This window comes from Eptesicus fuscus, chromosome 5 (genome assembly GCF_027574615.1).
Source record: "Eptesicus fuscus isolate TK198812 chromosome 5, DD_ASM_mEF_20220401, whole genome shotgun sequence".
Lineage (NCBI taxonomy): Eukaryota > Metazoa > Chordata > Mammalia > Chiroptera > Vespertilionidae > Eptesicus > Eptesicus fuscus.
In genome coordinates this window covers 33,447,261-33,505,818 of record NC_072477.1, presented here as the reverse complement: position 1 = coordinate 33,505,818, position 58,558 = coordinate 33,447,261, and the positions used below count along the sequence as shown (strand labels likewise).

Here is a 58,558-nt window from a genome sequence, read left to right as displayed (position 1 = left end):
TAAACTAAGAGCCTATGAAGTGTCTACAGTAAAAGAGAAATTTTTAATTACTTGCATAAATTTTATTAAAATTTGTTTACTTTAAACTTACGTTGCTAAAGATAAGACACATATGAAGATTTCTTCTATTAATATTTAGTCATTGCTGATTCAATAAAATAAGCCTGCTATGTATTTTATTTTGCATATGATTTATAATATACTTTCTAAAAATACAATTATTTTACATGTATATATATCTGTAGAAATACATTAATACATGTATATTTTACATATACTATACTAAAAATTAGGATTTTATATGCAACATTTGAAATCTTGAGAATACATAAATTCAGTAAATGCTCTCATTTAATATAAAATAAACTAACTAAGAATTCCTATTGATATACTGAAGTGGTCCAGATTCTAAGCAGTCTCTGAGTATCAAAGCTCAAAATTTACTGGTATAGCAAATAGTTATTATTATAATTTTCAATTCTAATATAACACTAAATATACCACTTTCCTATTAAGGCATCAACAGTATAACCATTAATTCACAGAAACTAGCAAATATATTTTTAAGTGATTTTCTGGATAAAGGTACTATTATAAAAATAAAAATTTACTATGCCACTTTTCTGGTTATAAGCAGCTTGATGTGGTTTTGGGGGGTAGAAAGGATATTTTTAATTGTCAATTTAATTTTTTCTTATTTTATGATTTAAAGATTATAAAAGCAATACATATTAACTGTTAAAACTATATTAACACAAAAATAAAGGTAAAACATTCTCTTACCCATCAAAACCTCAGAGTTAACTTCTTTCATAGCATCATATGTATCCTTCCAAAATAAGCATATATAAAGCATGGTTGTTCTGCACACATCTAGTTTTTATATAAGATTATTCTATACAAACTGTAATTTTTAGACTTTTTATTTAATATAAGGTGGAGATGCTTATGTAACAGTACATGTAAATGTACTTCCTTTATTTTTTAACTAATTTATTCAACCTGTTTCTTACTGACAAATACTTTGTGTTTTGCTACTACAAATGGTGTATGTACATCTTTGTACAAATACAGTTTTGCTGCATACTTAGGTGAGATACCTGTCAAGATGAAATATCTATAAAGTAGATTCCTAGAGATAACATTTTTCTGTCAAAGGGAACTGCATTTTAAATTTTGTTACAACCAAGCCAAGTTTTAAAATGTACCTCTAATATACCATTCTGCCAACAATAGATATTGTTGATATTGTTATTTATATTTTATGTATAAATTTTATTTAGCAAATGTGGTTTCATTTTCCCTAAATATTTATCAGTGAATAACCTCCAGTTCTCATATTTTTAAACACATTAACCTGAATAGGGTATCACAATATGAGCTGTAGAAAGTAATTCTAACCAGAGTGGACTTTTCCATTCAACAGCAATCTTTGCAGACTCATGATACTACTAGAGGCCTGGTGCACAAATTAGTGTATGGGTGGGGTCCAGCCGGCCCGTGCCCCAATCCAGGCTGATAGATCGGGCAGGCCAGCTGGGGGAAGGGGCCAAGGGTGGTTGGCTGGTCAGCCCCTCCCCCGTCGAACTCCTGGTTGAGCTCCTGGTTGAGCTCCTGGTCGAGGGGACAATTTACATATTAGCCTTTTATTATATAGGATTCCTCTACCTTTAGGCAAATTACACCTAACTCTCCTCCCATCCCCACATTCATTTTTAATTACAAATTCAAACAAATTTTATCAGGTAACTTATTCACTGCATTTCCTTATACATTCATTCTATAGGAAAGCAAAGGTAATATTCACACAATTCTAAACAGATGGAACATTTATAAACAAAGAAATTAGTAGACAAATGCCAGAAAAAGGACATCTATTTCATGTTACTAACTTCAATTCTAGCTTTAGAAATTCATATTACTAATAAGAAAACATCACATCCTTGATAACACTGTCAATAGAAGAGGTTAGTATAGGAACTGGGGATAAAGACTATAAAATCTGCACAGTCAACTCTTAATTATGTGTGCCAAATAAAGGGGGATTGTTGTAATTAATTCAGATCTGTGTGAAACTTAATTTTTATAAAGAGTCAAATGGTAAATATTTCTGTGGGTATTTACAGAATTCGGTTATTCTTAAAATTTGATCTTCCATTGAAGTTATATTTACAAAATTTAACATAATTTTTAAAATGAAATTCTAGCCTTTAAAATATCCCAAATTAGTAATTTTCAGTCTACCAATAATTCTATGTTCTTTTAAAATAATTATCTAAAATAAGTTTCTATCAGTGACAGATGGTAACTAGACTTACACGTTGATCACATTGTAAGGTATATAAACGTCAAATCACTAAGTTGAACACACCTGAAAATAACAATAGTACATGACAACATAGTTTAATACATTTTTAAAAAATAAAAAATGTTTCCAGTGGTGATAATTTTCAAAGATAATACTTAATTGAAGCACTTCTAAGTTAAAATCTGTGAAGTTATTAATATGAAATAATAATGAAACCTAAGAGCGGCACAAGAAAATTCAGTCTTTAATCAAAACCAAAATCTCAGAAACTCTATCATTTCACCCTGTCATCAGGAATTACTGTCAGATTTTCAAAACTGTAATTAGGAAATATATTGTATTTCACAGCAAAGCTTAAAACCAATTAATGGCAAAGCTATGCTTACATTATACATTGTTTAATGTTTCTATTTATGAATGCTTATGTGGTATGGTATGGGATTTTTCTATATTAAAGGAAGTTTTTATATGAAACTGTGTGCTTAATAATTGGTCACTCCCTGTTTTTTATATCCTAACTCAATGTCACCCCGCCCACGTGCCTGTGAGCATGCGGGGGCACACAAATTTCTACCCACCACATTTCCACTCATGTGGTTTTTGTATGCATTTATATCATGATCTGTGATATAAAGCAACGAGATGAATTTCAACAAACCGTGTAAGAAATGGATCATTTTATTTCAGAATCCCTTTTTCTCCTCTCCTTATAATTTTCTTTTTTAATCCTCACCCGATGATATTTTTTCCATTGAAAGACTAGAAGAGAGAGGGAAAGACAGAGAGAAATATTGATGTGAGAGAAACACATCGATTGACTGCCTCCTCCATGCCTCCTCCATGAGCCTGACCAGAGCCTGGGCCTGGGAGGAACCTGCAACCGAGGTTAAGTGTAACCTGGGAGGAGCCTGCAACCAAGGAATCTAACCTGGGACCCTTCAGTTGGCAAGGCCACACTCTATCCACTGAGCCAAATGGGCCAGGGCCTTAGGATTTTCTTCATGCCCACTAATATCCAAACATTGGCATTGTCTTCTAATCTTGTGATTTTAGCTTTTTAAAAATGTAAAATACTTGAAATCTGTCTTGACTTCTCCCCCAACATCCAATCTAATTATTTCTAACTGGACATATCCCACAAGCCCCTCAAACACATGTCTCAAAGTGGATTATCTCTTTCCAAAGTTATTCTTCCTTCTGTGCTTATTTATTTTAGGGTACCTCAAACGTTGTGGTCACCCAGCTTGAAGGTTTGGCTCATCTTCTTTTCTTTGGTCTCCTTACCACCACAATTCATTCCATAACCAATCCAATTTTTTACCAAATTTTAGCAACTCTACTGCCTTGCCCTGAAAATTCAGCTTCCTAATCCCAGAAGGCCATTTCACCTCCTCTTTGATCCATCCTACCCTGTGGTTATTTTCAGAACCCTCTGGTAAATGGTCTATGGGCAATGGGGCAGAGTGAGGATTTTATGGTTTGTTTACTTTTTTGTCCAAAGAAGTAACTTCAGTATGGACTGAAAATGGACATTACCATTACACAATAACGTGTATGCCATAATAATGCCTGAATAAACATTTTCTCTGGCTGAAAAAGCAGCTCTACATTTTTTTATGAAGTTTCATTTTATGTAAATCAGCAGGGTAACAAGAATATGGATCCTGGAGACATACAGATCTGCTCAATTCCAGATCTTATTCATTTTACTTTTCTGATGCTCAGATTCCTTACATTTGAAATGAGAATAGCAAGCTACCTCATAAGTTTAAGACTAAATAAGGTATATGTGTACCTGACTCTATATATGCTCTAAATATCTGTTGAATGAATGAATGTACCCCCACTTGGAACACCTCTTCTCCCACATCTTCAGCCAGCTAACCTATACTTGTCTTTTAAAACTCAATTGCAGCCATCTGAATTTCCCAACAATGATTTGTGTCCCACTTCCATGTTTCTATAGCTCCAGTGCATATTTGTTTATCACACACTGTAGTTACTAATGTCCTTGTCAGTCTCCCAAGTCATATTTTGGTAAATTCCCTGAGAATATGGATTGTGTTTTATTTGACTTTGTATCTGCAGCAATTACTGTGGTTCCTGGCAAATAGCATCCACTATTTCAATAAATGTTGAATGATTACTTTGTACACAATTAACCAAACACCTGTACCGTAAGTTTTTCCAATCTTATTCTAAGATAAAGCAAGGTACAAATATTGAAGACAAAGAAAAATTTAACCACCAAATATCTACTGCAGGTATTGTAACAAAAATGGTCCTTCTGGTTGGGCCATGTGTAAGTCAAGATGACGAAAATGGGCATTATAAACACAGCCTCTCTACATAGAGATAACAGTTAAGCTGTGCCAGTTCGTTTCCTTATTAAGAGCTTTAGTTATTTGATTTAATCCACACAACCCCCTCTGGGGTAAGTTCTATTTCTATTATTAGCCCAATTTTACAAGATATGGGAACTGAGTGCCAGGGAGATTTTGTAACTGAAAGATCAGACAAGTAGTGCAGTGATTGATGGTATCTGGGTTCCCACTCGGGCTTCCTAACTCCTGAGCCTCTACTCTTAACTACAATGTGCTGACTTCTTAGAAGAAACTGATTTTTCTTTTGTGCTTTTCAGTGCTTTTATTGAATTTTTTTATTTAGAGAGAGAGGTAGGGAGAGGGAGAGAGAGAAACATCGATGTGAGACATAGATCCCCACGCACCCCCACCTAACCCAAACCGCAACCTGGGCAAGTGCCCTGACCCAGAAGTAGTTGATTTTTCAAAGATGCTTAATGTGGCGCTCTGACCCCAAATGGTTGGGGTTATGTCCTCCCCAAAAGAGTGTAAAACATTATGGATGACCTAGGGGCACATGTCACCTTCACACCTAACTCTGAAAGGTTCTACCTGTAAATTGTGTCCTTGAATATAAGGAATGCACATCACTGATGCTGCCCAAAGTTTTCTTCCACATGCTTCCAATAAGCTACACTTTTCGCCTGGTTAGTTGCATCCTTTTTTAAAAATAAGCCTTGGATTTCTTTTACTATTAACACACACACACACACACACACACACACACACACACACACACACAAATGATTTTCCCCTTTATGGCCTGAAAACCTAAGTGCTTAAGAACTAAGCCATCCTTTCCAGTAAAGCCAGAAAAGAAACAACAAAATAGGTGGTATATATAATTTTGAGATTAGGAGATCCAAATGAGGCAGTCCTAAGGCCACTCGGAAGTCCAGCTGTGCAGAACGGATACGTCCCGGTCCCGGTCACCAGGGGGACACGCGGGTATACTGAGACCGACCAATGGCCCTAAAGCTCCCTTTACGGAGCGTCCAAATCCTTTAAGACTCAAGTTCTCAGGGGCTGCCTTGCAGACTTTCAACTGGCAATCTGTAAGGTGTCCAGAACATGAGAAAGAAATGGGAAAATGGAAAATGGAGGCAGTGGGCACAGGGCGTAGGGGTAACTTTTAAACCAGAGAAACTAGGGACTTTGTGGCCACCTGCGATGATTCCCGGATCTGAAATGAATGCTAAGTAATAACAGCCCACCACAACTCTTTTTTCCAGTTGGGACGCGGGGACTTGACCTTATTTTATGAAAAAAAAAAAAAAAAAAAAACAGAGAGAGATACCTTAGTAACATGTTTCAATGATGGGCGTTTTGGTTCCTTGCATTTAAATATGCAGTCAAATCCACTCAGGAGGGGGAAATGCAATAAAGGGGCTCTAGCGAGCACCGTGTGCAGTTACAAACCAGCCGAACAGGATGTAGGAAGCATCACTTAAAAGCCATTTATCACCGTCGGCGTGTTGGGTGGTGACGGCCAAAGTGCGGATGTGATTAACAGAAGTCGCAGAACCCTGAGCCGAAGGAGCCGCACTCCACTCCCCAGTTGGCTGTCAGACCACGGGTGACCGGACGCTAGCAAAATGGCGGCCGCGTCTCAATCCGCGCGAGAACACGACCCCGCGAAGGAACGTAGGTCACCAGGGCAACGACGCTCTTGCGTAAGCAAGACGCTCTTGGTCCCGGCGGAAGTTCAAGACTTGCTTAGCGTCCCCCTCGCCGCTTTACCGCGTCTGGGTCCAAGGCAAGGCCAGATCCCAAGCGGCTACCCCGACCCCGGGCCAAGCGAGCTTTGGCTCAAGTCTGGAGCGTACAAAGCGCGCTTACTCCCCCGTTCCACCCCGCCTAGCCGGCCGGAAGGGAGCCCTCCGGGAGAGCGCAGGCCTGGGGGCGTGGCGAGCCGAGCGCCCGCCCCGCCCCGCCCCGCCCCGGCGCGCGCTCAGTTCCGCGCCGGATGGCGCCAGCGGGAGTTGACGTTAACCATGGAAACGCGGAGCGGGCTGCGGCGCGACGGAGAGGAGCTGGCTGTCACGTCCCCGCCGCTTATCTGTCTCCCCGTCGGGGTCGCAGACATTCTCCCGGAGGGAGCGCCCAATCTGTTCACCTGCAGAAATGCGGCCCTCTGGATGCCTTTGCATCGCCTCTTCCCTCGGGTGACTCGAGGTACGTTCGATCCCAACACCCTGGAGGCTTCTTTGTCGCCTCAATTGCCAAGCCAGTGCAGAGCCACGTTGTTCTTGCAGTTTTAAATTGCGACAGATTTCTCGTTCTTCGTTATAAAACCTACAAGTGCCACTATTGAACTTTCTAAGACGTAAGATGAATTTAGTCGCTAGAGGTAGCAATCTGGAGTGATTTTAATTTTCTTTTGAAAGACTGTATTTTAGCCTGTTGACTTAACAGCATTTTGTTTCTAAGAGACACTTGTGAAATGGAAAATGTCCTTTTAAGTCTTGATTTGCGGATGGCCTTGTTACCCCAATAAAGCTTACAAATTATTCTCCTTAGATGGTAATGGACTTTATCTCTTCTTATCTCCAACTAAACCACTTTTGCCCCAAATTGGTCAACTTCTGGCCCCCTGACCATGAATATCTCTTTACCCCCTGATCTACTCCCTCTCTCCACAACTCTCTGTCAAGGACCAGCGGTTACTTCTATGACGTCTGCTCCATCAGAAGTTATTTATCAGGCTTTTGAATTATCTACTCTATTATTTCTTTCTTACTCGGCTGTATATTAGGTGTTTTGTTTTTTTGTTAACTCCTGCAATTAGGGCAAAGACCATCCTTTATATTATTGATATCCTCCCAACTTCCCTTTTAAATAGCAATATTTAATGCTTGTCTACTTTAATCAGCGTATTTAAGCTATGCCATTAATGTATTACATGCCTTTCCATGCCAAGGTGTTTTACTAAATATTAGGGAGAATCAAAAGTATCGCAAGATTTAGCCCCTCACAAATAACTTAATAGAGAGGGGGAAAAAAAGAGATGAAAAGATAACATGTGAAGAGTGAATAGTACAAGAAATGCCTTATGTTGATATATGTTACAAGATGAGTAGTGTGAACAAGCAATGCTTTTAATATACAGAGAGAAGAGAGGCACAGTTTGGCCTACGTACTCTGCAAAATTTTCGGAATGGAATAGGCTGAATCTTGAAAGTTGACTAAGGTTACTAATTAGGGAAGGGAGTAGAGGGTATCATAGGCAAAGGAGAGGCTTTGAGCAGAGGCACCCACGATGAAAAGCACAGAATGTGTTTGCTGGGCATGGGGTTGAGAGTTCTAGAGAATGTTTGGTAAACTTAAGAGGTGTGGAAATGTCATACATAAAACACACACACAAACACAGCATAGTGTGTATGCCTTCTGAAACTTTTCATACCGATACAAATTATACAGCCATTATACATACTCTTGTTTTAAAATGCAAATGGGTTTTTGTGAGTTTGTTTTATTTTGCAATATATCATGGGAATCTGTCCATGCTTTCACATTAACAATAGATCTTCAGAATATTTCATTACTTGGAATATAATCACAGAGTATCCTATCAAAGTTAAATGAACATGAGTAGTAACATGCATGCAGCTAGATAATCTGGTTGATAAGTATCCTCAGTTTTTGGCTTCCTTTCCCAGCAAGCCATCTCACCTTGTTCCTGGCTTGCCTCAGTGGAGCAAGAGAGGGCAACTTTTCCTAACTTCCTGGGGAATTTCAGGCACATCCAGACTCTTAAAAAAGCCCAGGCCAGCCATCCAAGTTTATTTTTCTATCTGATGACGTCTTTCATAGATAATTGAAATCAGAATGTTTACTCCTGCTTACAAGAATGTGCCTTTACTTACCGTATGGCTTCTACAGAACAATCATATCAGAATACAGTACACTCAATGTACAGAATACTAAGCCTGATATCAGTACAGGAGATAAACTCATTCAGAGGGTAAGGAGGCAATCTTCTCATTCCCTGAGATTGAACCAGCAACCACATAAGTTCTGCTGTTTTGTGAGTACTTATAGGGCTGCCATGTGAGTAAAAGCTATGATTTGTTCTGTGCAGAATGAAGACTAATGGCTTGAAGATATAAGACAACTAGGGGCCCAGTGCACCTTGAAAGGAACTGTGGGCCACGAGGCTGCTGTAGGCACAGGGGCCCATCCTCCATGCACCTACCAGGCCCCTCCCGCCGTGGCCCCCAGTCCTCTGTCTGCCGGCAGCTCCACTCCCGCCACCCCCGCTCCCATGCGCTGACGGTGCCAGCCCCACTTGCACCCGTTGATGGCACGGAGCGATTGGGGCTGGTGCCAGTAGCGGGTGTGAGCAGGGCTGGCACAGTCAGCAGGTGCGAGCAATGGCTGTTGTCTCGATCGCCCCTTAGGAGCAGGGAGAGGTGGAGAAGCCTTCGGGGAGATCAGGGCCGGCAGCTGCCTCTCGCACCCGCTGATGGCGCCGAGCGATTGGGACCAGTGCTGGGCACCAGCAGCAGGTGCGAGCGGCAGCTCCGGCGCTGGCTGCAGGTGTAAGTGGGGCCGGCGCTGGTAGTGGGTGTGAGTGGCAGCTCTGGCGCTGGCAGTGATGCAGCGGGGCTGGCACTGGCAGCGGGTGCAAGCAGCGGCTACCGGCCCCGATCTCCCCTCAGGAGCAGGGGAGGTAGAGAAGCCCTTAGGGGCGATCGGGGCCGACAGCTGCTGCTCACACCCGCTGATGGCGCTGAGCAGTCGTGGCCAGCACGGGCAGTGGGTGTGAGCGGCAGCTCTGGCGCCAGCAGTGGGTACGAGCAGGGCTGGCACCAGCAGCAGGTACAAGCACCAGGTGGGACCGCAGTGCGTGGGAGCAAAGAATTTTCAGTAACCACCAGAGACTCGCCCTGATGACAGCGACCGACACCCCGCCTTGGTCTGGCACCCCCACTCACCTGATCTACCATCCCGCCATGTTCTGTGTACATCATAGCGACCAGTTGTTCGGTTGTTCTGGTTGTTCCTCCATTCTGTCTATTTGCATATTAGCCTTTTATTATTTACGAGTGGCCCGGTGCATGAAATTCGTGCATGGGGGGGGGGGTTTCCCTCAGCCCAGCCTGCACCCTCTCCAGTCGGGGACCCCTTAGGGGATGTCCGACTGCCCTCTCCTAAACTGGCAGTCGGACATCCCTACCTGCCTGATTGCCCCTAACTACCTCTACCTGCCTGCCTGATCGTCCCTAACCTCTGCCTGCCGGCCTAATTGCTTCTAACTGCCCTCCCCTGCCAGCCTGATCACCCCTAACTGCCTCTGCCCCCACCACATCTAGAAGGAATTCGGATGTCTGGAAGATGGCCGGTTGACCCAGTCTAATTAGCATATTACCCTTTTATTAGTATAGATAGATTATATAGAATAGGATTGCTTAAATGGGGCGGGGGAGCCTTTTTCAGCAGGAGGATATTCTCTTGGCAGACAAAAATACATAATCCCTATATCTGGACTGATAACCAGCATATGCACTATACTGCCAAACTGGTCATTAAAAAATTGAACCGCTTTCTTACACCTTACACCAAACAGCTGTTGCCCTTAAAACCCCTCCTCAGCCTCCACCTTAGGTTCTGCCTTTGCAGTTCACCCAGATTAGGTTCTGATCAGTTTCTATGCCAGTCAGTGTCAGAAGCTCCGCCTCCTAGGCAGCCATTGGCTCCTCACAGTTCACCCAGATTTGGTTCTGATTGGTCATTTTCTATGCCAGTCAGCATCAAAAGCTCCACCTCCTAGGCAGCCATTGGCTCCTCACAGTTCACCAAGATTTATGAGTGAATTTGGTTCTATTGGTTGGTTTCTATGCCAGTCAGTGTCTCCGGGCCTATCTCCAGGCCTGATCAGAGAGTTGGTGCTGATCAGCAGTCCCCGCAGAGGCCTGGAGAGAAAGAGAGGCATGGCTGCTGGCCAGGCCTGGAGAGAAAGAGAGAGGCATGGGCTGATCAACAGCTGCCACGGAGGCTACGGATCAGACCCTGCTTCTCTCTCCGTGCCTTATCCACAGCCCCCTTGGCAGTCAGTGATGGGTCACCACGGCAACCCAACACTGACTGCAGGGCTGACTTCCGGTCGGTTGAGCCTTCGGTCATTTTGGATGTTATAGATCTTGGGTTTTTATATATTAGGACTAGATTTGTGCACAGCTGGGGTCCAGCCAGCCCGGCCCCAATCGGGGTGGATTGGGGCCAGGCCTGTCGGGAGGAGGAGACAAGTAGTTGGCTGGCCGGCTCCACCCCCTATTGGGGTGGGGGGGCCAATCGGGGGTAGGGCCAGCCGAGGGAAGTTATTAGTGTCAAAGACCTTTGCAGGGTGTATACACATTTGCTGTTGGCTTTCGGATGAGTTGAAGCTTCAAAGGCGCTTTAGTGTCAGGGACACTTACAGCTTCCGTTTCTAGGCCTCCCCCTAGACAGGTAATGCAGTTTAGTTCCCTGCTGACAAACCCTGTAAAGAGAGGCCATGATGTGATGTGGCTGCCCTCTTTGGTAGTAAGCAGTGGAGGGAGAACACAGGAAGATGATGGTTCTGCAGGGCACCTTTCCTGGACACCTGACTGCATCGGGGTAGGGGGTGGCAATTGGGGGCTGGCCCAGCAGGGGGGAGGGGCCACGGGCAGTTGGCTGACTATCCCCACCCCCAGCCAGGCCGGTTGGCCGCCACAGTGCACATCATAGCCACCAGTTGTTCTGGTCGTTCGCTTGGCTTTTATATATATAGATCTATTTATAATAATAAAAGTGTAATATGTTAATTAGACCAAACAGCCAAACAACCTTCCGGACGTCACTCTGGACGTCCTTCCAGACGAAGCTGCCGCAGTGGGGGCTGAGGCAGAGACAGTTAGGGGCGATCAGGCAGACAGGCGAGTAGTTAGAGGCAGGAAGGCAGAAGGGTTAGGGATGATCAGGCATACAGGTGAGCGGTTAGGGGTGATCAGACAGGCAGGCAAGTGGTTAGGGGCGATCAGGCAGGCAGGCAGGCGAGCAGTTAGGGGCAATCAGGCAGGCAGGCAGAATTGTTAGGGGTGATCAGGCAGGCAGGCAAGTGGTTAGGGGCGATCAGGCAGGCAGGCAAGTGGTTAGGGGCGATCAGGCAGTTGAGTGGTTAGGGGTGATCAGGCAGGCAGGCAGAGTATTTAGGGGGTGATCAGGCAGGCAGGCAGAGTAGTTAGAGGTGATAAGGCAGGCAGGCAGAGTTGTTAGGGGTGATCAGGAAGGCAGGCAGGGAAGCGGTTAGGAGCCAGCAGTCCCAGATTGCGAGAGGGATGTCCGACTGCCGGTTTAGGCTTGATCCCGTAGTGGGATTGGGCCTAAACCAGCAGTCGGACATTCCCCGAGGGGTCCTGGATTGAGAGAGGGGGCAGGTTGGGCTGAGGGGACCCCCCCACCCCATGCACGAATTTCATGCACCCTGCCTCTAGTAGATATATAAAAGCCCACCAACCGAATGACTGGAACAACCAGTCGCTATGACGTGCTCTATGGTGGCCAACAGGCCCGATCTGGGCCCTGATTGGCACCCCCAACCACCTGCAGCCCCTCCCCCCCACTGGCCCCGCCCCCAATCGACCCTCATCGGGGTGGGCTGGCCAGACTCCACCCAAGCACCGGGCCTCTAGTATAGGATAAGTGTTTGTAGTTTAAAGAACTTCCTAACAGTATAACAAGAGGGATTGTAAGGCAGTAATTCTTAATAATGACCCAAAAATCTTTTGTGATGCCCAAAAGCTCTCTCTAGGGCTGATTTTGATTGGGTAGAAGTGGCTTGCAGAAAAGCTTTTAAACTGATGGGAAGAAATGCTATTTTAAGATGGCTTTAAATACTTTTATGTGTTGTAAAATACATATAACAAATTTTATCATCTTAACCATTTTTCAGTGTATAGTTCAGTAATATCAAGACTATTACTTTGTAGTACAGCCATTACCACCATCCTTCCCCATGATTCTTTTCATCTTGTAAAACTCTATACCCATTAAAAAACACTCCCCATTCTCTTGTCCCCCAGCCCATGACAGTCATCATTCTACTTTCAATCTATGATTTTGATTATTCTAAGTAACTCATATAAGTAGAGTCATACAGTATTTGAAATGTGACTTATTTCCCTTAGCATAATGTCTTCAAGGTTCATCTATGTTGTAGCATATTACAAGATTTCCTTCCTTTTTAAGACTGAATAATATTCCCCTATAAGTATATACCACATTTTGCTTATCCATTAATCCTTTGATGGACATTGATTCCACATTTTAGTTATTGTAAATAATGCGGCTATGAACATGAGTATATAATATCTCTTTGAGACCCTGCTTTTAATTATTTGGGGCATATATCCAGAAGTGGAATTCTTAGGTTTTATGGTAATTTGATTTTTAATTTTTTGAGGAACTACCATACTGTTTTTCACAGAAGTTGTACCATTTTACATTCCCAACAGCAGTGCACAAGGGTTCTAGTTTTTCCAGATTCTCATCAATATTTGTCATTTTTTGTTGTTGTTTTTATAGTAGCCATCCTAATGGGTGTGAGGTAATATTTCATTGTAGTTTTGATTTGCATTTCCCTAATGACTAGTGATGTTGAGCATCTTTTCATTTGCTTATTGGAATTTGTATGTCTTCTTTGGATAAATGTCTATTCAAGTCCTTTGCCAGTTTTTGAATTGGGTTGTTTGTTCTTTTATTGTTGGGTTTTTGGAGTTCTCTATATATTCTGCATATTAATCCCTTGTCAGGTATATGCTTTGCAAATATTTTTTCCCATTCTGTGGGTTGCCTTTTGACTCAGTTGATCATATCTTTTTTTTTATTTTATTGATTTTTTACAGAGAGGAAGAGAGAGGGATAGAGAGTTAGAAACATCGATGAGAGAGAAACATCGATCAGCTGCCTCTTGCACACCCCCTACTGGGGATGTGCCCGCAACCAAGGTACATGCCCTTGACTGGAATCGAACCTGGGACCCTTGAGTCCCCAGGCCGACGCTCTATCTACTGAGCCAAACCGGTTTCGGCTGATCGTATCTTTTGATGCATATACTTTTAAAATTTTTATTCAGTCCAATTTGTCTATTTTTTTATACCTTTCATGTCATATCCAAGAAATCATTTCCAAATCCAATGTTGAAAGCTTTTCTCCTGTGTATTCTCCTAAGAGTTTTATTGTTTTAGCTCTTACATTTAGGTCGTTGATCTATGTGAGGTAGTTTTTGTATATAATGTTAGGTAAGGCTCTGACTTCATTCTTTTGCATCTGGATATCCTGTTTCTCAGCACCATTTGTTGCAAAAGACTGTCCATTCCTCATTGGATGGTCTTGCATCTTTGTCAAATCTTTGACCATATATAAGAGTTTATTTCTGGGCTCTCTATTCTGTTCCATTGGTATATATGTCTGTCATTGTGAAGATGGCTTTAAACATAATTCACAACATATGATCCCTGAGGTAATCCTTTGTTAGCTAGCCTTGTGTTAGGCAACTGTTTTTCTTGATAAGCTACTGAGTATATCCCAGGAAAAGGAAAACTTGAAAATAAGAGATATCACATTGTTTGATACATAGATTTTTGTGACCCTTAAATTAAAATAATCTAGACCAGCAATTTTCAACCTTTTTCATCTCATGACACACATAAAATAATTACTGAAACTCTGCGGCACACTAAAAAATATTTTTTGCCAATCTGACAAAAAAATAGGTATAATTTTGATTGATTTATAAAAAATAATAATAATAGTAATTGCCTATCCTTTTTGCTCCAAAGTGACTTTTAAAAAAAATCAGGTGTCTATACTTGTAAATAAGGATTTCTGGTACCAAGACTTAACCAATCAGATGCAACCTCATTATGTGATGTGACCAATAAGATGCAGCTCTAATATATATGACCTATATATTTATGGTTCAAGGGAGGGAATTCATACCAGCTATTGTGTTAGCTGTTGTCATTTTTTTTATTTGATAGTCTAAGGGAGAAGGGAGTTAGTGCCCCTGACTACATTGTCTTAAAAATTCTTGCGGGACACCAGTGGAAAATCACTGATCTGGACTAAAGCATGTATAGGTCTTGTTATTATTTCAAATGCTTTCTAGTGCAGGTAGATTTTTGAAAACTGACAACAGAAAGAGAGACTAAAATTTTAATCCTGTGATAATGTAGCTAGTAATAAGCATTATTCTGATACCTGAAGTCTTTTGAGTTGAATGATGACATCATTGTTCTTCCTACTACATGTTGAGCAGCCAATGGCTTTTTATCAGAAGGCTACTATTTTAGCAGGATTTAACTTTTTAAATCATCGGAAAATCCTAAATCTACTATAATTGTTAAATGATATGCCTAACAGTATTTCTGTTTTTCATTTCTATTTCTATTTTAATTCAAGGTAATTATAGAGAATATCCTTATTTTAGGGCAGATGTTGGTAAACTGTGACTCACAGGCCACATCTGGCCCACAACCAGTTAGGGTAAATACTGTGAAGTTTTATTGGAACACAATCACTCATATCCATTTCTGTATGTATTGTTTGTGGCTCCTTTCCTGCAACAACAGCAGGGTTGAGTCATTATAACAAAGACCATATGGTCCACAAAACCTAAAATATTCACTCTTTGGCCCTTTACAGAAAAAATTTGCTGGCCGTTGTAATAGAGGGAAAAGTTAGTAAACAACAGAAGCTCTGAGGGAAATGATTAGTTAAACCAGATTTGAATTGAAAGTACTTACTTTTTAAACTTTCCTTTGTTCTCAAAAATCTCAAATTGTGAGTTAATGTAAGATTTAATTCCAGATATTACATTCTAGATAAATTAATAGTGAATGTGGTGATTGTTTTTTTTTCCAAATGAAAAACAACTTAGTCATTATTTATTTAGTACCAAGTATGCGTCAGGCAATGGGGAGGAGGTAGAAAAATGAGGTTGTAAATCCTGCCCTTGAAGGAATTGAGGAGATAAAATAGAAATGTGGGGTTTCCCCTACATGTTTTAAGTATGACATTTCCAAAAAGTGACTTTTTTCTTTCTTTCTTTCTTTCTTTTTTTTAGAGACTGCGGTGTTACAGAAAATGATGTGACTTTCAGGGTACTCCTGAGTGAGAAGGATGAGTCCTGATGTGCCTCTGCTGAATGATTACAAAAAGGACTTCCTTCTGAAGCGCTTTCCACAGACTGTTCTTGGAGGCCCTCGACTCAGATTAGGCTATTGTGCCCCTCCTTACGTATATATTAATCAAATTATCCTTTTTATGGTGCCATGGGTTTGGGGTGGAATAGGAACACTTTTGTACCAATTAGGCATCCTAGAAGACTATTACACAGCAGCACTCTCAGGTGGACTAATGTTTTTCACCGCATTTGTCATCCAGTTCACAAGTTTATACGCCAGAAACAAATCATCAACAGTAGAAAGAATGCTAAGCACAGATATCTTAGCAGAGGAAGATGAGCATGAATTTACAAGTTGTACTGGTGCTGAGACTATAAAATTTCTAATTCCTGGGAAGAAATATATAGCCAATACAGTTTTTCATTCTGTTCTTGCTGGGTTAATGTGTGGTCTTGGAACGTGGTATCTGCTCCCAAGTAGGATGATCTTGCTGTATGGCAATGCAGGAGGCGCTGTTCTGCTGTTTTTCTTTGGATGGATTACATTATGTACAGGAGAATATTCATTAATTGTAAACACAGCCATAGAGACTGCAACTTTTCAAACCCAGGATACTTATGAAATCATTCCTCTTATGAGACCTCTTTATATTTTTTTCTTTGTTTCTATAGATCTTGCATACAGGTAATAAGCTATCAAATACTTTATAACTTGCTTTGTGTTAAAGCAACCTCATTTCTCTACCTCCTCCCCATTGCCTGACGCATACTTGGTACTAAATAAATAATGGCTAAGTTGTTTTTCATTTGAAAATTTTCCTAGAGATTAATCATCAAAGCTATCACCCAAAGGTTTATCTTGATGACTTCCACTTCAAAGATAGGAGCACTCTCCATAGTATTAAAAAATCTATCTTTGAAGTGGAAGTCATCAAGTTAAACCATTGGGTGATAGCTTTGATGATTAATCTCTAGGAAAATTTTCTGTTAAACATATATACTAAAGCAGTAAGTAAATCTTATTGAAGAGTAAAAAGAAAATTCTTTATAAGGTAAATCAACAAAATTTCAGTCCTGTGTTTCACTTTAAAGAAGTGAGCCACCTAATTTATGGTAGTGTATATGGCAACCCAAAATAAGATAAGGCATCTATATATATAGAAGCCCAGCGACCGAACGGCAGAATGTCCAGAACGACCAATCAACCAGTCTCTATGATGCGCACTGACCACGAGGGGCAGACACTCAACGCAGGAGCTGCCCCATGGTGGTGAGTGCTCCTACAGTGAGAGCGCTGCTCAGCTGGCTGACTAGGATGAACAGTACTCCCACAGCGGGAGCAGCCGCTCAGAGGGCGGGTCCACAGCTGCTCAGCTGACCGGGATGAGCATTGCTCCCAGAGCATGCCAATCCCCGCAGGCCATGCCCCCCACCAGTGCATGAATCCATGCACCGGGCCTCTAGTTGAAAAACATTTATCAAGTTTGTGTACTGAAACTGACTTATTCTTAAGTGTCTGTTATTCCTTAACTCTTAGTCTCTTCTAATTGTGCTACCTTTATGGACCTTTGGACACTACATTATCCCTGTAATTCTTCGTTTAATCATACATGTTAAGGGAAAATTAATTTATGGAAATTAATTTATAGCCGGTTTCTCAGTACCACTATTATTTGCTAACTATAACATATATTACAGTTAAATGCTTGATTTTGAAAAGTTAGCAGTAAAATTGACTTAAAATATATATACATTTGACCCATTTTTAAAGATTTAACCTTATAAGGTTATTGTTTTCAGAATACAAATTATTTTTTTAATCTTTATTGTTGAAAATATTATATATGTCCCCTTTTCCCCCCATTGACCTCTCCACCCAACCCCCACCACCAAGGATCCAAATTCTTAAGTTACTATCTCACTGTGGCATTTCTGAAATTAGAAATTATATACATCTTTGTATTTAAAATGATGCCCTAGGTTCTTTAATTTAAAAAATATCTCAGTTAATTTATAATTTCGTTACTTTGCTTTTTCTGCATTACTTACTTCTTTTTAAAAAAAGAGCATAAATGTTTTTGCTATATTCTATTTTGGTTTCAAATAATTTTAGTGTTTATAATAATTACAAAGAAGTTTTTTTAATTAACTAGAAGAAAAGGCAGTGTTCAAATCTATTTTTAAAGAATGACATTTTGTGCAAAAAAATTACCTTCCACTTCACTTTTAGAAAATATTTAGCTTCTGATTAACAAAATAATAAAGACTCAAGAAGATCTTTATATAGTATGTATGACACTGCAGATAAAGAATGTAGACGTTTGTACAGTATTCATTTAGATATTTGTCAAGTATATCAAATTGTCTTAATTTTATTTCAGAGAATGTGAACATGGAAGAGATGAATCCCAAAGTGTAGTGATCTTTCCCCATTTTTTATTCTACCCAATACAGTTTTATATTAATTTTAAATGACTCAGTATAGTTTTATCAGAGTCACGTGTTAAATCTATAATGCTTTGTTCATAGACTCTCAGGAATTGTTGAATAAATTATGCATATTTATATCCTCTTAGCCACTATAAAGAACATTTTCTATGGGCATGAGGATCGCATAGTGAGTATATAGAATTTGAAGGGTTTTTGTTTTTGTTTTTATTTTATTGGGGTGACATTAGTCAACATGAATATATAGGTTTCATGTGTGGATTGCTAATTTATAAAATCTGTATATAGGACCATGTGCCCACCACCCAAAGTCAAATCTTCTCCTGTCGCCTCATATTAGGACCCCTTTTTCCCCCATTCCCCTCCCTTGAAATATTTTCATGGTTGTTAGAATCAAAATAAAGTTTTGTTCTTTAGGCCTCAGATTTTTTGCCATATAAAATTCTTGTTATATTATCAGAAACATTGGAATTTAAACATTTTTATATAAAAGAATTAACCACAATAATAACCTATTTGGGCTGAGTCAGATACACAAGAATATAATCACAATGTTTAGTTACCTCAATTACATATGCTTCTATTTATTTATGATCTCCTTGTATATAAATACTTTCCTGTGCCATTGCTTATATTTACTTTCAGAAAAAAAATATTTGGGGAGTAAATGTAATTTGGATAAAAAATTCCTTGAGTATACATTATTTTACATGTTATCTTATCCTTGACTATGTTAGCAAGAGAAGTGTTATCTTTTTTTAAAGATGTAATTTATTTTTATTTTTTTAAATATATTTTATTGATTTTTTACAGAGAGGAAGGGAGAGGGACAGAGAGCTAGAAACATCAATGAGAGAGAAACATCGACCAGCTGCTTCCTGCACACCCCCTACCGGGGATGTGCCCGCAACCAAAGTTCATGCCCTTGACCGGAATCGAACCTGGGACCTTTCAGTCCGCAGACCGACGCTCTATCCACTGAGCCAAACCGGTTTCGGCTTAAAGGTGTAATTTAAAAATACATATATTTTTCCATCACCTTTTATCCCCCTCATCCCCTCTTCCTCCTACATCCCTTTCCCTTCTCCCCTATAATCACCATACTATTGTCTCAGTACATGAGTTCTTTCTCTTTTTTTTTTCTTTTTTGCTCAATCCCTCCATGCCCCCTTCCTCCCCCCACCACACACGCCAGAAAGCTGTCAGCTTGCTCTCTATGAATCTAAGGAGAAGTGTTCTCTTAAAAAAAAACAAAAAAAAAAAACACACAGCAACAAAAAACCCTCTATATATCCTTGACCTTCCTGTGGCTTATTGTGTATGGTTCGATTTTCTTTTTTGTTACTTCAGTGTTTTCTTCTCAGGATGAGATTAATTTTATTTTAAACTATACTACACAAAGCATTGTCCTCTAATTTAGCATCACATTGTTAACCTTGTGCTCATTAATTCTCTGCTTATAAAAATGTGAAGGACATACATTATGATGCAGAGTGCATTAGCTAGCATTGTCCTGCTATGTGTGTGACCAAACACATTATGCTGTTATTATATCTGTAGTTTTTTATACATTTGCATCTGGACTGTTAAAGTACATTTAAGTGTTGACTGTTACAGAAATTGCCTTTTCTCTTGATTTCTAGTAGCTTGGGTATTCAAGTACAATTATAAGTTTTGAGATTCATCTCTTTTGAGTTATCTCTGCAACTCCATAAGTACTGTGACATTGTTGCTTTTCAGACAAGGTGATTGTTTAGCCTCATTTCAAAAAATTAGTAACATAGATAATTTTATTCTTATGTGCTTTAAAAGTTTGTATTATATTATTTGAAGTCATTTAATGATGTTATATTTAACTGGTCAGTGCTGTATCAAGAACCAGTTTCTCTACTTACAAGAAAAGCCACCTCTGATTTATGAGATTATATAGTACCAGTTTGTGTTCTCAAATTCATACCACTGTGTATACATAATAGAAACAATATTAAAAAGTGAGAGTTAAGTTTCCAGACTAACCCAAAGCGGCACATTCATAACCTAATATTGCTGGCTTCTGCTATTAACTATACTAACTTCAAATTTTGGGGCCTGGGAGCAAGACAGTATGAGAGAGTTGAAGAAAGAGAACAGCTTCTTCTCTTCCAGCTACTAATGTGTGAATAGCAGGAAGGCTTTGGCTTTCCCAGAGTTACTTGCAATTTTAAACTTAAAAAATTTTATACTCGCCGAAACCGGTTTGGCTCAGTGGATAGAGCGTCGGCCTGCGGACTCAAGGGTCCCAGGTTCGATTCCGGTCAAGGGCCTGTACCTTGGTTTCGGGCATATCCCCAGTAGGGGGTGTGCAAGAGGCAGCTGATTGATGTTTCTCTCTCATCGATGTTTCTAACTCTCTATCCCTCTCTCTTCCTCTCTGTAAAAAATCAATAAAATATATTTAAAAAAAAAATTTTATACTCTAAAAAATCATTGGTAGAATATAGCCAATGTAGTTTAGACATTTAGGGAGAAATGTATTTGCCCTGGGCTCAGTGGAGTTTTACAGATTTCTAAATTCAATTTTATTCAGTAAACTAGAGGCCCAGTGCACGAATTCGGGGGCCAGGACCGATCAGGGCCATCTTGCCCAGTCCTGATTGGAACAGATCAGGGCTGGCCGGCCAGGGGAGGGACCACGGGAGGTTGGCTGGCTGTGGGAGGTTGGCTGTGGGAGTGCACTGACCACCACGGGGCAGCTCCTGCATTGAGCATTTGCCTCCTGGTGATCAGTGTGCGTCATAGCGACCAACCGGTCATTCGGTCGTTCAGTCACTTAGGCTTTTATATATATAGAGAGAGAGATTACTTTTCATTTCATTTTCTTTCCACATTTGAATCCACATATTCTCTAAGTGGTAACTTGTACACTGCTGAGTAGGGAGGGTAGTTCTTGGTATAAAGGAAGGACAATGATCACAGCTTATATGTGTAGATCTTTTGCAAATTGGGACTAGGACCTTTCTGTAAGTGTTCTTTGGTTTGGGGGGTGGTGGTATTTATGGTGTGGGAGGGAAGGAGTGTACGTACGTTTTGTTTTTCCTGAAAAGATTCTCTTCTATATATTATTTTTGTATGATTTAAATATTTTATTTTCCCTATAGGTTTATGGTAAATATACCAGCTCTAGAACAAATGAATCAGATTTTACACATCTTGTTTATATTTTTACCCTTTCTGTGGGCACTAGGGATTCTGCCCCCACCCGATGCGCTTTTCTTATGGGCAATGGAGCAGGTTTTAGAGTTTGGCCTTGGAGGCTCATCTATGTCAACCCATCTACGGTAATTATTTTAAATATTAAAGTTATATGTAACACTCTTAAAGGACATTATTTATTTTCAAACAAATCCTTCTTTTTTTCTCTGCAGATTATTAATAATGTTCATCATTTCTGCTGGAATAGCTGGAACATCATATTTCATTCCCAGCACTGTTGGAGTGGTTCTTTTCATGACTGGACTTGGGTTCTTACTGAGTCTTAACCTAAGTGAGATGGGTTTTATCTTCAAACACAGTGTAATTGGACACAGAGTTGGAATCAAATCTAAGACTTTACCCCTTGGTTCAGAAAAACAGTTTACTTGGAAAGAATGCCTCTTCTACGTCATTATGTTAGTCTTGGCTCTCTTAGAAAGTATTTTGCTGCATCACTTTGCTTGTTGTTCACAGATTTCCAAAAGCAGCCCTCAGGCTATTGTTGGCTATGTTTTGATGATATTACTTATAGTACTATGGATACTTAGAGAAATTCAAAGTGTCTATATCTTTGGAATTTTCCGAAACCCTTTCTATCCAAAGGATGTGCAAACTGTGACATTGTTCTTAGAAAAGCAAGCAAGGCTCATGAAGATTGGTGTTGTCAGATGGATTTTGCTAAATCTAGGTAGGAAGGTAAAAATTTACTAACTTTGTGTTATATCTACAAAGTGTACAGAAATACTATGGAATTCCCATATCTGTATAATATATACTTCATATAAGTATTTATTTTATGTTTTGGTTTGTTCATTTGTTTGATGTGATTTTTGTTCTTTGTGTGTTTTTTTTTGTTGTTGTTGTTTTTAGTTAATAGCTTAAATGGGCATTTATAAAGCCTCATATTGACCAAAATAAAATATGGTAGAAGGGGTTACATTGCCTTAATTAAATTTGTCTCTTTTTGTTTGTCTTAGTGTCACCATTTGCTATGATAGCATTTCTTTCATTGGACAGTTCCTTACAAGGCCTCCACTCTCTGCCTGTCTCCATTGGATTCACAAGAGCTTTTAGAATGGTAATCCTAGTATGCACTTAATAATACTTTCCTATTTCTAAATTTAATCGTGATTTTATTTACTCTAATAGTTTACATAGGTTATCAAATTCTCCCTAATCAAGTGGATTATTTGTGTACTGCAGGTATGGCAGAATACAGAAAATGCTTTACTGGAGACAGTCATTGTATCCACAGTGCACTTGTTGACCTCCAGTACAGACACATGGTGGAACAGAAGCCTGAATACAGGAATCAGACTCTTACTGGTAAGTGTATTTTTTAACAGCTTTATTGAGATGTATTTCATATACCATAAAGACATCCACTTAAAATATGCAGTTCAGTGGTTGAGCATCAACCTATGAACCTGGAGGTGATGGTTCATTTCCCGGTCAGGGCACATGGCTAGGTTGTGGGCTCAATCCCCAGTGTGAGGTGTGCAGGAGGCAGCCAATCAATGATTCTCTCTCATCATTGATGTTTCTATTTCTCTCTCCCTCTCCTTTCCTTTCTGAAATCAATAAAATATATTTTTAAAAATATGCAATTCAGTGGTATCCTGTATAATAAAAGGCTAATACGCAAATTGTCCCCTCAACTGGGAGTTCTACTAGGAGTTAGAACAGGGGGCGGGCCAGCCGGCCAACCACCCGTGGCCCCTCCCCCCAGCTGGCCTGGCCCGATTGGCCCCAATCGGGGCGGGCCAGCCGGACCCCACTCATGCACAAATTCATGCACCGGGCCTCTAGTATATTCAGAATTTTTCAGTCATCAACATAATCAAATTTTAGAACATTTTCAACATTCAAAAAGAAACCTCATACACATTGTATTTATCATTCCTAGTCTCCATCAAACCCACTTCCTGATCCAGCCCCAGCAACCATTAATCTACTTTGTTTCTATGTATTCACCTATTCTGGACATTTTACATGAATGGAATTATATAATATGTAGTCTTTTGCATCCTGCTTCTTTCACTTATGTTTTCAAGGTTCATCCATGTTGTAGTATGTATCAGTATTCTTTTTTGTTGCTGAATAATATTCTGTTTTATGGATGTACACATTTGGTTGATTCATTCATCAGAAAATAGATATTTAGGTTGTTTTTTACTTTTGACTATGAATAATGCTACTATGCACATTTGTGTACACATTTTTTATATGGACACATTGTCAAATATTTTTCCAAAGTGGCTGCACCATTTAACATTCCCACCAACATGAGGATTCTAATTTCTCTATATCCTCACAAACATTTGTTATTATCTGTTATTATAACCTTTTCATTATAGTCATTATAGTGAGTGTAAACTGCTATCTTGTGATTTTGATTTGTATCTCTCTGAATGCTAATGATGCATCTATCCATATGTTTATTGGCCATTTATGCATGTTTTTTGGAGAAATGTCTATTCCAATACTTTGCCCACTTTTATTTGGATTATTTACCTTTTTATTGTTGAGCTGTAAGAGTTCTTTATATATTCTGGATACAAGTTCCTTGACAAATATATGATAAAAGTTTTCTCACATTATGTAAATTATCTTTTACTTTCTTGATATCCTTTGAAGCAAAAAAAGTTTTTAATTTTGGTGAAGTTCAGTTTATCAATTTTTTTTATCACTTGTATTTTTTGTTTTATAGCTAATAAATACTGCCAATTCCAAGATCAGAAAGATTTACTATATTCTAAGAGTTTTACAGTTTTAGCTCTTACATTTGGGTCTGTGATCTCTTTGAGTTAATTTTTATATATGACTAGTAGCCCTGTGCATGAATCCGTGCGCCAGCAGCTCTCTGCGGGGCCTGGCCACTCCGTGCCTGCTGCCCAGAGGCTCTCCGCAGCCCAGAGGCCCATCTGCAGCTGGGCATGGAACGCTTGCCTCATCGCCAGGGCAATGAGGCAAGCATTCTGCCAGGCCACTCACATTGCCCACTCTCAGCAGCCACCCCCCTGGGACTGGGGAACTCCAGCGGGGCTGAGAGGACTGGGTGCTGCCATCTTGTGGCTGTGGGTGCTGCCATCTTTGTGACAGAGTGACAGTTAATTTGCATATTACCCTTTTATTAGATAGGAGGATGTGAGGTAGGGTTTCAAATTTGTTCTTTTGTATATGGATGTACAATTGTCTCAGAACCATTTATTGGAAAAACTGTTCTTTCTTCAATGACGTTTCTTCTTCCCATCCATGAACATGAGATATATTTACACTTATTTAGGACTTTTTTAGTTTATTTCGACAGTGTTTTATAGTTTTCAATATAGTACAAGTATTATGCTTTTGCTAAATTTATTTCTAACGTATTCTTTTTGATAATATTATAGATGGAATTGTTTCCTTCATTCATTTTTGGCTTATTTACTACTACAATGTAGAATACAATTGATTTTTTAATATTAACCTTATATCCTGAAACCTCACTAAATTCTTATTCTAATAGATTTTAGATTTCATAAAATGAGAAAGAATAAGAATTAAAAATCATTTTTAATAATAAAAAAGAATATAAAAGATTCTTTAACAATAAAAAATTATTTTTATGCCTCTACAGGTTGGTATCATGCGTGACCGTCTGATTCAATTCATCTCTAAATTGCAGTTTGCTGTGGCTGTACTTTTAGCATCATGGACGGAGAAAAATCGTAGACAATCAACCACCACTTTATGTATACTCAACATTGTTTTCTGTCCATTCTTGTTGGTTTTCATAGTTTTTTCTACACTACTCTCTTCTCCCCTACTCCCCCTCTTCACCCTTCCTTTGTTCCTGGTGGGGTTTCCCCGACCTGTTCAGAGTTGGCCAGGAGTGGTGGGCACTGCAGCCTCTGTGTGTGCAGATACAGTGTACTACTACCAAATGATCCCAAGTTTGACCGCTGCACTGCAGTCTGCAATGGTAGCTGGAAGTTTAGGTAAGTAAATGACTTGTGCTTAAATGTATTTAAAGTATGTATTTAAAGTACAAAAACACGAACACACAGGAAAACAGTCTTTTGAGCCAACTACTTACACAAATTATAATATTTTGATGTACAGGCAGAAAGACTAAATATAAAATAGATGTATAGCTCCTGCTCGTTGTTGTTGTTTTCTCCTGCTCCTTATTTTGAGGTAAAGTTACAAAATAAATATACTAAGGGAAAATTTTATTAAGATGATCTGATAATTTTTTTTTTTAAATGTTTTTATTGATTTTTAGAGAGAGAGGAAGGGAGAGGGTTAGAGAGATAGAAACATCCATGAGAGAGAAACATCATTGATCAGCTGCTTCCTGTATACCCCTTTTGGGATCAAGCCCACAACCCAGGCATGTGTCCTAACTGGGAGTCAAACCGCAATCTCTTGGTTCCTGGGTTGATGCTCAACCACTGAGACACACCAGCCAGGCTAAAAAACTTTTTCTTGAATAAAGTCAGGTTGTAGCCTCATCATTGAAACATGAAAACACTTTATCTCCCAAAATTGTTATGTATTTATGAGTTCATGGCAAGAAGATGCAGTAGCTTCAGACCCGTAAAGAGGGAAAACTAGCTTTATTTTACATAGTATCAGATTGAAGAGCTTAAGGGAGTTTGCTTATATATTATTAGTTCTTATATAGCAACTTAAGCAGTCTGACAAAGTTACAGGGTAAGATAACAAAGGCTTTGGTCAATGATTGGTTGCCTCCCAAAATGAAGTATTATGTAATTTATTAGTATTTTCAATGAGAATGACTTAATTTTATGATAATTATAATTTTATGTTACTTTTATAATTTTATTGTACAGTAACTGCAAATTCAACTATGATATGCCTTTACAGGTTGGTTTTAGATAAGGTATAAGCTGATGACAACAGTGTATAACCTCCTATCATAGGCCCCTGAAACTTGTTTTAGAAATGAGCGATGGCCTCCTAGCAAATTGTTGCCAGGCAGAATAGCAATTAAAATTACAATATGAAGGTAATATTTACTTGGGTTGGGCTTTTCTGTATGATTATGTTAGATAATTTAGAAAAAACTTTACCTGTGTAGTACAAATTTTTTGTGAATAATCATTTTCCTTTTATAGGAAATATTCTATACTTTTAGTACTTTTATCCAGTTCTAATTAATTTTTATTATGCAATGCTATGCCACTTTTAAGTGGCAGTGCTGTGCCACTTTTTAAAATACCTGTAAGATTAAACTCACCTCTGAAATGATAAATACCTTAATAATAAAGTAAAAATTATACTTTATTATCAAGTCAGTCACACTCAGCCAAGAAGTGTGTTATAAAGTATTTCCTGGGGAAAAATGAGGTAACATTTCACACACATCTGATTGGCAAAAATATAAAAAGTCTGACATAAAAAGTTGCCAAGTATTGGCAGCGTGTATGGGGAACAGGAACTCTCAAACCCTGCTGGAAGGAAATGTATAAATTTGTAAGCTACCTTGAAGAATAAACTTATAGTCTGTAGTAAAAGTGTACATATCCCATCACCTAGTGATTCCAGTTTGAGTCAATGATCCAGTGATTCCAATTCTAGAGAAACTTGAACATTTGTTTGGTTTAAGACCATTCCTAGATTTGGTTATTTGCTAGGAGGGCTCACGGGATTCAGCATATAGTCGTAGTAAGAGATCAACCAAAGAACTTGTATGCATATAAGCATAACCAATGGACACAGACAATAGGGGGGTGAAGGCCTGGGCTGGGGGCGAGGGCGGACTGGGAAAGGACAATGGGGGGAAAAGGGGACATATGTAATACCTTTAACAGTAAAGAATTTTTAAAAAAAGAAAAAGATACGTTATGGCTAAAGCATATATAGCATAATCAGCAAAGGGAAAAGTCACATTGGGTAAGAGACTAAATGCAAACTTCCAGCTGTCCTCCCCAGTGTAGTCACACAGAATGTACTTAATTCCCCAGCAATGCATTGTGACAGCATGTGTGATATGTTGACTATCACAGAAACTTATTTGAGATTCAATGTCTAAGGCTTTTGCTGGAGCTGGTCATGAGGCACCCCCTCTGCCTAATGCTTACCAAAATTCCAGACTCCCAGAAGGAAAGCCAGTGTTCGGTATAAACTGTATTGTTTGCACTGAAATACAAGTTCCCAAATGCCAGTCAAGGGCCAACTTTGTAAGCAGGCCTTTCAAGCATATCAGTTAGTTCTGTTTGTTAACTTTCCTGCACAACACCTTGTATAAGCAGACTTGCACAGAGATAATTTCTGCAGCATTATTAAAATTGGAAGCATCCAAAATGTTTATTAACTGGGAAGTGAATATTCAAATTCAGCTCTATTCACATAATGATATCTCAGTGCAGTTACAATGAATGACGAGCTGTTTGCAGTGGATATGGGCAAATCTCAGACATAATGTTGTGAGAAAAACTACGTTTTAAAAGTATTTGTACAGTGTAGTCGGTAGCATTTTATGTAAATTTTAGTACCATAAAACATTTTTTAATTTATTGGTTTTGTAGAGAGAAGGTAAGGGAGAGAGAGAGAGAAACATCAATTTGTTGTTTCACTTATCTATGTATTCATTGGTTGATTCTTTTATGTGCCCTGACTGGGAATTGAACTGTGAACTTTGGTGTATCTAACCAACTGAGCTACCTGGCCAGGGCCCCACAAAACATTTTTATGCATGTCTATAAAATGTCCACAATGTTTTAAATCATTAATGTGAAGTTGGCTTTTATATACAGTATTTAACCTACCAGACCTGAGGCCCTGAACCTAACTGTCCCCTATACCTGGGCTCCTGAGCATTAAAGAGAAAAAATCAACATGATATAGAAAAATGTTAGTTACATGCAAACAAGTGGTTAGAATAATATGGAACTTGGAGACATTGTAGAAAATAGGTCTACCTTTCATCTAGTGCCAATATTCCACCTTTGTGTGCCAATCCACCCAGCAGGATGAGCCTTGTTTCACACAGAGGTACTTCTTGCAAAGTGAGCACCAGATGTTGCTCTTCACCTTCTTGCATGGATTGTCTTTGTAAGACACTCCAGGATTTTGCTTGTTGTACCTGGAGTGCTTTTCCATGCACATAGCACAGATATGATTAGACGATGTCCCAGGGGGAATCTCTGGAAAATGATTGCCTGGGGTCATCTGTTGAGGGCAGGGTTCCTTTTGTGGGTGGCAGTGGGCTGATGTCCTGTATCCACCAATAAGTTACAGGCACAGTTTCTGAATATATCTGGTGAAATAAACTGGCTTTTTTGAAGCAGCTTGCTGCTTTGAAGCATACAAGATATAAGAATTATAACTGGCCCACATAAAAAATTTTATGAAAAGCCGCCGGGGCCAGCGGTAATGACGCGACGAGACCGGTGAAGGCGGGTCATCTGGTCATTTTTGTCACAGCCACCCATATATTCACCAGCTGTGGCATCTGTATTTCTTGCACACTGCCATCTTTATTTCTTCTGTTTATTACTACATTTTGGGCTGGATCGTGGTAGTTCGAAATAAATGTGATGGGCTTTTCCATCCTGCCAAACTAAACATGTTACACTTTCTTGACATAGATAGCGACTGTCACTCCTAGCAAGTTTTTTTACACTTTTCAGCGACTTAGGAAACTGCTTCCTGTTTTGCTGCAGGGTTCCCACAATTCCTGTGTGTAATTCTGACAGTGCATATTTAGCAAGGGTTACAGAGTTGTAGAACCAGTCCATGACAAGCACATGAGATATATTTTCCATTGCACATGAGGTCAGGAGACGAACGACTGTATTTCCTACTGCGCCCAAGTCTTTTATAGGCATTGGTGCAGCACCAGTGTAGATTTCTGCGTTCAAAATGTAGCCAGTCTCACCTTCACAGAGAAGGAAAGACGCCCCACTTTGTGGGCTTATCCTTGATATACTGCTTGATGGCCAAGCAGTTTTTTGTCGGGATCATCCCCTCATCTAGGCTCAAATGCTGCTTTGGCAGATAGAAGTGGAGAAACTTGGGGAGCAGACTTTCCAAGAAAGGCTAACTTTATATATTCTATCTGTCTTATCGATATCTGTGTTTTCCTCATCAATTATGTGTAAAAAACTCCAAAGGGCCAAGAATCTGTCTCGAGTCATAACATTTTGAAATCCAGGAGTAAACCCAACAAAGTCAGAGCCCTCATTTGTCCAATAATCCCGATAGCTGGGCTTTATACATAAGTATTCCATATAGATCCTCAGTCCAAGAAAAGCCTTCATTTCTTCCACTGTGGCATCCTTGAAATTTTTGGCATTGTAGGAGTTGGGCTTTGCTATATGCAATTGGTGGGCCTGGAGGTTGGTTTTCTCTGTCAAATTTTGCCAGAAAGTATCATCCAAAAACAAGGATAAAAAGTCAGTTGGTTCACTCTCCTCTGTGATAGACCCAGGAATGTTCACTGGGCCTTTTCCATCCTCATTGAAATTCAGATCTGTATTTGGTGATACAAAATTCCTTGTCCAACCTTCATCACCACCTAGATCTCCCCCATCAGCTGTTTGAGGGACACGCCCCCCTTCTCTTACTATCGATCTAGCTCTAGATCTATAAGGTTCAAGATTCTCCTCATCACTCGAGCTCTCACTGTCTGTGTCACTTGAACTGGAAACGTATTCTTGATGAAATTCTGACTCCTCAGAGTCTGAATCAACCAAAGTATTGATCACCTGTTGGACTGTGATAAGCCTATACCTACTTCGCTTTCCTGTTGAAGTGCTTGGTTCATCAGCCGCTCGTTTCATTGTGAATTTTCAGAATTTTTTCACGTCAAACCACACAAAGTCAATTCAAACACTTGGGGGCAGACATTTGCAATGGCTAACCATGAGGTTTGACCACGATCGGTTGGTTATTTTTAGTTTGTGATGCATTTTTTTCACATATTAGGCAAAGTACCGAAAATTAGGTACAGCGGTATAGCGGCAGATTCGGAAATTACCGAAAAATAGGTACAGCGGTCTGGTAGGGTTAATACTTTTCTTGATATACTTAACATGTAGTTAGGATTTTATATAGCAGGTTCTAATATATTGTTTTCTGGAAACTATATCCTTGACTTTTCATGTATTTTCACCTGTTGAGAGCTCAATTTAATGCCTCATGATATGCAATGAATAGTTATTTCTATTTTTGATGTAAAGAGAGGGCCAAAGGAGTTGTGAATTAGCTGAAAGTGTGTTATCAATTTTGAAGATTCATGTGGAAAAATAAAAGAAGTTTGAACAATGACTTTTCTCTTTTCAAATTTATTTTAGGTCTCCTCTTACCTGGTTCTCACTACTTGGGCCGTTTTCAGGATCGTTTAATATGGATAATGATTCTAGAATGTGGCTATACTTACTGCTGTATTAACATTAAGGTCAGTGTGCATTTGAAACCTCTCTAGTACTATATTTATTTTACATGTGTAAAATTTTACCTGTTATGTACATATCAAACACTTAATAGTTCAATTTGAAAGAGTATCTTAGTTACCTATGAAAACACTTAGGGATTTTAAAAATATATTTCAATATGTACATATTGATAGGCAGACTAGTACTAATTATGTAATAGAGCATAGTAACAAAACATACCTTCCCCCTTTTCATCCAGTCCTCCTGTTCTTTATATCCCTATCTAATTGAGCCTCTCAAAAGTATGACTTTGTAATAATTTTTCACATCTACATCATATAAGCATTCTCAATTTAATAAAAACCTTTTGACCCCAATGCTTCTACCTGCTACACCCTGTGTTTGTTTTCCTTCCTTTTAGAGCAAAATGCCTTATTTGAGTTGCTTATAAAACCTAATAATGTGATTCCTTTTATTGACCTTTTGTGCTCCATGACATCCTATCTAATAAAGAGGGAATATGCTAATTGACCCTCACGCCATCCCAAAGATGGAAGCGCCCACAGCCAATAAGGAGGGAATATGCTAATTGACTGTCCCCACCCTCAAAGATGGTGGCGCCCACAGCCACAAGATGGCGGCACCCAGGCCCCTCAGCCCCGCCGGGGCAGCAGGTGTGCGGAGTCCTCCAGTCCCCTCAGCGCCCCAGCCGCCCAGGGCTGGCCCGAGGCGCAGGCAAGCCTTGGATGCTGGCTGCCCAGCCAACGCCCGAGGTGCAGACAAGCCTCAGATATTGGCTGCCCAGCCGCCTAGGGCCGGTCTGAGGCACAGGCAAGCCTCAGATGGCGGCTGCCCAGCCAACACCTGAGGCACAGGCAAACCTCAGATGTTAGCTGCCTAGCTGCCCAGGGCCACCTGAGGCTCAGGTAATCAGGGCCGGCCGAGGCTTGCACTGCCAGCAATGGCAGCAGCAGAGGTGTGATGGGGTGTCGCCGTCCCCTGGTTGCCTCCCACCCCTGAGGGCTCCCGGACTGTGAGAGGGGGCAGGCCAGGCTGAGGGACCCCCACTCCAGTGCATGAATTTTCTTTTTTTTTCTTTTTTTAATATATTTTATTGATTTTTTACAGAGAGGAAGGGAGAGGGACAGAGAGTTAGAAACATCAATGAGAGAGAAACATCGATCAGCTGCCTCCTGCACACCCCCTACTGGGGATGTGCCCGCAATCAAGGTACATGCCCTTGACCGGAATCGAACCTGGGACCTTTCAGTCCACAGGCCGATGCTCTATCCACTGAGCCAAGCCGGCTTCGGCCAAACCAGGCCTCTAGTATGTGGTATAAGGACATACCTTTTGGTGGCAGTCTTTTTTTCTTCCTTTTTCAATTTTTTTGGATACAAGCTTGCTTAGCTATAGTTTTGCCAAAAGAGAGCTGCTTTATGAAGTTTACATTATAGTGAGAGGAGACAGACAATAACCAAATAATAAATCTGTATTATTATTATTATGTTATTATAGTAAAAAAATTGGAATATGAGAATGGTTAAATAAATGATGGCATATCCACACATTAGAATAATGCTGTCATATATTTCCCCTCCAAAAATTCTTTTAAAGGTTTTGAATAAGTGTGATTCAACCTTGACTACAGATAGTCTTAAAATTACAGTCATATTGAATAAAATTATTTTGGTAATTTCTAGTGGAATTTCTAGAATTTCTTTTGAAATAATGGAATTACTTTTTATTTCTGTATCCAACATCAGATATCTTAAGTACCATTAAGTTGGAATTAAGGTATATCTCTTGAGATAAAGAAAATTTTTATATTTTTAAAAATATTTTTATTTTGAGAAACCAATCCAATCCTTTTCCTTCTCTTTCAAAGGAAAATAATCCTAGCAAGTTGCTTTTCTCTATGTAATAAGTGATCATAAACTTGAGTATTTTTTAATTTCTTCTGTAGGGGTTAGAATTGCAAGAGACATCATGTCATACTGCTGAAGCTCGAAGAGTTGATGAAGTTTTTGAAAGTGCCTTTGTACAAGAAGAATGTGCAAAAATATGTTCAATTAATAGACACTTTGGAAATGTCTTAACACCCTGTACTGTTTTGCCTGTGAAAATCTATTCTGATGCCAGGAATGTCCTCTCTGGCATAATAGATTCTCATGATAACTTAAGAGAATTTAAAGGTGACCTTATTAAAGTACTTGTGTGGATACTTGTTCAGTACTGCTCCAGAAGGTCCAGCATGCAGGAAAATGTTCACAAAACTGAAAATAAAGGGAAAGCATCTCTAATAATCCTGCCTGGTTTGAGTACTTCACCACAAACCAAATCCCCAGAAGACACAGTTAGTTTAAATTCAGAAATTTTAGATGACTGGTCTGATGATGTTTTGGGTGATGAGCCAACTACCAAAAAAGAAAATGAAGAAAAAGGTCAATTAAAAGTTTTGCAAAGTGTAAATTTGCCTCTTCCAGGATCAGTAGAATCACAAATGGTTGGTGATCATTCTATAGGTAAAGTTACTGAAAATAGTCTTTACAAAGCAGTTATATTGGGATACCCTGCTATTGACAAAGGAGCACAAGAAGATATGGCATATATTCCTCTCATGGAGTTCAGTTGTTCTCATTCTCACCTGTTAAGCTTACCTGAGGAGTGGAGGTCTAACTGTTTGCCTAATTCCAAAATGAGGGAGATGAGCTTATTGTTTCCAGAAGACTGGTACCAATTTGTCTTAAGGCAGTTGGAATGTTTCCCTTCAGAAGGAAATGGCCCAAATGTACTGGAAGAAATTGCAAATGACAGAGTTTTAAAAGACTTTTATGTTCATGCAGTAATGACTTGTTATTTTAGTTTATTTTGTGGAGACAATATGGATCCTACTCCTGGTCATATATTGAGAGTTTTCAATGGTGTTTTGCCTTGGTCTATTGCCCTTAATTGGCTGACAGAAAAGCCAGAACTGTTCCACCTAACACTGAAAGCTTTCAGGTAATTCATTTTGATTATATACAAGTTGTAACATTGGCAAGAATATGTTGAGTTTTTTAATAACCTAGAAGAAGATTCATCTTCATTTCTAATTTTAAAAAATAATCACTTTCTGAGAATGAAAAAATTGTTTACCATGTATTGTGATTATATCAGGAATACACTTTAATATATACTTCCTTATGTTTTCTTTGTGTGGGGAACTTATTTTTCATTTGGATTTCTTCACTTTAACTCCATCATTTCTCTCTTTTGATCTGAAATACCAACTGTATCATTTCAATTTAATATCTTAAAATATTGATTGAACAAAATCTATTTCATTTATAAAGTTGGTAAAAATTTCTAAAATTATTTGTTTCTCCATTTTTTTAGATATACTCTGAAACTAATGATTGATAAAGCAAGTTTAGGTCCAATAGAAGACTTTAAAGAGCTAACTAACTACCTTGAAGATTATGAAAGCAACTGGTACATTGGTTTGGTATCTGATGAAAAGTGGAAAGAAGCAGTTTTACAAGAAAAACCATACTTGTTTTCTCTGGGGTATGATCCTAATATGGTAAGATTAAAACTTAGTTTTTAAAATTTTTTGTATATTACCTTAAAGAACTGAGATCAATTATAAAGTATTTGAACTAAGTGATAGAGAAATGACATTCTATGTATTAATTACAGTTTTAATGCATTTATAATCATGACTTTATGGTCAACATAGTCCAATCGTAAAATGACTGATTATTTACTTTTAAAAACTTAATAGGAGCCAATTAAAAATGTTGTGTATTCATGGTGTAATAACTGACTTCATAGAATAGTCAACTAAATGTCGTTTGCTATAGAATATTTGACTAAAAGGATTGTGTTTCTATGCTAAATTCAAATATAGAAATTATCACTTTGAGTTTGACTCCTAGAAGAAAAATTAATTTATGATTGGCAAAGTATTTCTTTTGCTGACAGTTATACTTTATTTGAAGAATAACTGACTTGTGAAAATTAAGAAAGACTTCAAGTAGTGAATAATTTTTTAGAGATTTAGTACTTTTCTCATAGCATTTAAAATGGCATTGAGTGTGGACAAGTATGAAAGATTCAATGTTATGGGCTTATTATGGGTTCCATGCTGGCATTAGAACCTAAGAAGCTCTGCAGATGTGCTCCCCAATGAAAATGATGAAAGTAATTTTTAAAAACAAGCACTTAAAGTCTTGGAAATGGCCCTAAAAGTATACAGCAAATGAAGAAACATGTATTCAAAAAAATCAACTAAAACCCAGCAAGTACAGTGAGAGACTGTAGTATTTGAGCCAAGGCTCATTTTCTCCCAGCTCAGTAAGACAGAGCATTCATTCAGATTGTTTGGCTAGGAACAGAGCTCCTCTCCCTCAGCTGCTAGTTGGAGAACTAAAGTTTTCTGAAAGAGGCAGGACTTCAGCATTTCTCATCTTATTCTCAGCTACCTGTTTATGTAGTCAAGATGTGAGACTTCCTTTCTGGATAACCCACCTCATTGGATGGAGACTTTACCCTGGACATGGTGCCCCTGGGGCCCTGGTCACCCTTGTGCATCCATAGGGTGGAGGTCCCACACTGGGAGAGGCAAGAAAAGAAGACCTGAGATTGCTGCTGCCCCTCTCTCCACCAAGCGCTTATCTCCTGAAGCAGAGGTGTTACTCAGAGAGAAGCACATCATTGTCTCACCTTTAGATTCAGAGCTCTGGCTCAGAGATTTTGTCCAGTGAGAGAAGCAAATGATTAACAAAACAATAACAACAAAAGGAACCAGCATTATTTGCAAAACAGTGTAGTCACGCTGAAGCCTATGATTCTCTCAAAAACTATGGAGGTTGTAGTGAAAAATAATTAAGAGATAGTTGGTAAATTCATTAAAAATATAAGCTAAACCATAGGCTGGGTAGATTAACAGGGAGAACCTGGAAAGAAACAGCAGAGAAGAGACCTCCTGGGACCAGATCAACATTCATCTCCAAAGTTATTTTTCAAAGGAGCCCAAATTTAATTGGATCAGTCTCTAAAGCAAAATATGCCCCAAGTTATTGTTGAAAATGTAGAGCAATCAGTGATGTTTAACAGCTGGCTGTGAGCACTTAACACAGAGAGCCCTGCCAAAACCACTGCTATCCCATGGTAACTGAGCATTCACAAGGCTGCACTACCCAAGGAGCAGCATCAAAGATTTCACAGTAGGCATGGAGGTAGGGATTAACGTCACTAAACTTATCCAAAACCTCACTAAACTAATAAGCAAATAACAATAACAAGACATGCAGTAGGGGGAGGAGAGGATTAGTACCCAGAATTGCTACAGTGTTATCTGAAATGTCCAGTTTTCAACAAAAATCATGAGGCATGAAAAGAAACAGGAAAGCCTGATCCATATACCAGGTTAAAAAAAAAACCACAAAAAACAGAAATTGCCTGAGATCAACCAGATATCAGATTAACAAAGGTTTCAAAGTAGACATAAATATGTTCAAAGGGCTAAAGGAAACCATGCGTTAAAAAAGTCAACAAAGTGGGCAACAAAATGGGTATAGAAGGAACATACCTCAATGTAATTAAGGCTTTATGTCACAAGCCCATAGCTAACACCATACTCAATAGTGAAAAGCTGATCTAAGATTAGTAACAAGACAAGGATGCCTATTCTTGCCACTTACTCAACACAGTATTGGATGTCTTAGCTAGAGCAGGTAGGTAAGAAAAAGAAAAGTCATTAAAATCAGAAAAGAAGTAAAACTGTTACTAACTGTAGATGATATGATATTATATGCAGAAAACTCTAAGGACTCCACCAAAGTAATTCATTAAAGTTGCAGTATACAAAATTAATATATAAAAATCTGTTGCATTTTTATACACCAATGAACTGTCATAAAGAGAAATTAAGAAAACATCTCATTTACAGTTGCATCACAAAGAATAAAATACCTAAGAATAAATTTAACCAAGGAGGTGAAAGACTTGTACACTGAAAACTCTTAAGACATTGATGAAATAATTTGAAGAAGATACAAATAAATGGAAAGATAGTCCATGCTCATGGATTTGTCATCAGGGAAATACAAATAACCACAGTGAACATCACTTCATACACACTAGGATGACTAAAATGAAAAAATCAGATAAGTGTTGTCAAGGATGTGGAAAAATTGGAACTCTAATACAGTGCTGGTGGAAATGTAAAATGGGACAGCCACTTTGAGAAACCTGACAGCTTTCAAATGATTAAACATAGAATTACCATCTGACCTAGTTATATCACTGTTAGGTATAACCCCAAGAGAAATGAAAACATAGATACAAATAAAACTTGTACAAGAATGTTGATAGCAATGTTATTCATAATTGTCAAAAGGTGGAAATAACCCAGCTGTTCATCAACTTATGAATACACAAATTGTGGTATATCCATGCAATGGAATATTATTTGATCATAAAAAAGGAATGAAATACTGTTACATGAATGAACCTTGAAAACATGTTAAGTTAAAGACTTCAGTCACAAAAGATCACATATTATATGATTCCATTCATATGAAATTTCCAGAATAGGCAAATTTATGGAGTTAGAAAGTACTGTAATGGTTCTTAGGACTGGGGGAATGAAGGGATGGGAGGGTAATAGCTAGAGTATAAGATTTCTTTTTGAGGTCGCGAAAATGGTCTAAAATTGACTGATGATGGTTTTATATATCTGAATATACTAAATAAATGGTTGAATTGTACACTTTATATAAATAAATAGTATGGAGTATGAATTATATCTTAGTGGAGCTCTTTTAAAAAAAAGAGCTTATTGTGTGATTTCCAATAGTATTTATGACTTATGCATTGCTGAGGCCAGATCTGATGAAGGAATAGAGAAGGAAATAGAAGTAGTGAGATTTTGCTATTCTGTTCATGGAGTGAAATGGCTGTCAGGGAATCTTTTCTCACATACTTATCCATAGAATTACCTAATAGAGGTGACTCAGTTCTGAAGATAAGCAATTCATATGCACATTTTAATACACCACTTTCTATGTTTTCCTTGAACAATGGAATTTTTTTCTAGGTTTATAAGTAAAATATAAAGGCCTGAATATAATCTCTTTTTTTTTTCTCCCCCCACCCCATTTATACTTTAAAGGGAGTTTACACTGGGAGAGTACTTACCCTTCAAGAATTATTGATCCAAGTTGGGAAGTTAAATGCTGAAGCTGTTAGAGGTCAGTGGGCCAATCTTTCTTGGGAATTGCTTTATGCCACAAATGATGATGAGGAACGTTATAGTATACAAGCTCATCCACTACTTTTAAGAAACCTTACAGTACAAGCGGCTGACCCTCCCCTGGGATATCCAATTTATTCTTCAAAACCTCTCCATATACATTTGTATTAGAGCTCATTTTGACTTGTATTGTTATCAAATGGGATGTCTTTATTTTTTCATTCTAGAAGAGTAAATGGGTGATTTTTCAAACTTCACTGACCTTCCCCTCTCTCTTCCCAAAAGTCAGATGCCTGGGAAAAGCTAAGCTCTATAAGTTGATTCTCTTAGCTATTTTAATGGGCGGGGGGGGGGGGGGGGGGGGGGGGGGGGGCGCCACGTGGAAACTTTGTCTAACACAAAAGTTAGAACTATTGGCCAATATTTGTGCCCTATGGATTGTGGTAGGCTTTGTTAAATATGAAGCATTTGTATAAAATTAGAAAATGACTTTTTAATGCTTTCTTAAATGTGTGATAGGTGACTTGACTTACAAAAGTCAACAACTATGTAATTTTTACATACTTAAAAAGATATTCCTATCAGTGTTTTTAAGTAATGATAACGGTGCTATTAAAAGTTACATAATGTATATATATTTATTTATTTGAAATGTGATTAAATTTTATAGTATTTCCAAACTTTGTGCTGTTTTATTTTAACATTTAACTTGGTCTGAATGACTAAATGTTTCCATATAATTATTTTCTTTTCATATACTTCAATTCAGAAACCATAAAAATGTTTAATAAAATGTCTTCCAATAAAATATTTTTCTTCCAAGTATCCTTTTTATGCATGTGAAAGGAAAGGAATTTATCCCATTCATCATTTAATACTCACAGGATTATCAACATTAGGTGATTCAAGGAGTACTCAAATGTATCAAAAGCTATTTGAAGAACAAATAAGATGAGAACAAAAAGTGACTAGTTGATTTGACAATTTGAAACTAAATAGGGACCTTAATTAAAACTTTCTTTGGGGAAATAGTAGAAATGGAATCCAGACTGGAATGGTTTGACAAGTGGAAGATGAGGAAACTTTGCCATGAATGAAAGAGAGAGGCATGGGAGCAGTTTGAGGAGGATGTGAGGTGAAGAAAAAGCATGGCTTGTCATTATGATAATGGTGAAAATCTCTAAACAACTTAAAATGTCCATTACTTAAGGGATTGCTAAATCTATCAATGTTAAACAGTCATTAAAATGGATAATCACAGAGAGTGTTTTTTGTTGTTGTTTTTTTTATTGATTTTGGAGAGAGGGAGAAAGAAAAAAAGAGAGAAACATCAATGTGAGAAACATGGATTGGTTGCCAGGGATCAAACCTACAACCTGGGTATGTGCTCAGACCAAAAATCAAACCCACCACCTTTTTTGGTGTATGGGATGACCTTCCAACCAAATATAAGCTACACTGGCCAGGACAGAGAGTATTTTTGAGAGAATTTTCATAGGTGACAAAAAATACATAAAATTGTCCAGCTACTAAATTTCAATTATGTAAATCATAAGCCTGAACTCTGAACTCAGATGTAAGTAACATCAAGCCCTGTCTTCTTAACAACTATGCTGTTTCCCCAAAATTGACTAACATACAAACCGCATAATTCATTAAGTAAAATTAGTTCAAAAAGTTACCCTTTGCACTTACAGTCTGTACCATGCCACACGTTATTTTGTACCATTCTAGAATTTTTCCACAATCCGTCCTTTCGTTTTTACCCCAGATGCAATGTTGGTTTATTAATCATAATTTTCATCAGGTTTATTACATTTTATCCCCATACTCCACCCATTTCTCTCCCCATCCTAAGCAATTATTATAATACGTTTTTCTTTGTATGTTTTCTTGCAAAATGAGCACTACCTTCTATACACATCAATTTAAGTGTGTATAAACATAATTGTGTTCTAGTTCTTTCTTCACTCATCACCATTCTTCTAGGACATATCCATGTTGCTGTGTACATTTATTCCATTGCTTTTACTTGCTGTACCCCATGGTGGACCTCCATCTTCCCTCTTTCCCAAGGATAGCCACCAGGGGGCCTCAAACTTCCTCAACAACTATTCTACAGTGATTTTGTGTATGTTACCTTAGCGATAGCTTAACTGTGAACTGCTTATAAAGAACCAGGATTTTCTCCTGTTACACCCAACTTTTGACAGCAGATAGTTAAGGAATATTTGTTGATTTTCTATTGTGGCCTATGCATATTATATACTGTAAGGTGCTAAAGATTAAAGTAAAATTAACTATAGAGTAAGGGATTACCGATGGATTCTTCCTGGAGTTTAATCTTGACTTTACCCCTTACCAGCCCTATGACCATGGGCAAGTAATACCTACTTGCTTTGGGCATCTTCTTTCTTCCTCTACAAAGGAAGATAATACCACCTACTTGAGTGTACTTTCATGAGAAATAAATGAATTAACTAATACAAAGCACCTCAGTCCTGGCCAGATTGGTTCAGTGGATGGAGCATTGGCCTGCAGACTTAAGGGTCCTGGGTTCAATTCCCGTCAAGGGCACATGCCGGGTTGTGGATTTGATCCACAGAAATGAGTGTGCAGGAGGCAGCCGATCCATGATCTTCTTTCATCATTGATGTTTCTATCCCTCTCCCTTCCTCTCTGAAATCAATCCTATCTAATAAAAGGATAATATGCAAATTGACTGTCACTCCCAACACACAAGATGGCTGCCACTAGAAGGCCAGCAGGGGAGGGCAGTTGGGAGGGACCAGATCTGCAAGGGAGGGCAGTTGTGGGCGATCAGGCCAGCAGGGGAGGGCAGTTGGGAGGGCGATCAAGCCTGCAGGGGCAGGCAGTTAGGGGTGACCAGGCCGGCAAAGAAGGGAAGTTGGGGCAACCAGGCCTGCAGGGAAGGGCAGTTGGGGTGGGAACCAGGCCTGCAGGGGAGAGCAGTTGGGGGGGACCAGGTCTGCAGGGGAGGGCAGTTAGGGGTGACCAGGCCTGCAGGGGAGGGCAGTTAGGGGCAAACAGGCTGGCAGGGGAGTGATTAGGGGGTGATCAGGTTGACAGGCAGAAGCAGTTAGGGGCAATCAGGAAGGCAGACAGGAGAGCAATTGGGAGCCAGCAGTCCTGGATTGTGAGGGGGATGTCCAACTGCCCGTTTAGGCCTGATCCTACTTGGAAGGGTCCCAGATTGGAGAGGGTGCAGGCTGGGCTGAGAGAGACACACCCTCGTGCACGAATTTTGTGCACAGGGCCTCTAAGTAAAAATATTTTTTTTTAATAAAAAGCACCTCTGTACAGCAAATGGCATATAATAATGAATAAATCATAGCTGCTAAGAGTCAATACTTCCTGTCAATTCTTCTAAGAGAGTGTACCACCTTGGTGGCAGGACCATTAAAGTATTTCTTTACTTATGCTCATTACCCAGCACTCAGTTTCGTGTACTGGTCCCTACATTTACATTAATGGGATTTCTATAATTCTTTGATTAGCATTCCACTAACCTAGATTTTAAGCATAAATGCCAAAATATGTTAATATGCTCTCTTATCCAAAAATGTAGTACATATTACCATCTTTATTGCAAGTTTCATAGTAATCTTTTATTTGTTGTTTATTACATGTTGAAAGAGAAGTTGTATATATTAAGAAATAAAATCACAAGTTAGTCTTCTGTGCACAAGAAGATGGCTGTTTTCATGTTTTCCATTTCTCCCTCCAGTGGCTTGAAAATGCAAGTACTCTGTCAGTCATGTTTTGTCTTCCAGATTTTAAAATAAGAAGAATCTGCATCCTGGAACAAAGTGACAGCAACATGAGTCAGTCCCTCCTTGAATTTACCCCCGTTTTTGACAATTCTATTTTAAGGAGCTATATAATTATGATTCACTGTTGAGAATCCTTATAAAACCTGAGCAAATACTTAAATTAGAATAAAAATCATAGCTAAAATTCTAGAGCTAGAAAATGGATTTAGCATCATTATCTCCTCTATCACTAGGAAGCATCTGCTCATGCCATTTTGTAAATGCTGAAATCTATTATTACTCCTCTAGAGTAGCATATCATACCTACACTAACTTGTCTTAATAATTATAAAGAGTCAGAATATTTAGAATAGAAATATTTGACAGATGACTCTAAAATGTTTTTGTGAACTTTTAGTATATTGCTTATAATAGAAAACAAAGCAACTCATTCATCCCTACGGATGTAACATTTCATTTGGGAAGATACGCATTTTCCACTTCCAAGAACTTGCACTAAGACAAAAAATAAAACACAAAAGTCAATGCAGCTATTGTTCTTGATCTCTTAAAATAATAAAAATTCATCAAAGTTCCAGACATACTGTTCTTAGCCTCAAGGACAGAAACAAATTCAAGTATTATTACCAACTACATTTAATTTGGGCTAAAGCTATATTGGCATTCTCTTAATTTAGATACTTATAAACAAATCAAAATAAGGAGATGGACATATATAATAGAAAATAATGTGGAGGAAAGAAGCAGGGAGGAGAGAACTGAGTAAAAAAAGTGAGAAACAATTTTTTAGTTCCCATGGTTTTGTGTGAAGAATGAGGTATGATATCTCAGAAATGGTACTGGGAAATAAAATGATGTCCAGTTTATCATAAAAAAAGTAATAAAGCAATAAGACCATGTAATAAACAATATATTAAAGACAGTGGTAGGAAGAGAAAGGCCAAAACTGTTAGCAAAGGATAGATGTAATCAAATGCTAGATTTGCTGAGTGATGTTTATATTTTATAGTTAGATATTGTGTAAATAAAACAAAATAGCATCTGCTAGAGTAGGACTGAAACTCTAGCCCCTGGTCCTTTTCCCTCTGAAACAACTATTTCTATAATGTATTATCTCTCTGGCCTCTTATTTAACTCTTTGATCTTCACTATCTATTAGCTCAGTATCCTTGTACCATCAAAATGAAAGCATTAGCAGCTAATCCTTAATAAGTATAACACTCCACATGTGTTTTAAAAGTTTTCCACATACTAACTCATTCAGTCTCCATGACAGTCCTATGACCAGATGCTATTGTCATCAGTAATCTCCGTTTTGTAGATGGGGATATTGACTTACAGAGAAGTAACTTGCCCAAGGTCATGGGACTGAATAGGGTAGCCTGGCACCAGGATGCTGTCACCTCTAGTAAGATAGCCTTTCCCTCTGGATTCTTATCCATCCGTGGGCACAATACCACTCTATCAGCTGTACTCCATAGAACTTAGATGTTATCTTTGATGAAGCTCTACCTTTAGTTTAGACCCATCCTACACTACCAAGCCCCAACATTACCAAAATACTTACAAATGATTTGGCCCAAAGCAAACTGGTCCATAGTAGAAGTTGGTAGAAAACGTATAACTCTTCCCCCCACCCCCTCACCTTCATGGTTTTTCAAGCTCTGGAGAGGTTAGTGCAGCATGGAAGTTTTATAACCTTTAAGTCTTTTTAAGCATTTTGTTTTAAGCATTTTTGCTTTCTTTCACTAATTCATTTTTACTATCCTGCAAAAAGTTGAAGCAAAATAAATGTCTGGCAATTCATGGATTGCTTAAATAGTGGTAGGTTATATAATGATACATATGGCATGATCCCATTTTAGAATTCACTTTATATATCAATCCCTACTAACTTCTTTCTTTAAAAAAGGTAGTATCACTGAAAGACATACTTCAACAATAAAACCATCCTGCCCTGACTGGTTTGGCTCAGTGGATAGAGCGTCGGCCTGCGGACTGAAGGGTCCCAGGTTCGATTCTGGTCAAGGGCATGTACCTTGGTTTCGGGCACATCCCCAGTAGGGGGTGTGCAGGAGGCAGCTGACTGATGTTTCTAATTCTCTATCCCTCTCCCTTCCTCTCTGTAAAAAAATCAATAAAATATATTTTTAAAAAACCATCCACAGAAATAACCTTTGTGTAATCATATCTATAGTTTTTGGCATAACTCCTTGCATTTCCTGTGCTGTTTATATATTAAACTCTTTTGACGGTCACAAATTTCTCAGAAGCAGTTCATAATATTCCTCACTTTTCTAAAAGAATGTTGGAAGAATGAGTTATCAGCATATTTTCTTAGACCTGGACATAGGCAAAGCTCAGATGTGCAGAGTGCTTCTGGATCAAGTCAAAGGAATCAGCACTACCCAGCGAGAGCACATCAGTTTTAACAGCACAGTAACTGGTAAGCACCAGGCGAGGTTCACGTGGTCCTGGGGAGAAGTAAGGTATCAACCCATGGAGGGGACACCAGAACTGAGACTTATAAGATGAGTACGAGTTTGTGAGGAGAAAGAGCATTTGGCACATACACTGGTCAAACAATGAGTGTAGAAGCAAAAATGGCAATCTCAGATTTGATTTTACTTTGTAGAAAACTTTTTTCTCCAAGACCAGTAGTAATTTATAATAAACCAACAGATATGCATGGGGCACAGAATACTGCTAATATCTTTTGTGTTGATATCATGAGATTAGTGCAGAGTTAGTAAGAAAGGTTTATAAGCGCTAGAAAATTTCATACTTTCCTAAAGATTGACATGTATTAAGGAATTTATAAATTGTTCTTACCAGACCCTTCTTAAAGTTCTCAATCCTTTTCTTCCCTAATTTGTTTGTTAGCCACAAGGCCCAGGTTGGCATATACTGCCACAAATACGCCACTGACAAAAAAGGTTGATCCGCAATCCAAACTTCTTTCAAGTCATTGGCCATGCAGATTAACATCAGCCGCACGCACCGACTGGTTGCCATCTTGTAGGACTGGTCTGCATCACTATGTATAGCCTAATAAATATTTCAAAAATTAAGTGAATGGTGAGTATTTAACCAAGGTATTTCACAGAACTTTTAAGCTAGAAAGGACCCAGAAGTCATCTAGTTGACTTTTTAATGTGACCTCATGCCTCTTCAGACCCAGTGGATACTAATAGGTGCCTATAATATTTCCAAAAGCCTAACAGGAAACATACACTTGCCAGATAAGATTGTACAGGCTAACTAAAAGATGAAGGGTCTTTGCTTTTAATTACAATTGTATCATCTTAATGTACTTAATGATAATTATATATCACTTTAGTAATAAAAATCTTTAAGCAAATTAACACATACATTTAACAAATGGAAGTCTATAAAACATAGAGTCCATGGGGGTAAAACAGCAAAAAGATAAAAGTGGTTTCTTGGTAGTGAACAAATCTGGCACTGTTAATCTAGTTAACCCACTACCATTCTATAAATAAACTAGTGACCCGGTGCACGGAATTTGTGCACATTAAAAGGGAATTAATTAGAGGAAATATTTTAATATTGCTATTTGCCCTTTCTCTATAATAGAAGTGTCTGGCAGGCCCCACCCCCATTGGGCGACACCAAGATCCGGCCGTCCCTACCCCTGTCAAGCCCTGCTGAGTGGGGGATGCAGCCTCACGTCCCAGCGCCGGGGCAGAGGGCGCGGCCTTGGGGGGCATGGCATCAGGTCCCCTGCCCTGGCCCGGCACCATGCAGCCTCAGGTCCCTGCTGTGACGGCATCATGGCGTGATGGCGTGATGACTATTTGCATATTAGCCTTTTATTATGATTATGATGATAAACTGAGGCCCAGAAAGGTAGCAGCTCATCTGTGCTCACACAGATCATTATGATAACCAGGTCTACATTCCAAGTCCCTTGATTCCTATAATTGGGTGATTATTCTATTTTACCTTAAAGCCTCCACAAATAATGTGAAAATATAAATTATATCTGTTAACATTTACATAGAAGCATATACAGACTTATGTCTCAGTAGAAATAGATCTTAATGAAGAAGAAAAATTTCATGGCCTTTAGAGGGATTTTGGTATTATTGAGTGGCACTGGATTCTTTGTGAGACATGTGCTATTCATTTGATAAATCACTTTGTGATGTGTAATCTGAGCTGAGGAAAACACAGACCTGGGTGAGGCTAAAATTATCAAAATGCCACAAGTGTTTTTCTAAGCTCCTTCACTGGGATTCCTCTTTAAAAGCCCAGTCATTTTAATATACTGAAATTCAGCCACACAGAACCTCTCAGTGTTGCTATAATTTATGAATTTATAGAAACTGGGTTTTTTAAATCACATAATAGTGGATCACTTACCAGTAATATCTCAGCAATTTCTTTAGCCTTTATTAAAACTGGCTGCTAAAACACTATCAGCTAACCTTAACAATTTTCCTAATGCTATGAGTTAAGGTTTGTAAATAAGTCATAAGCAGCTCTAACATGAAAACCCTGAGGCATAGTGATACGAAACCTATATATGACTATTAAACCATTCAAATCATACCCCAACTAGAAATGTTTACCTGTGTGGCATCATTAGTTAGGGCGTTCTTCACAATATTTGATTGCACTGGTCCTGGGAAAATGTTAGAAACTACTATCCCTGGGTACGTGGCAAGTTCGGTTCGGAGGCCATTAAAAAAACCCTAATATAAAATAAAGCAAATAAAATAAATACAGACACATCTCATGTTTACTATTAGCATGAACTTACTTTTCTTTGACTATGAAGGACAATAGCAGCACATTATAAAATAGGTTCTGAAACGCCTGAATAAAGCACAGGAAATGTAATTGTGCAATCTTATTAGCCATTTTTAACCTTAAGACTGGAGGCAATCAAGAATTGCATTCACCTGTTTGGAAGTGGTGGATCATGCCATCAGTGATTTTTAGGGTAGGCAAGCACTGGATAGGTGAAAAACCTGGAGATTCTGATACACCCTCCTTAGACCAGTCCCCATGTCCCCACTCCAAAAGGGGTGCATGTTTTCCACTGAAAATCACTCATATTTGGTTTCTTTTTATCCCTCAAGGTGGTTTAAGGTGCCCATATTGGGGCAAGAGTGAGTGAGAGGGATTAGTACTTAACACACTTTCAAGGAAAAATTCAACTTTTTCTATTTATTACTAGTTTAACAGACAATTAGTTTCAGCCCACACCCATCTTTTCTGGGCGGTAAAGACCCTCTAGACTTAAAGATACTGGCCATTTATAACCCAAACAGGGAGTAAACATCTTTCCCTAGTCTCTTTTCCTAATTTAGGAAATGGTCCAAGACTAGAAGCTGAGTTAACTACTGAAAAGCCTAAACAGCTAACCCAGGGTACATTTATCTATGATCCAACAATATTAAATAGTTTACCAGCCCTTAATGCTGACCTCTAACAAATAGGGCCTGTGAGGATTCATGCTGTCAGAGACGCATACAGTGCCTAACTCACTGGGGCAGGAAAAAAAGCTAAGTGAATGAACTCCCAAACCCTTAGCTTTCCGCCCCGCTTTAGCAAAGAGGAGAGAGGACAGACACCACTGAGAGCCAACACATCAAACATCAACACCTCTCCTTGTTTGAAATCACATCTAGTACAGCGTGTGAACTTTTCATTGATAAACAAGTTCATGCTACAGCTTGCTGGGCATCGGGGAAGGAAACGTGCTCTTCAAAGAGCCTTCTGGTTTCAGAGTTCAACTACTGGTATAAGCAACTAGTCTGAATCTGCCACATTGTGTCAGAGCATCAAATCCAATAACAAAACAGTGAGTCTTGGAGGGCAGGCCAGACACCTCATATTGTCTGACTGAAAACATCCTGCATGTCTTATGAGATACTTGGTGCCAAACAGATGGTGTAGCTGCTTTCCCTCATCTACCAGCCCGAGACTTGCCCAACTGCTCTGCAGGAAGTGACTGATACCTTATAGTGCCAGATATGAGGAAATCATCAGTGTAGCATTCCATTTCATCACTCTCTTCAACTGTCTACTTTTCACAACAGAAAGGACGTCCTAAGGAATTAAAGCTTCAAATTTTCATGAAGCTGATGATCAGTGAGCTATTCATCTCATTATGCCAACAGTGAAACATTCTATGTAAACTGACCTTCAACAGCATTAATTATAAATTGTGTGTCTCCTTTAATCATTCTTTTCCTCTTGGCCTTATGATCTAATTTGTTCCATGTTGCAGTTTAATAACATTTCTTCATATCCACTCTTAGCCAACATTAAAAATTCATACGTTTCTAATATGCACATCTCATAAGTTAAGCAAACCAAACCAAGCTTTTCTCCTAGCCTCTGCCTTGACTAGATTTTCTTCTTCCAATGCACCCAGGGTAAATTGAGTCAAAGCTAATCCCAGCAAGGGATATGAGTAGTTCCAATTTCTGATATGCTTATATATACATTTAGACCAAATAAGATAAACCCCACCTAAAAGGGGAAAGGAAAAAAAAAAGTCACAGAAATGGGGAGGAAAACTACATCCTGAAGTATGTAAAGCAGTGAGGGGTAGACCCCAAATTTGCCAAGAAGATATGGTAGAAATGAGAAGGGGAAGGGTGACATGTTGACTAGACTATACTTCTTGAGGGCAGGGACCATATCTCACCTTTATATCCCCAGGATCTGTTGGCAGTGTATGACACAATGTAGGTGCTCAATACATGTTTGTTGAATTACAAGGAGGCACGTGAGGCTCAAGTCTTTTTTAGCATCTTCTGGGGATATCATCTATCAAAGGCCTCCTTGGGTTTCTCTCTGTCTCTCCACATCACTGCCCAGTTCCAATGACCTCTCACAGAGATGGCCATATCCCCCGGGTACATTTAGGTCAGTTCCATCAAACTCTGTTTGAGCAGACTTACCCGAAGAGCATGTTTGCTTGCACAATATCCACTAGAAAGGGGCGCAGCCAAGATACCCATGAAGCTATTCACAGTTACAATCTTTCCTTGCTTCCTCTCGATCATGTGAGGCAGAACACACTTTGTCAAGGACACCGTTCCTAAGTAGTTAAGCTCTATCAACTCCTTGTAGACATCCATGCTGGATTCCACACACAGTGAACGCTGGGATCTTCCTCCATTGTTGACCAGAATGTCGATCTAGACAGTAAAATTAGAAAACAGGCTCTTTGGTGATGACCTGTGGATGGACTGATGGAATCCCTAGGGATGGTTACTTATATTGATAACTTGAAGAATCACTGGGAACAGACTGGTATATTTCCAGAGTCAGTAATAAAAATATAAAATAAAAATTAGAATTCACCCATGGAATTAAATTTCTATCTTAGGTGACTCTTTATGGAAAGTAGTGCCATAAAAATAAAAGGCACTGAATTTTTAGCTTCTTTTGTTCTACTTGGAGGCGTTAGTACTTGTTAGGGTATGGAAAGTACTAATTTCACAAAGCCAACAACTCAGAGATTAAAAGGCCCAACTCATGGGCCTTGATCTCACTACATGGACCCATTTGCCTAAAGCCCTTTTAATGAAGCACCACAAATGGGAATCTCTTTGCAGCTACTTCAAAGCAAAGCATGCCAATTCAAAATGCTACTTACTTTACCAAACTCCTGCAGAACTGCTTTGGTAGCCACTTCATGTGAACTTATGTCAGCCAGGTCAAAGGGCAAAACAAGTATATCTTTTCCTTTTAAGTTGCCATTCTCTAAATAAAGACACCAAAAATTAGTGTGGAGGTCATGCAATAGTTCAATCAAGCTCTTTGCTATTTGCATTAACACCCATCCTACAACCAGACTTGGCAACAAACTCATTTCTGAGTGGCTCTGCAGAAGAGTTTCTCAGTGATGAAGAGGAGGACTGGTGGTAATGTGGCAACACCTTATTGGATAAAAGCTGGCTGGGTACACAGGAAATAGAACAGCTCTCCTCAACTTGTATATAAACAGTCTAATGTTGGAACAAATTCTAGAAGAAGTCAAGACAGTACTACATGCTAAAAAAAATTGGAGGGCCCAGTTCATGTGGCTCAGCGGTTGAGTATCAACCTATGAACCAGGAGGTGATGGTTCAATTCTAGGTCATGGCACATCCCTGGGTTTCTGCCTCGATCCCCAGTAGAGAGTGTGCAGGAGGCAGCCAATCAGTGATTCTCTCGCATCATTGATGTTTCTATCTCTCCCTCTCCCTTCCTTTCTGAAATCAGTAAAAAAACGTATTTTAGAAAAATTTTGGGAGCAATTTCTTTAAAGTACAGAGGCACTTTGGTTTTATGATAGGTTCACCAAGTTAGTTGCTCTTTTACACACATTGAAAAACAAAGTTTATGCTTAAGATCAGTAAGAAGCTCAGAGCCCTCCAGTGACATGACACGTAAAAGCTTCCCTCCAGAGGCTAAGGATCCCAGGACACAAACAAGGAAAAATAAATAATCCTGGAATTCCCAAGCAGGAAACATGTTGGACTGTATAGCCCTTTCTATTTCTGTTCATTAAAAAAGTATATTTTTCTTGTGAATTCTAACCTTGGAATACAATAAGTAATGCCAATAAGAAAAAACAAGCAAGTAGAGAGAGATATAAAGGCTTTATGGAGCGAAGGAGTAAATTGTGAAACATTAACTATTTTAAAAGAAAGAGAAAAATTTGCACCAGTTGTCTGACAGATAAAAGGAAAACAATCAGCTTCATTCCAACTAAGAAATGCTGATATGATTCATCTTTGCCAGCACAGGAATTGCAAGTCTCAACAGTGGAAGAGCAATTACCACAAGAAATGGCCCAGCCCTGACAGGTGTTTCTCAGTGGTTAGAGCACTGGCTGTACATCAAAGGGTCACAAGTTCAATTCCTGGTCAAGGGCACGTACCTGGGTTGCAGGTTCACACCCCAGCTCCAGACAGGGCGCACGTGGGAGGCAACCAATCAATGCCTCTTTCTCTTCCCCGCCTCTTTCTCTTCCCCGTCCCTCCCTCCCTTTCACTTTCTCTAAAAATTGATAGAAAAAATACCCTCGGATTTTTACCCTGAGGATTAACAACAAATCAAACAACAACAACAAAAACAAAGAAAGAAATGGCCCAGGGCAGAAACACAAGAGGCCTTTGAAAGCAGCACCCTGAAAGGGCCCTAGTAGCTTTCGCACCTGACTCGTTTCTGGGTGGTTAGTTCCATCAGCAAAGTGAAAGAAAGGTGTCTAAAGAATGATAGGCAGATGACCAAAAAAATGGTCTGCTGGGAAATTCAAAATTATCTCAGTTTAGATACTAAGTGTCCATGAGAAATAACAACTTTATTACTTAAGGCTGCTTTCAATGTGAACATAACTACACTAAAACACAAACAAAAATAAATATTGTTGCCCTGTATAGCAATATGAAAAATACTGTCTCAAGTTGCATTTTTTAAACTTCATCCTTTATAACAAAAATGTTATACCATCCTCTATGACTTCAATATCTGACATTTTAGCAGAATGTGTCAGGATCCTTTCTAATTAAATTTCTGTGATTACATACATGTGTGTCATACATAAGAACCAAACTATTCCTTTAAGTAAAAAATATAAGACATCGATGTGATTTCTAAAAATCCATCAACATTTGAGAGAATTGGTGGTCACTCCCTAATGCCAAAAGGCAGTGCAAAAAAAGAAAAGAAAAAAAAAAAGTAGAAAGGCAGCAGAAAAAGGGAAGAAAGAGGCCAGGGCAGCTAATTAAGAGATGCCAGAAGGAAGAGGATTTGGGTCAAAACACTTGGAGCATTTGGAACCTGAGTAGACTGCCCAGGAAAATCCCCGTCTTGCTGCTGAAATTCCCCGAACTATATTTGAGTTTGGATTCTGATTTATTGCTATTTCAGATTTACTTACCAAGGCATCTTCTTTTCACCCTTTCCAGCTCATGCTCTCTTCTGGCAGACAGCACCAGAGAAACTCCTAGTTTCGACAGCTGGTATGCCAGCTCCTCACCAATACCACTTGATGCTCCAGTCACCCACACCACCATGTCAGTCAGCTCCCATTCTATTGAGAAAGGAGTAGGGATTGAGAGGAGAAAATAAGCTATGGATTACACCCATATCCAAAGATTATCCCCCAAAAAAAGTATTTTAAACAATACCTCTGATTATGAAGATATAATGTGTGGAACTTAAAAATTTAAATATTCTGTTTATGGCCTTGATATTATGGTGATAGTCTCACAGATGTATACTTATCCCCAAACTCAAGTTGTTTGTATTAACTATGTGCATTTTTTTAAAAAATATGTTTTTATTGATTTCAGGGAGAGGGAGAGATAGAAACATCAATGATGAGAGAGAATCATGGATCGACTGCCTCCTGCAAGCCCTCTACTGGGATCGAGCCTGCAGCCTGGGCTTGTGCCCTGACTGGGAATTGAACCATGACCTCCTGGTTCATGGGTCAAGGCTCAACCACTGACCCACACCGACTGGGCTGTGTGCTCTTTTATATGATTATCATACCCAAATAAAGTGATTTTTTAAATTTTTTCTTAAATATCCTAAGAAAACAACTCCTACCCAATTTTAAAAAAAGGCATGAAAATAAATCATATTGGTAACAGTTATCAATTCTTTATTTTGTGCATTCAGATTCTTGGGTGAGTTTTTTAGACTTGAGTAAGCCTTATAACTTCACGGTCTGACTTCAAGGCTCTACTTATCTATGTATTCGATGGAGAAAACGTAAGGCTAAGTAAATAGAAAGTCTGCCCAGACTCACTTTCTCACTTTCCTTCTCCACAAAATGAGGGATTCAGATAAGATGACTACTACAGGTCCTATCCAGTTCTCAATTCTATTATCCTAATTTCTTGCAATGGAGGTATTGATAATGAATCTGAATATGCTAAGTCCTACTCTATGGTATAGCGAGACCACCCTGGACTTTGAAAGTCATATGTTCCCCATCTGTCAATCATATCTGATGCCTATCAAGTAAAGGTCATTTTGTAAAAATGTTCCCCCAAATGCCTGCGCTTTCATCTTAGGAGAATCCGGTGGTTCACCCACTATGAAATGCATGACAGCGAGATGAAATGCTGTACTCTGCTTGCCCAATCATGTTCTCATTAAAGACTGTAAAATGTTATACTAATAAAGCAATGACGAGTGACTTATTCTCCTTTTGTCCAATGAAAAAACTTGTTTACAATGCAGGAGATGATAGCCTCTGTCTATCTGAAAATGTAGAGTCACTGTGATGCAGCATTCCTGTGTGCCTTATTAATCAAAATGTGTTATTTATTTAAAAAATAGTAAACCAGTAATCACTTAACATGTGCATTTCTGGTTTCCTATTAGAAACATTAAAAATCAGGAAACTAGTTTACTATTTTCATCAAGCAATTCTACAGCCTGTTAGGTTGACAGTCTGAGCTCCTGAAACTGCCAGGGTTCCCATCCCAGCTCCACCACACACAGCAGTGAAACGCTCCTGTGTGAGAACTCACAGCCTTCATTTTCTACGACTGGAAAACAGGATTAATAATAAGAACTCCTCCATAGAACAGTTGAGATGAATGAGTTAAAACCTGTAGAGTTCTCAGAGCAGTGTGTGACTCATACTCAGTGCTTAATCCAATGTCCATTGTGATCACTGCTAAAAGTCTCTTAAAAACTGATGTTTTAAAACCAAAACATAAGTAACTTGTGTGTTCCAATTTCTCCAGCCAGGGGAATGGGATTACTAACTGTAACTGCTTACCATTTTGTTCATTATTTCCTATGTGTTTGCATTACCTTATTAAAATCCTCAGAAGAACCTTATGAAGAATTATCTCAATTTTATAAAAAAGGAAACTGAGGTCTACAGAAATTAATTTACCGCACTGGACTACAAACTCCCTTAAGGCTGAGACCCTATCTGCCTTGTTCCTTGCTATATCCTCAGTGCCTGGCACACTGTAATATAAATAACTGTAGAACAACCACCCAAGAGCCCTAGCAGAGCTGGGATATGAGCTCAGGTACATCTAGCTCCGAAGTCCACTAGACCATGGTGCCCGCATTTTAATATAACCAATGTTTTAAAACCTAACTGTTTTTCAGCCATTCAAGAAAAAGCAACTTGTCCTCGGGAAAGAGGTTTCGTGTAAATATCTGAACTGAGGATGGAAACATCCCAAATACCATGTCTTGTCTACAATGCTTTCCCATCATATAATATGCTTTCATGGAAAGGCACAACACAGCCACCTCCTACAGGACTTTCTCAGGAATATCAAACTGTACATTCAGATAGTCATTTATCCATTCATCGACTACTGATTGCTCCAACGTTCTGCAATTCTCAGACTCTAGGGTAAATATAGTCTGTTTATAATAACTATTTACTAATTAGCATAGGACTAACAAAGATTTTATTTTACCCGGATATTCAAATATTACTGAAATCCGATGATGAAAATCCCAGGCTCACGTTTACTTTAGTCCACCTGCAGTTCTGGAACCTTCCTGGCGAAGAAAATCATTTTTTTAGCACGAACTTTTATTTGCCAATGCCATAGAACCTGGCATACACAGCGGTCTCCTTAAAAAAGCCTCTGAAAGCAGATTCTCTTAAGTTGGAAGGAAACTTAATAATTCAGCCCCAAACCCAGTTTGAGCATTCTCTCTTCAGGCTGGCTAGTCTCAACTTCATTCCCCCACAGGATGAGGAAGCTAGTTACCTCCCAGGCACGTGCTCCTCTTTCGGACCAGTCTAATCATCCAAGGAGCTCAAGGATTCTAACAGTGACGTGATGATGTACCTTTAACTTCTCCCCGCCAGCACCTGATGCCTTGGGGCATCGGAAAGAATAACTCAACCCTGTCTTGCACCTGACAATCCCTCACTTCTTTGAAGTCAGCTGTTATGTCCTCCCTAAGCCCTCTCCTCTCCTGCTTCTCTAAGGCTACATAATACATAAACACCTCCAATTTCTGCTACCTTCCCTCAGATGACATGGCATCGGGTTACCTCACTCTTCCGCTCACACCCCACGGCACAAGCTCTAGTTGGTCAACGTCCCGCTCTACTGAAAGGAGCTGACCAGAGCAGGACACAGGATTCCCCCGGGGGTCTGCACAATTCAGAGCAGGGTAAGGTGACGAAATTGCTTCGGTTGTTCCCCAGAAGACAGGCCTCGTGAGGGCCTGGACAGTGGCTGGAGCAGTCACCGCTGGGTCCCCAGTGCCCAGCACAGAGGCTGACACGGATTACAGGAGACATCTGTTGTTGTTTGCAGTTTGTTGCCTCAAGACACTAAATATCTCCGGGGCTTGCCTAATTTTTCTGGCATTCAGTTCACAGTTGACTCACATTTAGGTTACGGTCAACTAAAACCTGAGTTTTCGCCACATGTGCTGCCGCTGACTTTCTCTACTCTGGACTTGTGCCATAGATTTTTCCTCTGGACTAAGGTGCAGTGTCTAAAATTAGTCACCCTTAAATGTCATCATGAGAGATATATGCTTGGAAATGCAGAGAATTTCTCTAAAAGGACACATAACAGGTAGGAAATGGTGGTTGCCTCCAGGGAGGCAGACTGGCTAGCTGGGGAAGGAGGCTGGGAAAGCGAGAGCTTTACTTTTCACTATATAACCTTTTGTATTTTTAATTTTCTCTTATGTGAGTACATTGTCTATTTTTCAAGTAACAAAAACTAACTCTCCAGAGAAGATAAGACATTTTTTTTTTCTCACTTTGGTCTGCCCAGTCTGAGTTGTTTTGGAACCTGAGTCTATCCCATATTCCTTTAACTTTTTTCAGTAGCACCCCTACCCCCAGGAGTCCTGTAAGTCATTTTTTTCCTGATAACTCCCCCATAGAATTTGAATTCCACGGATATACTACATATCTGTTTACGTACTGTACATAAAGAGTTCTATCAAGGTTACTCTTCAGTAAGAATAGCTAAATTTAAAAATTAAAAGTTAAAAATTAACATTTAACTTAACTTTTACATCCGTATTTGCTGGGTAACTTTTAATGTAATGTGTTTACTTAAATAAATGATAATGTATCAAACTACCTATGCAAATTATATAACTACATAAGAGCAATGTAATTAAAATCCTCCAAACTTGTTATTTTTCCAGCATAAGTGAGACATTGAAAAAAAATAAATTTCTTAAAATTTATGTTTAGTAACATTAACTTTTAACGTTTGCTTGATATGTGAAAATAACTTTTAATTTAACTGGCTGCTAGATATTGTCAACATTTCTCCTTTTCAATGCTTGACATAATCAGTGGTTGAATATTTTTTGTAGAATTAAATAACAAAATATAAACTATTTTTTGTGTACTTCTCAAATCCAAGTTAATTCAAAACCATTGAGGATCAAACACAAACATCCACAAAGCAGCCATAGGCACATGCATTCCATCTGCTGAGATGGAGCAAACCATCAAGAGAGAGTCTGCCAATCACAGCCATCCATTTGTCATAGTCTTGTAGCACTGCCCTTGCATATGTGTAGTGTACGTATTTTGCATGAACTCAATAATGTCAGTTGCATATGTTTTACTCCAAACCCACCCCCCAATAAAAAAGAATGAGAGAAATGAAATACTACAGAACAAGATTTCGTCTGGTAGGGTTTAGCTTTGGAGGGACCCTCTTAAGATTTTGCTCGGTCCCCAAGAACCAATTTTCACCCTCACAGAAGCAATCCTGCTTCCTTTCTCTCCTGGCCCCATTTGAAAAGCATAGTAGTTCTCACTTCCAAGCAAACCTCCCTAAATGATGAATCTTCTCCTACTGGAAGCTTGGTCCAGGGAAACCCCACTTCCCCCAGCCCTTATGAATCCAAAGCCCAACTTTGGGCAGGTCATTAAATTTCTCTGAATATTAGTTTCCCTACCTGGAAGATAATATTAGCAAAGCCTACTTTGTACGAGTCCTTGTAAAAAACAAAGGTCACATCTGTAAAGGGCCAAGCACACTGCCCTTTAGAATGTATTTAATACATGTTAAGCAGGGCACAGATACAGGTGGGACCTGCAGAAGGCCCCCCTTAGTATGCCAATAATGACCTTTCTCCAGGCAAAAGGCCAATTTAGTTCTTGCCGACTTTATACCTTTACTATTCCAGTAAGTAAGTGAACTCCAGATTAGGTGGAGAAAGAAAGGATGTTTTAACTGCTCTCATTAAAAATCAGTAACCAGAGGAGAATACAGAGCCTTTCAAATTCCTTACTGGGCATATTCCATAGGGATAATCACATGAAAAGTAAATGATAGGAAGCAGTGCTGTTCTTTCTGCATCGTGAAAAAAAGTTTGCCTCGAAGCGTGTTTCCAAACTCTACTTTGAGATTCCCCGAGGACAAGGGGGGCCGACCCAACCTTATCTGTACATCCTTTCCACCCGGTGTGAAATGCTAATCTCTGAAATGGATGTACTTCTCGCTTACTCCTCTACCTATATAAGCAGCCCTCACGCTTCCAAGTTAAATCCCAGTTTTAAGGCTTCTCGGAGTTGTTCTCTCGGGCATGTCCTCAATTTGACCCGAATAAAAACATTTTTTTCCTTAAATTTATAGAGGTCCAGGTGTTCTCTTCGTTGACAATCTCAAATTTTACCATTTCAAAACCCCAGGGGAGTGAAAAGTAGTGGATTTCCAGTAGAAATACGCAGCTCCCGTCCGCAGAAGGGATCCCTCCCTTATAAAGCAGGGGGATGCGCTCACTACTTCTCCACGTATCCCCGGGAGCCCGCTAACAGCTTAGGGTGCTGAGGGCGCCCGCCCCTCCCAGAAAGTCCAGTCGACCCGGAGAGAAAACAAAGCGCAGACGCGCCTCCTCCTCCCCCACCCGCAGCCGCAGGAAAAGGCTCAGCCTGGCGACGCGGAAGCTCCACTCCCCCGAGGGAGACGCGGACAGCGCAATCTCGGCTGCAAGGGGCCGGCCTCGCACCGCCCAGGGGCGGCTGCGGGCCCTCACCTGGACGTCGGCCCTGCCACTCGGCCCACAGCAGGGTCAGGTCGCCATCGGCCCGCAGGAAGCGCAGCAGCTGCACCACCAGCGCGAGCAGCACGCACAGCGCCAGGAGCCAGAGCAACAGGTCCCAGCTCATCGCGGCCGCGCGCCCGGCTCCGCGGGAGAAGACGGACCGCGCCCCAGCGGCGCCGCAGCTCTGGGATCCGTGCGGCCGCCTCCCGCTCCGCCCTCGAGTCGCGCCGCCGGGCTCCGCCCAGCCCCGCACCACCCCCGGGAGCACCCCCCTTCCTGCCGCGCGCGTGGGCGTGGGGTGTACCCGCACGTCGGGCCAGGAGTCGCCGGCCCAGCCATTGCTGCGCCAGTTCCGCCTGCGTGTGCGTCCAATAAAGGGTTGCGGTCGGAACAAAAGGCTTGGGTTTGGAATCGCAAAACCGATCCTTGAGCAGTTGTTTCGAGGTCAGTTTTCCGGGCTCTGGTTGTGTCAACAGGAAGACCACAACTGTTTCGACCTAAGGACGCAACCTCCACCTCCTCCTTTTTCTTCAACTAAAGGAATCGAACAAACCATCAAATTGGCCCAACCCCCATCGAATTAGCACAGTCTCTGAGTTAAATGGGTCCCGGTGTCAACTTAAATTTGGAAATC

The 58,558-nt window shown here is 39.4% G+C and overlaps 2 protein-coding genes across 4 annotated transcripts; one reads left to right on the top strand and one right to left on the bottom strand.

Annotated features, from left to right (window-relative positions):
* Window positions 1-15,807: 15,807 nt before the first annotated feature.
* On the top strand, window positions 15,808-38,428 carry PCNX4 (pecanex 4). Its single transcript, XM_054716016.1, has 10 exons — window positions 15,808-16,505; window positions 21,406-21,585; window positions 21,673-22,187; window positions 22,477-22,577; window positions 22,703-22,825; window positions 25,119-25,479; window positions 30,805-30,908; window positions 32,852-33,888; window positions 34,264-34,450; window positions 38,045-38,428. The coding sequence occupies exons 1-10, from the start codon at window positions 15,817-15,819 to the stop codon at window positions 38,294-38,296; spliced, it is 3,549 nt and encodes a 1,182-aa protein (XP_054571991.1). The 5' UTR covers window positions 15,808-15,816; the 3' UTR covers window positions 38,297-38,428.
* A 3,281-nt stretch (window positions 38,429-41,709) lies between these two features.
* On the bottom strand, window positions 41,710-58,125 carry DHRS7 (dehydrogenase/reductase 7). 3 transcript variants are annotated; one of them, XM_008138985.3, is made up of 7 exons: window positions 57,916-58,125; window positions 51,833-51,985; window positions 49,562-49,668; window positions 48,861-49,100; window positions 46,515-46,637; window positions 44,752-44,967; window positions 41,710-41,945 (listed from the first exon to the last, which is right to left on the bottom strand). In XM_008138985.3, the coding sequence occupies exons 1-7, from the start codon at window positions 58,046-58,048 to the stop codon at window positions 41,898-41,900; spliced, it is 1,020 nt and encodes a 339-aa protein (XP_008137207.1). In that variant the 5' UTR covers window positions 58,049-58,125; the 3' UTR covers window positions 41,710-41,897. The 3 variants fall into 3 exon arrangements, with proteins under 3 accessions (XP_008137207.1, XP_054571989.1, XP_054571990.1); XM_054716014.1 differs by lacking the exon at window positions 46,515-46,637; XM_054716015.1 differs by lacking the exon at window positions 48,861-49,100.
* Window positions 58,126-58,558: the final 433 nt, after the last annotated feature.

Bases quoted from the DNA above. Each gene is read 5' to 3' on its own strand.
- PCNX4 (XM_054716016.1), top strand. From the start codon at position 15,817: ATGAGTCCTGATGTGCCTCTGCTGAATGATTACAAAAAGGACTTCCTT. The intron at 16,506-21,405 runs GTAATAAGCTAT...TTTTCCCTATAG, and splicing joins TCTATAGATCTTGCATACAG to GTTTATGGTAAATATACCAG. The intron at 34,451-38,044 runs GTAAGATTAAAA...TATACTTTAAAG, and splicing joins TGGGGTATGATCCTAATATG to GGAGTTTACACTGGGAGAGT.
- DHRS7 (XM_008138985.3), bottom strand. From the start codon at position 58,048: ATGAGCTGGGACCTGTTGCTCTGGCTCCTGGCGCTGTGCGTGCTGCTC. The intron at 49,669-51,832 runs GTAAGTAAATCT...GTCTTTATTTAG, and splicing joins GGTGAAAAGAAGATGCCTTG to AGAATGGCAACTTAAAAGGA. The intron at 49,101-49,561 runs GTAAGTAGCATT...TTTACTGTCTAG, and splicing joins TTCTGCAGGAGTTTGGTAAA to ATCGACATTCTGGTCAACAA.